The sequence below is a fragment of the Mytilus galloprovincialis genome, chromosome 8, assembly GCF_965363235.1.
Source record: "Mytilus galloprovincialis chromosome 8, xbMytGall1.hap1.1, whole genome shotgun sequence".
In the NCBI taxonomy this organism is placed as follows: Eukaryota; Metazoa; Mollusca; class Bivalvia; order Mytilida; family Mytilidae; genus Mytilus; species Mytilus galloprovincialis.
This window is the reverse complement of record NC_134845.1, coordinates 40,374,285-40,438,181: the sequence shown is the minus strand read 5'-3', so window position 1 is coordinate 40,438,181 and position 63,897 is coordinate 40,374,285. Positions and strand designations below refer to the sequence as shown.

Sequence of the window (63,897 nt, the reverse complement as noted above, 5' to 3'; positions counted from 1 at the left end):
TGTTCACTCACTATATAATTCAAAATTTGGTGACTATGCTGAACGCATCTATTCCATCGAACTAGAGAGAAAGGATACAACAGATACAGTTAAGTCTGCCTCATATCTTGACTTACATCAAGAAATTGACAACGAGGGTCGATTGAAAAACAAAACTTAACGACAAACGAGATGATTTCAGCTTCCCAATTTTTCCATTTCTCATGATGTAGCAACATTCATGTATTTTATTTCGTTTGAAATAGGGTTTTTCCCGTTTGCTATTTGTAGTTAATATTTACAGATGGGAACCTAGTATAACTAGTTTGGATACTGGTTTTGTAACAGTATGTACTATTTATAAGTTTGATGTTAGGTGCAGGAGGCACGAGGAAAGTTTTGGCGGTTTTTATGGGTGGGGTTTAAAGGTACTATATAAAGTTTGGGATTTAAATGTATTAGTATCGAAGGTGCTCGCAGTTACGTCGGATTGAAGTTGGTCACATAGGTATATGTGCAGTTGCTGCTATGTTTATTGTACGTACAGGCGTTGGAGGCATTAGCCGGGGAAAAAGAAACGATGCGAAAGAGGAACAATGTTATATGTCATGTGTTTATATAATGTTTCGATTGAAGAAATATGTACAATTCAGTAAAATAAAATATTGTATCGCAAGAGAAAATAAGATGTTACTGCGAGCAACTAATCCCATATCTGTGTTTGTCTATTGCCTATTGAATTAGAAATGAAATGCTTTAAATTCGGACGAGCAGGGCGAGGGAGAATTTAACAGCAGCGCCTGCATACGGAGTATATATCTCCCAATAGATATTTCCTCGCTTGTATTTCCTATCATGATTTCCTTGATAGATGGTTGCTGTTCACCAGGAAGCTATTAAACCAAGAGTTCCAAATGGTGAAGTTGAAATCATTTTACGAATGCCATCACGAGTTTGTTAATCGTTAGGAAATAACCGTTTCAAAAATGATATCAGATATCAGATATGTTTCTTACGTCGCAACTACAATCCCCTATCCTTTTCATTAATGTGACCTACCGAATTAGACTATTTACCGGGTTTTTGATAACACGAGCAACACGACGGTGCCACATGTGGAGCAGGATCTGCTTATCCTTTCAGAGCGCCTGCATGATATCATACCAGTTTTTGGTGGGGTTCGTGTTTCTTAGTCTTAAGTTTTCTTTGTTGTTTCTTGTGTACTATTATTTGTCTGTTTGTCTTTTTCATTTGTAGCCGATTAACAGTACTGTAGTTGAAGAGTTGCCACCGTCAATCGGCGATTATACGGTCAAAAATGCAGTTTTACTGGCGACGCGTAGCGGAAAAACGGAAATTTGCGATCATCAAATCGAAATTGACGATGGCAACTCTTCAACTACAGTAATGTTATTTCGATTCTAATGCATTAAAAAAAGAAATAATACGCTGGCATATAATATGTTAAGCCTTGTATCTATGAGGAATTACTTTTCAATCACTGGGTTCATGTCACTGCTGGTGGAGGTTTCCTCTCGTTAGTTTCACAAGCACAGTATTCAGCACATCTATGTTTACATGGATTATCATTGGTATGATCATACTTATAGATTACATTTTCAAAACTACGTAAGAATAGGTAACCATAGCTGTATTTCGCAAAACCTTTCGGATAGTTTTGTTTCCAATGCTTTTCAACTATGTAATTCATATTGCTTCTTAAACTTTTCGATTCGAGCATCACTGATGAGATTTTGTAGACGAACTGCGCTTACCAAGTTTTATCAATAATATTTGTGATAAGTTTGTTTACAATACCTGGATCAATTGCACTGCTGGTGGAGACATCCTCCCCGATGGCATCACTAGCCTAATAGTTAGAACTTTTGTGTTGACATGAATTATCATTGCTGTTTTTATAATAATGAATTAACTGGTGGTCCCCCCATCGAATTGATGACCATAGCTGTATTTTGCTTATAAACATATAGACGACATGAGCGCCTACACAATTCAAATCCTATAGTGGATCATGGCATGTATGACGAGTTAATTTACCGATGTGAAAGTAAAGGTAAAGGTGAATTGTGGTACGCAAATGATAATGTGAAAGTTAAGTTAATTCACTGATGTTAATGTAAAGGCAAGGTTGGTTTAACGAAGTGAACTCAAATGTTAATGTGCTAATATATATTGGTACAAATCGGTGTAATATTAATGTAAAGGTAAAGGTGGTTTATTGATATTACCGTACAGGTAGCAAAGGTGGGAGATATCAATGATACATTCAAAATTAATAGATTTAAGAGGAATCGACACAACCATGTTAAATAGCAATTACCTACTTTTATTGTAAAATAGTTCTGCCGAATTTTACTGTATGGGAAACTAGTTTTCTATGTTTTGTCTTGTGTACTATTTTTTGTCTTTTTCTTTTTTAGTCAAAGCGTTGTCAGTTTATTTTCAATCTATGAGTTTGAATGTCCCTCAAGAATCTTTCGTGTTTCCCTCGGTTTTAGTTTGTAACCAGGATTTGTTTTCTCTCAAACGATTTTTGACTTTCGAACAGCGGTATACTACTGTTGCCTTTATTTTTCGCCCCGTTTTGATAGCATGTTTAAATGCTATGTCAAAACATGTATACTATGTATTCGTCTGAGATTCTGATTCTTAAATGTATAATTGTACAATTCATTTTGCTAATAATCCAAGATATGTTTAATTTTTCTTCACAAAAGTTAAGTTGTGAATTTGGTAATAATGGTGGTTATTTCACTGATATGTTAATTTTCAGACTTTTTGTATTGACAAATTGTTGAATATGGTTCTTTCTATCATGCATTTTTCCGTTTATTTGTTTTTTACATAAATTATATAACACGGGTCGTTGTTTTTCTCGTTTATAATTTGATTTACAACTTGTCATATATCGGAGCCTTTTATAGTTTACTAGTACTATCACATATATCTACGTCAACTCTGGTTGATAGTTGTATCATTGGCATTCATTCCACTATGATCGTAATTCTATATTACCCTAATTACAATGTATACAGTTTCAAGCCATAACTTGAACCCTTTATATAAACAGGGATGTTAACATATATACTTAAAGTGTGTATATAGTCATAAGTTTTATATCCTTTACATTCATTTTGCATCAAATGTAAGGATATTATGATTTATATTAATATTCATCACACGGGAGCATCAATCAGCCTTCTCAGATGAGGATTTAACATGCAAATATACTATTGATTTAAATTAAGCTTTATTTTAAAATATAGATACACATGTAATTCGTATGACATAATCTTAGATAATGAAATAATTTCAGCTCTACATTACATAAAATCAGAAAAAAGCAAAAAAAAAAAAAAAAAACCCAACCCCAAAAAACAAACGAATACTTAGTACTTAATCTTGAATTGACAACCATTGTTTTAATAGGTCTCATATTTTCGCTTGATCAATTGTTTAAGTCCATCTTCAGTTATGACGTCAAATTTTTGTGCTCTCTCCTTATTTCGCATTTATAATGCGACAAAGGAGGCGACAATAACTGACAAAGTAACAAAGAAAGAACAAATTCTATTCGGAGATGATTGCCAAAAAAAGAGATAAAGTTTGAATTTTCAAAGTTAGGCTGCGTCTAAAGAAGAAATATTAAACCATACTTAATGCAGTGGTTTGTATATATATGACACACTAATAAGCACTAATTAAAGTAGATTTTAAACATTAAACTCAATACGAATTATAATTGTATTACGTTATTTATGATTAGTACTAGTAGTATTGGAGCAAAAAGGAAAACAAATTTTTACTGAAAACGAAGATTTCAACACTTAAAATGCAAATAAGAACGAAATGGGAACTTTGTTTAAGTTGAAAAATAGCCAATAATAATCATATTCTTACAGATTTATATAAACCAAAAAGAGTAGCCAAAATATCAACTGTGGATCATTTTTAAAACGAGAATTTCAAGAAAGTAAACTAATACAATGTTTGTATTATAGCTTGATTTTAGACAATCTAACTTACTTTTCATAAAAAAAGAAATCAAATAAACAAAAAAATATAAAAAGAAAAGAAACAAAATAGATATCATTTGTGTGTAAATATATTTATATACAATTTTACATCGTTAAAAATGCTTAATAAAACAACTTTTCACACATCATTAATGTAAAAAAAAACATATCTTTGAAAATTTTTGAGAAGCACTGTACAATACTACTGTATAATAAATAACATACTGACAACGTATAACCTTTATTCTTTTTAAAAGCATAAATCTAGAAATCTTTCATGGATCTTTGACATTAGATTATAAGCTAGATAAGAGCAGATCACTAAACGGACATACAATTTGATTAATTTTCGTTATAAAACTATGGTATAATTTGGGACATTACCATATATATATATATATATATATATATATATATATATATATATATATATATATATATATAAAACTGTAGTTTATGCAAAAGGCTTTATATGATAGATTTTGAGATTTTGGTTTTAGCTTTAGGCAAAAACATTTCTGTGTTCGTTGAACCGCCAAATCTGGATTAAAACCATAATTTGAAAAAACTAGAATGTGTCCATAGTAAACGGATTCCCAATCCGCACTATCATTTTTTATGTCCAGTGGACCGTGAAAATAGGGTAAAATCTCTAATTTAGCAACAAATTAGATCATATCTAAAACTTTAACCTGAAGAGGGACAGACGTGCGAATGGACGTACGAACGGAAGCACAGACCAGAAAACATAATGCCCATAAATGGGGCATAACAATTGAACTAAATTTCAGGTTAATGTGATCACGAAACCTTTAACCTCATGTGAGAAAGTTGAAGAGACGATTGAACGGATAGACACATGGACTGAAAACTTTCATGTCTAATATCTATCAAAGACGGAGCAGAAATATTAAAAATTGGTTTAAAAGTTAGTCTCGCATTTCAATGGGGTAGGTAGTTTCATCATTATTAATTGGCGTAACGTTTTATTGATAGAAGAAAAGACAAAAAATAAACGAAGACTAATGTCAATTTCTTATACTTGAAAAAAAAAATAGAATACAATTTGATGTGTTTATAAAAAAGAGAATGAAGATAAAAAATACTAGGGCGATACAAATGGTCATAGGTCACATTAGGTATCAATCTCCGGCGCAGATATCACATATCCGTTCCGTTCAATACTTTGTAACACTACACTCAATATGTAAGTGCAGTATTGCGGAGCATGTATGAAACGGATATGAACTCTGCGCCGGAGATTGATTAGGTATATCACAGTCGGGCAAAATAGGCAGGATGGTATACGTAGCCATAAGACTTATAGGAAGTTTTCCAAAATGTTTTGTTAATCAAAATAATTTCCAACGAATATTCTGGCACTTGAGTATTGATCCAAAACGTTTGCCTGGAAGTACATACTTACAAACTACGACCCCTTTGTGTACAGACTGGCATGGAGTGAACAGTATCGTTTTTTTTTAAACTTAATTCTTGTTATCGCACCGCGGGTAAATTGGTTAAACGCCATCACGTGGTGACCCCCTATGAGACCGTAGGGGGTTGGTAGATTTCATAGGGGGTTCATGACGCGTTAATGGTGACGTCATCTATTAATTTTGTTGTGTTTCATTGTTTATTTTTTTTCAACAAAACGCAGCAGAAAAGTCCTGCGTGCGATAAATTCGTTAAACGGTTAACTACTGACCACCTACGGATCCATAGAGGGTAAATAAAATCCATAGGAAATTCGTCCTTCGGCCTCACCCCCTATGGATTTTACTAACCCTCTATGGATCCGTAGGGGGTCAGTAGCGAACCATATAATGCATCCGTAATCTAGTATGTTATTATCTAATCGTTTTCACTGTTATAACTGCTTTAATTGTAAGAATCATCGTATCATAGATATTTAAAACAAATTCCAAATTGGAAAAATGCAAGACCCAAAACCCAAGTTCTTTTCCAATTCATATCTTTTCACCCCTAACATAAAAAAGGAAACATAAAATTGCTGGGTATGTAAGAAATTCAAGGTAGTGAAAATTTTCCATGAAAGAGTCTAAAAGACATACATTCCATTCAAGTAACACCCTGTGTTTAAAATAATCACGTATATTGAAATATTTTTTAAGATACATCGATACAATAAGAATGTGTTTAATCTCATTTAAAACAATGAGAAGAAATGCCTAACTTTTACTACTGGTTGAAAATTCAAAAGGAAACTTTCAACTGAAATGCATCAATATGTGAATTTACATCAAACATACAGATCATAAAAAAAATCTTGAGACATACACCAAATTTAAGAAATAAAAAAACTATACATCATGTCAATAAAGCTATGTACACATCTTTTTTCTGGATACTCCTTTCTCCTTAGAAGCACTGAATACTAAAATGATAAGTTAAGATATTTATATCAATACTATATAAATAGTTATTATAATATATACACATTAAAAACTTTCCGGATTTGTGACAATATTTTACAATTTATCATAAAAACTGCCCTCTTCAACCATCACTATCCCTTAGCATCAATGGTCTCTTATGACATTTTTGATTTACAGTCAAACATGTACATACAGCAAAAAAAGCAACATTATAAAAAGGTCTGATAAATAAAAAATTGTGAAATACCAAAATACCAAAATATATTGAACAATACAACAGATCACAGCAACCTCCAACAATTTAAATCTTTCCAAAAACGACGAGTAAACATACATATTCTAAGAACTGTATTCAGATATGATTGCTTTTATTTTGATGTCATTAATCAATTAAGTATACTTGTGAAAACTATATTCATCAATTTTTCTCTTCAAATATTTGATGGTCATTAGTATTCTATTGTCCACTTGCTCTTCTTAAGTAATTCTGAATATATATCTTCAATGATAAAAGATCAGCCAGTACAATTGCTCCTAGTACAACACTAAGCATCACAATACCAACAGCGCCTATATTCCTTGCCTCTGGTCTCTCATCAGTTGCGCTGTTCTTTCTTCTAAAGCTCACTGCTGTAGCTTTCTTGTCCACCGCTATTTCCTTTTTCGTTTCGTCTGCAATTTCTTTGTATGTCTCTTTCGTTACATTGTCATGTCGTGGATTACCACGTCTTCGACAAGGACACTTACAAGCTGAAACAAACAAAATGAAATATTCCCTCAGATCTGATCCAATGAATCAAATTTATCTGTATCCAATTTATGAAACAAAACTCCATTTTTTCCCCTCACTTTTCGAATGTACAATAAAACTAACAGTTTATACTTTTGGTATCCTCAGAGTTTAATTGTATTTGATTTCATCATGATACTAGTTTGAACGCAAATTAAGGTTGTACCCAACACTTTAACTAAAATTAATTTGGCTCGTTTAATTTTCATAAAATTTTGACAAAATCTTTACTTTGACTCTTTGACAAAAATGTAAAAAAATCAAAAAATTTGAACCAACTGTTTTATCCAAAAAATTACACACTGGTTTATAGCAGTTTGACAAACACTTATTTTGATCATTGAGAAGCTTAATATTCCCTTCACAACACAACGTAATTAAAACGTTTAGCTGATTTTACAGAGTTATCTCCCTGTAGTGTTAGGTAACACCTTAATAGACACTTGATGAGCTATATGTTCAAAAGAGACAAATGTCTATTTATGTTTATTTATTCCTCTTCTGACAAACATATTACGATTTAATTGGCTAAGAACAAACCCGCATTGTATAGCAAATTGCCACTGATATTGGCCATATAAAAAAGTTCATACACTAATGCGGTTTTTCATGTACCGATTATAATTTCCATTTACTTCTTTTAAGTCAGTGCAAACTAAAAAAATGCATACTTTTGCATGAAATGTTTACATTATTCCATGAGGAGTTTTTCAGGCACTCGATACGCCCATCTCCATATAAGGTGTAGAACAGTCTACATCTAAAATCGTAAGTTACTCCATAGGCTCTTGAAGATTCATCTGTGAAACCTCTCACCATGGCAAGGGGAATAGAAAAGAAAGTTCGAGGATCAGGACAATCTAAACAAAACAAATGCACAAAGGATAAACATGAATGTATTTTCTGACATGATACACACAAATTCAGATTTCTTACTCTTATGTTCAAACCTCTATGTATTTTCAGTGTTCCATATGTATGCCTGTATGCAGTCAGGATACTTGACCCCCAGTTTTTAGTTGGGTTCGTCTTTAGTTTTTGATGTTGTTTTTTGTGTATTATTATTTGTCTGTTTGTCTTTTTCATTTGCAGCCATGCAGTTGTCAGTTTATTTTCGATTTATGAGTTTGACTGTTTCCCTGGTATCTTTCGCCCCTCTTTTTTGGACTCAAACTCGTTTTTAAAACCAATCAGTGAATATCTAAACGGTGTAAAGCAATGTTCAAGGGGATAATACTCTTAATGTATAACGTGAAGGGGTAAGTCGTTCGGAATAATCAAAAGCTTTAACTTTTACACGATATTTTATTTCTGCTAGTTGTTTATAATTTTTGCCACCAGAACATAACGTGAAACATTTTACAGTATAATCGACATGTTACGTAAAAAGATAAAAGAGGGTCCCGGATGATATAAAATCTGAAAGTATTAGAATATTATTTTCAAATGAAAAAAACATTTTTAACTAATTGTTCATTCATGCAGCATAAAACCAGGTTTAAAATGCCTGTACTAAGTCAGTAATATGACAGTTATCCATTCGTTTGGTGTGTCTTTGATTTTGCCATTTGATTAGGGACTTTTTGTTTTTAATTTTCCTCGGATTTCGTTAATTTTGTAATTCTACTTTTCATTTATTTCCGTTGGTATCAGTTTGCGTTGATCGAGGAAAACTTGTACTTTCGTGGATATTTGATGTCGTGATTTTGTCAATCATTACATGCAATGCTTATAGAAAAATATATACTGCTTAGAACATTTGAAATCGTGATTCAACTTTACCTACGATACCCACGATAATTGGTATCCAACGAATAGGAATGAATCTACAGTATAATATTTTGTAATGAAGAGCATTTTAATGTCCGAAATATATATAGATATATTAAGCAACATCTAGATAGTCATGTTATAAAAAGATAACGTTTTCTATCAAAATACGAGTCTTACTTAGTAACGTGTTTCTTAATTACATTTCGTTCATTTAGATTATTTTTATTGCAATGCGCCTACTGGACTGCAGTCATGATTCACATTACGATACATTCCACGTTTTTTTTCTCTTTTCGTTTTTCTTTCAATGGAAACATTTGTTTTAAATTGATGCTATCAGCAGAAGCATTGACACTATATTTGTAAACAGGAGTTCATATTTTTTTTTTATTTAAGAAAGGAATGTCTTCTGTTTCTCAAATAAATAATTGCATTCTTATATTCTTAGTGATTCTATATTACAAAAAAGACCCTTTAAAAAAATCACTTTTAATCATGACATTGTTTAAATAAATTTTTCTTCCCAGGTTCTAAAATTATAAAGGTGTTATGCATGCTTTAAGTTCAGTTGTACATATTTCAATGATATTACGTTCTTTTTAGGATAAGCATTCTCAACCAAAAAGGTTGGTAACTAAAACATATTGATATATTTAAAAAAAAAAACCAAAGGATTTACGAAAAAAAAGAAACACATGTGATTTTGGGAACATTAACTTCCCTTTTTCAAATTTTAAAAAATAAAAACAATAAACTCAGCAATTCTAAAATGACTTTTTTGTGTTTGTATTCAATATTTGAAAATGTTTCATAGAAAAGTTTGCAATTTTACTTTTTTTTCAGAGCACAATTTTCGTCATTGCTGAAATTCTATTTTCGTTGTTCGCGCAATATTGCTAATATTGAACTCAGTTTCAGAACAAAATTTTAGAAATAATAATGTTTTGGAACATACCTAGTAAATATATGTTTTTACCTTTTATGCATGATATATTACGTGTCCATTGTTTATTGTCTAGACATGTCATCTTTCCAATACCAAGTTTTGTTGAATGTCTTTTACATTTCATTATAATTGTCATATCGGGAAGGAATGGTGTTCCTTCTTTGTAATCCTCAATGTATGAGTGTTCTGTTGACAGCCTTGGATCATTACATCCTATGTAAGAAAAGAAACAATCTGATAATTAAATGGCAAATTATCGAATTGGTTTAGGCAATGAGAAATTTTTATTAAGGTGGGGGGGGGGGGGGGGGGGGGGGTCGGAGAGGTCTTAATCCCGAGCCTAAAAACATAAAATCCCAAGGTCCCGAATTTAAAGAAATTTAAATCCTAACATCCCAAAATCCGAAAAAAAATTCCAGGATCCCGAAAAGATCAATCCCGAAATCCCGCGCTTAAAAACACCCGATCCTGACGTCTCGAAAAAGGTCCTGCCCCCTCTTAATAGTACTTGTTTAAAGATGTGAATACTTTTGCAAGTTGTAAATCTACATTTGGATTTGTTTGTGAAGATTGCTTTCCCCAAGTATGGTATTGAAAAATTGAAAATGAGCATAGTGTATTAGTTTGAAACCATTAGTATTAGGGATGTAATGAAACATCATCAACAATCATTTATACAGATTTTACCCAAACATTACCCTTCTGAAACACCTAAAATAATCCCAACTCTTTGGTAGGGTTATCTTGCTCAGTCTTTAGATTTCTTTGTGTACTATTTGTTTTCGATTTGTGCGTTGAATGTTCCTCTGGTATCTTTTGTCTTTCTTGTAATTTTGTAGCGACAATGTAAATCTTCAAACTTCAAATCCTCGACCTAAATGAACTATATTAAATATATGAGGTCAATCAAAACTAGAAGGCGGAGAAAAAAAGACAAATGCTGACCAAAAAGAACAAGAATGAACAACAAAACAACAATCCACAACTATTACATTGTAAACTAAAACTTTATCATTACGTTCTAGACAAAAATATGGTATGCTCACGGATACCTCGAAAAGGCCACCATTGCCTAATGTGTAAGCGACATTCGTCGTGTTTACCCTGTTCGAATCTGTTGATACATATTCGGAGGAAAGACAGTAATAAATAGAAACAAAAAGCACATCATTAAAATACAAAACACTAACGGAAAACAAAAAAAAAATAAAGGCAACAGTAGTATACCGCTGTTCAAAACTCGTAAATCTATGGACAAAAAAACAAAATCGGGGTAGCAAACTAAAACTGAGGGAAACGCATTAAATATAAGAGAACAACGACACAACATTAAAATGTAACACACACAGCAACGGACTAAGCATTAGACAAAATCCGATGAGAATAACAAATATAACATCAAAACCAAATACATGAATTTGGGATAGAAAAGTACCGTGACACGTCTTATAGTAATGTGAATTCACACTCAAATATAGGAGAAAACAAACGACACAACGGAAACACAGCGATAAAATGTTACACACACAGAAACGAACTATGAGATAACAATGGCCATTTTCCTGACTTGGTACAGGACATTTCTAAAGAAAAACATGGTGGGTTGAACCTGGTTTTGTGGCATGCCAAACCTCGCACTTTAATGGCATTGTTAAATATAACATTAAAATGACAACATAATATTACAGGACTACAATACAAATAAATAGGAGAACGTATTAGGCAAAGAAACACACGAATAATAGATAACAAAAGGCATCAGGTTTAAAATTCAATACGTCAAAACACGCCTCGTCCACACAAGACTTACCAGTGACGCCCAGATATAAAAGTTCGAAAGTCAAAAAAAGGCGACAAAGTTGTACAGCTCTGAGGATCAAATGTTGAAAAAGGTTGTGCCAAATACGACTTGGGTTTTCTGCTTGTGATAAGAACTCCTACACGAACTCCTTTAAATATCAAAAGTGAACTTTGGTGTTCCAGAGAGGAAACATATTGCTATAACCAATTGTGTTGCACAGCTAGTAATCGCAGTGGTCTTTTCTCATCGTAATATCGCAGCTTATTGTCGATTAAATTGATCGATGTCTACAGGTGTAAATATGTTTTATACATAAAATATGTTCTACCTACCTGCACGAGTTCTTACCTTCAACGCATGAAAATTTAGGAGAAGTCCAAGTTGAATCATCCAAACAGGTCATCGATGCATTTCCTTTAACAGAATATCCGTCCGTGCAAATCATTTTGTGAGATGAACCGTGTTCTCTTGGCTTTAAAGGGTCATGCAAAGCAGAGTATTTGACAAATGCTGATGGATCATCACAACCTAAGCGAATAACAAGTTTTTTAATGTTGTTTTAATATACATTCTTACATTCTTAGTAGTGATATAGTTTTTACTTTGGGATAACTTAAATAATTGAAAATTATAGACGGAGGTCAAGATTTCATTTTCAATAAGTAGTTAAAGACCACATGCATGTTTTATGATTTATACATAGACATTGTACTAAACCTCATAACAGATATGGAGGAACACAACACTTACCCTTTTGTAAACTGTACACATCAAATCGAAGGAACATTCTTTTACAAAGTAGTTGCGGGAATGTCCAGTCTATTTAGCTTAGAAACAATGTTTTCAAAAACTCAAAATAAAGACATGACACTTTTAATGCTGCTTTATGTATTCACCTGATGGTTTCAAACCTGTTAAACCCCAATTAAGACGACTCATTGCTCATATATTGCTCTTTACTTGTTACATATTGTTAGTTCAAATGTGGCCTAAAAAGGTTATTTTACAGACATTGGATGTACGTCGACAATTTTATCATATTGCAACATACTAGATGCATAAATTCTAATTTATGAAAGTATCGAACGTATTTTGTATTTGTATTGAGCGATAAGACATTATTCAAAGTCAATTATCTCGCGTTTGCTTTGATATGTCAATGCGATTGCTTATTTTTATTGTCTTTTATTGTATTTTCTAATCGATTTCCGAGATTTGACTAAGATGAGAATCAGAAAACTATTGTTGCCATAAATTACTTCAAATCGTGATTAGATAATCTTTCCATAAAAATGTAAAACCCCCAAAATACTGAACTCTGCTAGCTAAACCTCTCACAAGATATGATAATGATGATGAACAAGCAGTATTTATAAACTATCGACGGTTTAAAGAAAAAAAAGGTGTTTCTCGGCTGTAATTTTAATAAAGGGCGTCATCCCTGAGATGAGATGTGGGCTGAGAAACATCATTGAACTTGAAAGACAATTGATAATCTGTTTATTGCTATTGTGCCTATATATGAAATCGTTACTGTTCACTTTGACAACGGCAAGTGCACCCTTAATTTCTAGTTATAATACATCCCAAGCAAGTAGCAAGATATAAAAAATTTCAAAACAACAAACCTAAATAGCGATAAGTAAGCAATATAAAAAAATTAGATCAGGACAAATTGTAAGTACTTAAATTACATAACCAGTACCAACATACGCAATTCGACAATTAATGTCTGTAGAGTTATCCTCGATGCCAAAATATTTGAAAATCTATACCATAATACAAACATTGAAGAACGGACCAAACAAAGAAACGATCTAATTTGGAAACCAAATAAGACAAGAAATTAGCGCTTCGCATAAATAAGAGATAATCATTATTTTAAAATATTTCCCTTCATTTTCCCTGCACTACTTAAGGATGTTCGCTTGTCATGTTCTTGAATTTTTGTCAGATTTTCGGAATCCTCTGCTTTTATCCATATGGTTGCCTTACAAAACTTTGCCCATTGACCCCCATTTTTCTCTTTATAAATCTTTTATATGTGTAATTATAAGTCATCTGTACAAGTCTTATAAAATCTTTGTTATTTCTAATAGTTTTTTGAGAGCTAAGTTAATCTTGTCAATAATGAAGAGCTCTATGAAAAATCAAGACAGAATATTTTCACGCTATAATTTCACCAGTTCATATTTCGAAACAAGCACATTAACCTATATATTTGTTTTGCTCTTTTGGTTCCTTTATTAATCTCCTTTTAATATATACTAGTGTTATGAAAAGCTTGTTATTTTGAAACTGAGTAGAAAACCTCCTTTATACCAACATCATGAAAACAGTTAACAGAAAACACATTTTTACAGAACATAATGTTTGGCTTGCTCGAGTTAAAAAAGCATTCAATATATTTTCCCCTCAATACATTAGCGTAATATTTCTTTTTATAATAAAGTGGAACCTTCTTTGCAAGAGAATGCATTCTGTGTCCATGTTGAATTTTCATGACATTTTAAAGTCTTTTCACCAATCAATGCGAATCCCTCTTGACAGTCCATTTCAATTGTACTATTAACAGCCCATGAAGAATTGACAAGGATGGCTGAGTTGTTGTAGTCATCTCTAGGGTCGCCACAGTCTAAAAGTAGAAATTAGAAAAGTGATAAAGTATTCACAGATATCCCTGTCCGCATCAACTGAGAGATCATGATTTTACTTCTGTAGTAGTATAATGTGATATATTTATCTTTTCCATATTCACTAAAACGTTCCAATTTTAATATCTAATGAAACAGTGGGGTGCAATCATGACCATAGAAACATAAAATCGAGAATGGAAATGGGGAATGTGTCAAAGAGACAACAACCCGACCATAGAGGCTGAATAACATCATTCAGTTTGAAATATAATTGATAATTTGTTTATTGCTATTGTGCGTATGACGCCTTACTGTTTACTTTGACAACGGCAATTGCGCCTATAATTTCTAGCGATAATTTTTCACCTCAATCAAGTAGCAAGATAAAAAAAAAATAACCAAAATAGCGATAAGTTAGCAATATAAAAATATCGATTAAAAGATAGAGTTGTTGTGATATATTACTACCCATATGCATCATGACATATTGTATGTACTGAAATAACATAACCAATTGTACTGCAACAGAATGCCTATTTCGACAATAAATATCTCTATAAAAGTGATGCTCGAGGCCAAGAATGCTTTGCATGAAGAAGATATACAAGTTATCAATATTGTAAAATATTGACCCATGATTTTCACTGTACTACTTAATTTCAAACATCATCAACACAGTTAACAGAAAACACATCTTTTGTACTAAACATACTGTTTGGCTTGCGTCAGTTTAAAAGAAAATTCAATATATTCTTTTCGAAACACATTAAAGTAGGATTTTTGTATGTAATAAAGTGTAACCTTCTTTGCAAAAGAATGCATTCTGTGTCCATGTTGAATTTTCATGACATTTTAAAGTCTTTTCACCAATCAATGCGAATCCCTCTTGACAGTCCATTTCAATTGTACTATTAACAGCCCATGAAGAATTGACAAGGATGGCTGAGTTGGTGTAGTCATCGCTAGGGTCGCCACAGTCTGTAAGTAGAAATTAGAAAAGTGTTAAGTACGGTGGCGGATCCAGAACTTTTCATAGGGGGGGGGGGGGGCGCTGACTGACCTAAGGGTTCCTTTATTAATCTCCTTTTAATATATACTAGTGTTATGAAAAGCTTGTTATTTTGAAACTGAGTAGAAAACCTCCTTTATACCAACATCATGAAAACAGTTAACAGAAAACACATTTTTACAGAACATAATGTTTGGCTTGCTCGAGTTAAAAAAGCATTCAATATATTTTCCCCTCAATACATTAGCGTAATATTTCTTTTTATAATAAAGTGGAACCTTCTTTGCAAAAGAATGCATTCTGTGTCCATGTTGAATTTTCATGACATTTTAAAGTCTTTTCACCAATCAATGCGAATCCCTCTTGACAGTCCATTTCAATTGTACTATTAACAGCCCATGAAGAATTGACAAGGATGGCTGAGTTGGTGTAGTCATCGCTAGGGTCGCCACAGTCTGTAAGTAGAAATTAGAAAAGTGTTAAGTACGGTGGCGGATCCAGAACTTTTCATAGGGGGGGGGGGCGCTGACTGACCTAAGGGTTCCTTTATTAATCTCCTTTTAATATATACTAGTGTTATGAAAAGCTTGTTATTTTGAAACTGAGTAGAAAACCTCCTTTATACCAACATCATGAAAACAGTTAACAGAAAACACATTTTTACAGAACATAATGTTTGGCTTGCTCGAGTTAAAAAAGCATTCAATATATTTTCCCCTCAATACATTAGCGTAATATTTCTTTTTATAATAAAGTGGAACCTTCTTTGCAAAAGAATGCATTCTGTGTCCATGTTGAATTTTCATGACATTTTAAAGTCTTTCCACCAATCAATGCGAATCCCTCTTGACAGTCCATTTCAATTGTACTATTAACAGCCCATGAAGAATTGACAAGGATGGCTGAGTTGGTGTAGTCATCGCTAGGGTCGCCACAGTCTGTAAGTAGAAATTAGAAAAGTGTTAAGTACGGTGGCGGATCCAGAACTTTTCATAGGGGGGGGGGGGGGGGGGGGCGCTGACTGACCTAAGGGTTCCTTTATTAATCTCCTTTTAATATATACTAGTGTTATGAAAAGCTTGTTATTTTGAAACTGAGTAGAAAACCTCCTTTATACCAACATCATGAAAACAGTTAACAGAAAACACATTTTTACAGAACATAATGTTTGGCTTGCTCGAGTTAAAAAAGCATTCAATATATTTTCCCCTCAATACATTAGCGTAATATTTCTTTTTATAATAAAGTGGAACCTTCTTTGCAAAAGAATGCATTCTGTGTCCATGTTGAATTTTCATGACATTTTAAAGTCTTTTCACCAATCAATGCGAATCCCTCTTGACAGTCCATTTCAATTGTACTATTAACAGCCCATGAAGAATTGACAAGGATGGCTGAGTTGGTGTAGTCATCGCTAGGGTCGCCACAGTCTGTAAGTAGAAATTAGAAAAGTGTTAAGTACGGTGGCGGATCCAGAACTTTTCATAGGGGGGGGGGGGGGGGCGCTGACTGACCTAAGGGTTCCTTTATTAATCTCCTTTTAATATATACTAGTGTTATGAAAAGCTTGTTATTTTGAAACTGAGTAGAAAACCTCCTTTATACCAACATCATGAAAACAGTTAACAGAAAACACATTTTTACAGAACATAATGTTTGGCTTGCTCGAGTTAAAAAAGCATTCAATATATTTTCCCCTCAATACATTAGCGTAATATTTCTTTTTATAATAAAGTGGAACCTTCTTTGCAAAAGAATGCATTCTGTGTCCATGTTGAATTTTCATGACATTTTAAAGTCTTTTCACCAATCAATGCGAATCCCTCTTGACAGTCCATTTCAATTGTACTATTAACAGCCCATGAAGAATTGACAAGGATGGCTGAGTTGGTGTAGTCATCGCTAGGGTCGCCACAGTCTGTAAGTAGAAATTAGAAAAGTGTTAAGTACGGTGGCGGATCCAGAACTTTTCATAGGGGAGGGGGGGGCGCTGACTGACCTAAGGGGGTCCTATCCAGTCAAACTTCATTTATTCCCTATATAATCGACCAAATTTTTCCGAAAGGGGGGCAATCAACGTCTACAGCAACTAAGAGATTATGATATTATTTCTGTAGTAGTATAATGCGACTTGTTAATAATTATCAATATACACTCAATCATTTCTTTGCTGCCATTTAGTATCTAATGAAAGCAGTGGAGTGCAATCATGACCATAGAACCATGCATAACATGAAAGAAAAACCTGACGAAAAAGAAGGGTTTTACGGAAAAGTGAATAAAGGGATAAAAATAGTTATAACAAAAAGAATAACCAATTTAAATACAAAAATGAGGTGCTAAAATGTAAAGAATGCAAAATACACAATAGGTAATATATTGCATAAAATTGAAAGAATAATGAAATAAGCCTCTGAAAAGGTACGAGCTTAAGATACCACTCCCATTCATTTTAAACTTCCCTTATGAAATTTAAAATGTTGCTGCAGCATTGCCGCAGCGTTGCGGCTTTAAAGCTGCAACCTAATCAGGTTGCCAGAGGATTGTTGCCGGAGTAGTGCCGGATGATGCTGCTAGCGGCATTGTTCTGGCATCATTGCGACACTAATTCCTTTCAAAATTAATGAGCACCACAATATAGAAAGAAAATTTGATGATGTCACTTCCAGCGTTTTTAGCTATTCCCTGTTCTAGTGTGTTAGAAATCCACCATGTTGCTTGTGATTATAATTGTATTGAAGAATTTGGTGTTCTAGTTGGGTTTTTTTTGAAGATTTGAAGACTTGTAAGTAAACTCATATCAAGTAATTGCATGTATAGAAAAGATCAATCTTGCATTGTGTATTTCAATAACATGGCCTCATCTGAGTTCACTATACATGTATCGGTGAAGTTTGTGGGGTTTTTTTTGCAGCAGTTTAATTGCATACTTGTAGTTTGGTAAATAACACACTATTATTTGCTAAACTTACGGCACATTAAAAATTTTCATTATTTTTTATGCAGATACCGCTGACAATTATTTTATGTACCTGTGCATACAAATTTATAATGCATGAATGCATGTCATATATATGCATTGACAACTTGTTTTTGCCGGCACAATACATTTTATACAAAGCACGGCCTATTCGCATGTTTTGTCACTAAAATGATGCAAGAATATAGCCGTATTAGCGCCGCAACAGCGCCACAATAATGCCAGAAAACTAATTTGCATACGAAATACGCTATAGCCGCATCAGTGCCGCAACATGATGCCAGAATATTGCCGCAACGGTGCCAGAATATAGCCGCAATTATGGTGCCAGAAAACTAATTTGCATACGAAATATGCTATCGTTGCATCGAAGCCGCAACAGTTTGCAGCAACAAAGCCGCAGCATAGCCATACTGCTACCGCAACTATGTGCCAGAGGGCTTATATTTCCATAAGGGTTACTATAGGTATGCATTTCAGAGAGCCGTGGTGTAGTAGTTAGTGCATCGGTCTACTTTCACAAAGGTTCCTGGTTCGATTCCCGTTCGGGATGAAAATTTCAGGGACTGAATTTTCGGCTCTCCCTTGACACCATTTGCGAGTATGATCTTTAGGAAACGATGATAGTCCGTCGGAAGGGGACGATAAATGGCTGACCCGTGTTAAGAGAGAGCCATATCTATTGCACGTTAAAGACACCCTTGTAGATTTCGAAAAAGAGCAGGCTAATGCCGCTACAAGGTAGCACTCGCACCCGCAAAGTGGAAAGGGATTAATATAAGTTGCAGAACTTGTTTCCCAATCCACTATAAATAAATATGTTTAAATAAATAAATGCATTTCAGTACAGTATCATTAGATATAAAAGGTTTAACACAATGAGTCATCTTGTGTTTTTTATTTCATCTTTTATTTGATGATTAATGCAAATATTATATTCAACACAACATATGCAAAAATGCAAGAGGAAAACAATCATTACAGTCTGATTGTACTGCGTATTCAGAAATAAACTTACTATTTACGCAAATGTATAACTAAAATTTCAATAAAAATATTATATTGTATATGATTTGCCTTTACAAATACATTGTGTTGTACTCCATCTTTAAAACCAAGGTACGTCTTTAAGGTGATCGCCTGCTTAAACTTTCAGTAGTGTTAATTAATTTTACATACACATTTTGTTTTGAAACGAACACATAAAATTTAAATAGTTTGATAGAATCGTTATAACAGAGGTTAATATGAATGAGGAATGGCGAAATGCTATTTATGATAAATATATACGATACCGGACTTTCCATCGTCAAACTTTACTCAGAACTCAGAGTACATGATTTGTGCAAATACATCAAATCCAGTGTTTTGATAAGCTGATTTTTTAAATGTTTATTAAAGCAAGAACTGAAAGGATATTCAAGAACATATATACGGTAAGTATGGATAGGGAGATGCAAGAGAGACCAGAGGGACATTCAAAGAATGCAATTATTTGGGTTTTTTTTTATTTAAGGAGTGTCAACAATTTTTTTTTATGACCACCCTCTTTTCGTGTCACTTTACAAAACAGAACATTTCACTTTATTTATAAGCAAAATTAAAGATGCCACTGTAGAGAAGAATCTGGTTCTTACTATCAAAGGCCAACTGAGGTCACTGGTTTTTCAAAGTGTTAGAATTCGTAATAACTTTGTTTTCACATAGTTGTCTCTTTTGTTTATTTCGTCTTTTCACCACGAAAGTGGCCTTACAAATATCCATAAAGATTTAATATATATTATGGTCATGGTTTGCTGAGCTTTATAATGTTATGTGATATTTTCTTTCCTCTGAATGATATGAAGTGTGTCTTGATTCTAAGCATTTGGTAAATAGATAACATTGTGGTGTCAAATTGATACAACTTTTTTTTCAATTATCGCAGACTCATTGTTTTAAACAAGACATTTAATTTGATGAAACTAACCTGCTAAGCATTCAAACTTAATTGACCCCCATGTAGAATTTTCTAGACATGTTATATTATTATCTCCCTTTAATGTATATCCTTCGATACACTCCATGGTGACGGTGGTGCCGATGGCGAAAGAGCTATTATGGACTGCTTTTGAATTACTAAATTCCTGATCAGAACAGTCTAAAATAAATGGAATGAATGAAAAATATCAAGTTAACTGTTCTATGTCCGGTGAGACGACTGTCAATGAAGATCAATAGACAAACAATAGTACACAAAACGCAACATAGTTAAACATCCTTGGCTTTTAAATATTTTGTTGTTGCTGTTTATTCGTTTGATGTTTGTTGTCATTTGATAATGGAAATTCTGTTTTGAATTTTTCTGGAGTTCAGTATTTTTATGATTTTATTTTTCTGATGACGTTAAATGTTAAAAAAAACCGCATACAGATTTAAAGTGTTATTTCGTTTTTTATAGCTTAGCAATGAGTTAAACCGCTGTTGTGGACGATTAGTCGCAGACGCATCAATAGATCAGAAGTCAGTTCTTTTGGTACGGGAATGAAATTAATATACCTTTGTAAATTCTTCGTAAATGAACCTAAGGTGCCATATCTCTCAGTGAAAGTTAACGTTAGATAGTGATATCTGTTATTTTAAGGCCCCTATTGGTCATAGAGCTTTTCAATTGTTCTTCTTCTTAAGCGTCCTTGGTTTTAAATATTTGGTTTGGAAGATTCTGGACGAATGTTCAATTTAAACTAGAGGCTCTCAAGAGCCTGTATTGTTCACCTGACTCTATTCGGTTTTTGAAATCATATAAAAAAGATAAAATTTGGCTACAAAGTAACAACACTTGGCCAGCACCTCCTAAGGAAAGGAACATTCATGCTATGTTTGGTTTCATTCCATTCAGTGGTTCTCTAGGTGAAGACATGTGTATGCATTACCCATAGGGTCCTTTGTAAATCAAAGCCCCCTGCTTTGTTTGGTTTCATTCCATTTAGTGGTTCTCTAAAAGAAGTCATTTGTATGCATTTCACATAGGGTACTATGTTAAACTAATTCCCCCGCTGACGGCCATCTTGGATGATGGATCGGCTGCAAAGTAACAACACTTGGTCAGCACCTCATAAGGAACATTCATGCTATGCTTGGTTTCATTCCATTCAGTGGTTCTCTAAGAGAAGTCATTTGTATGCATTTCCCATAAGGTCCTATGTTAAACTAAGTCCCCCGCTGGCGGCCATCTTGGGTGATGGATTGGCTACAAAGTAACAACACTTGGTCAGCTCCTCATAAGGAACATTCATGCTATGTTTGATTTCATTTCATTCAGTGGTTCTCTAAAAGAAGTCATTTGTTTGCATTTCCCATAGGGTCCTATGTTAAACTAATTCCCCCGCTGGCGGCCATCTTGGATGATGGATCGACTACAAAGTAATAAGACTTGGTAAGCACATCATAAGGAACATTCATGCTATGTTTGGTTTCATTCCATTTAGTGGTTCTCTAAAAGAAGTCATTTGTATGCATTTCACATAGGGTACTATGTTAAACTAATTCCCCCGCTGACGGCCATCTTGGATGATGGATCGGCTACAGAGTAACAACACTTGGTCAGCACCTCATAAGGAACATTCATGCTATGTTTGGTTTCCATTCAGTGGTTCTCTAGAAAAAGCTCAAAGTGTAAAAAGTTAACGACGACGACGACGGACAACGGACGCAAAGTGATGAGAAAAGCTCACTTGGCCCTTCTGGCCAGGTGAGCTAAAAAGTTATATTTGCGTTTTCAATTTAGAGAAAACAAGACCATATCGTTTACTAGTAGTAACTATTTTTTGAAAAGTCAAATAAATGGCAACGACATTTTTACCTCGTTGGCAAATGAACTCAGGAGCCCAACTTCCATTTGCATAGCATGTAATCTCGTCTACAGTAGACGCAGGCGTAAACGAATCATGACAGGAAAGGTCTGTGATCTTTGATGTTACGTAGGTCTGGTCGCTGTTAGCTGAACCATGGATAATATTTGGCGTATAACATTCTGTAAAATATTTTTCTTAATCAATATTTTTAAAATCAAAATTTGATTTTAGACTTCTTAAGGTTGCAGTCTTGTAATTGACTGCTCCATAGGCTTATATGTTAAACAGCTGATCTTTGAAATAAAAAAAATAACAAATGCTACATAGAAAAAAAAATTTCATGTTCATATGATGTATGTACTAATGTGATTGTGATTTAATCGAAAAAAGGGGGTCTTGCCACGAAGAATAAAAAGTTACGTAACCCTGAAGTCAAAACATTTTTTTTCTACTTTCTGTTTGCTGTTTTTACTAGGCCGCACCACTTCCAGTAAACATGATATCCTCCCACCTTCCTGGATTGATATCCCCAAAAGACGAAAGATTTTTTTTTAAGTCTATATATATGTTTCAATTCAGCATAAACCTATAATCAAACACAAAAAAATTGAGTCCAAATAAAAAATTCAATAAAAAATGCACTATTTTGTTTCCCTCCATGTTTTGACATGCACCGGAAACTGGAGTTGTAATACAAGACTGGTACCTATAACAATAATGACATGTCTTAAAAAAATAAATCATTTACTTAGTTTCATAAAGTAGCCATATTTCAACATAAAAAATGCTATTTAAAGAACTTCTTGGCTGTATTAATAAAAATAACCCAACTACTAAAGCAGTACCCCTTTCTGAAAACAGGCAAAATTTGGAAATCAGTCATGTCTATCAAATGATCTGTAAATCTCATTTTAGTCTATCTTTATGAATGTTTTCTTATTATTTGGATACTGTGAAGCTAGAAGAGTATTCTTGTCTATTATTTTTTTTTCTTTCTGTTTGATTGAAGCACATTCAATAGTTTACCCCTCCCCCTTTTTTTCAATGAAATCTACCCAAGTGGGCCTCTTGTTGTAAGTCAAAATTGAAAAACTACCAAAAACTTTTTCATATTGAAGAATTTGCTACAATACAACTATCTGAACACAAGAAAGACCAAACCTTTCTCTTTTTTGGCTATACTGGTCTTTATACATGCCTACTATATCATGGTTTTTAGACTGTACTTGACACACCAATGCATATAAAATTTGAAATAAAATTCAAGAAAAAACAAATTGAATATTCAAGTTGGTGTTTTTGGTAAGAATATTGATTATTTGTCACACCTAATCACAAAAATCCTTGTCAAGAAGGACAGTTTTAGAAAAATTCTACTTTTTAAACAAATTTTTAACCCAAATATAGAAATTTCAATTAACCATGCAGTGCCACAGACAGGAAAAGAAGTATAGATTCATTTAAAATGAACATTTTTTGAAAATCTTTTCACCAAAAGTTCATTTCACACATATTCTACCTAAATGTCAACAATTGAGCCATAAAAATATTAACCCTTTAGAAAAATATTACTTTTGTATGTAGCTGTCTCTTTAATTTGCACTTATTTTCAATAAAACTGTGCAACTAGAATTCTCATCACAAGAAGAAGATATCATTTAAAAAAAATCTGTCTATGTTCTTATTAATTGAAAATCATGTATGTAATAGCATCAAAATCTCAATTTGCCTCAAATTGTCGTGCTTTCTAAATACTTTTGAATAGTGACAAGTTTAAAAAAGCATAATTATTACATAATTTCAGTTTTTTTTCAGTGTAACTTGATACCCCGGGGTAACGCTCAGGGTAAAAAAAAAATCGAATATAAATGCCCAACCCATGGTTAAAAGAAAACAAATCTACGGCTGCCATGAATTATTTCTTACGTAACGAATAAATAAGGAATAAGGAATAAGGAATAAGGAATAAGGAAAAGGTAAAGAATAAGGAATAAGAAACCAACCTTAGAAAATGTTATTGCTTGTCAGAAGCAACATGCTGCATGCCACAAATTGATATGGAACAACAGCACATTCAAGTATTTAAGTTCAATCCGGTTTATGTAGGGGTTTGTGTTCTTTAATCATTTGTTTTCTGAGTAGTGTTATCTGCTTTGAATTAATTGTTTCTTATTATTCTCGAGTTTAAAGTCTTATATGTACTTCGATAACTTATGGATTTGATTTTTTTCTTAATTTCTTCTTACTTAGAATTGAGAATGGATATGGGGAATGTGTCAAAGCGACAACGACCCGATCATAGAGTAGAACACAGCCAAAGGCCATCAATGGGTCTCCAAAGCAGCGAGAAACTTCCGCACCCGGAGGCGTCCCTCAACTGGCCCTTAAACAAATATGTATACTACTTCATTGATACTTGAGAAATTAATTTTGATTAACTTGAATATGTACATACATATATGAAAATAGCTAAAGAATGATCGTATGATAAATAATAAATACATATACCTGGTAGCGTAAAAGCACAGTCTTCATCATAATTCCCATCTAGATCATAGTCAGGTATGAACGTGTTATTTTGAAGAAGATATTTTTCAGGAACTGCAACATCCAGTGAAAAGTTCAATTAAAAAAAAAGAACCTCAACAATTCGAATACGTATAAATATGTTATGAATATACTCGATCTTTACAGAATTGAAAAGATAAAACTATTGGCGTATGTTATTCAGTGAGAGCTGGACGCCTAGATTGAAATACTACACAAAAAGTCTTTATCTAACATTGAAGAACTGGTGATTCTTATATGAATAAAAACATTGCATTTTTGTATGTAACTTTCTCAACGTTTAATTGAAGAAAACAAAAATCAGAAGGAGAAGAAATAAAAACATAAATCTAATAGGAAGATGACAGCCCACGTTTAAGGAAAATAAATGTCGACAGGCACTGGAATATCAAGGTACCGGGGTATTTTGGAAAGGGACAGGAATTGTGTATTACAAAAGGCCACTTAAGGACCAATTAGAATGCGAAATGTTGTCAAAACGTTTCTTGAAAGTACAGAATTGTTTTACTGGTGTTTTATTCCTATTGGTTTCCTTTGTAACTTTGTTAACACATATACACGTATATTGATTTGAATACAAAGTCTTATTACTGAATCTGCATTCGTTACCATTTTATAAAGGTATCATGCCAAAATAAAAAAGTAATTTTGAAGTAACTATATGTATACTGCCGTGGGTTCTAATCACTAAAAGAGGAGTGAAAGATACCAGAGGGACAGTCAAACTCATAGATCGAAAACAAATTGACAACGCCATTGCTAAAAATGAAAAAGACAAACAGACAAATAATAGTACACATGACACAACATTGAAAACTGAGGGCTAAGCAACACGAATCCCGGCAAAAACTGGGGGTGATTTAAGGTGCCCCTGGAATTGTATACAGATCATGCTCCTAATGTGGCACTCGTTGTGTTTATCTTCGTGTTACTCGTGTTATTAAATTACATGATACGGAAATTATTGAATCAAAATGTATTCAAGTTTTCAATATACTTTAAAGAGTATACCTCAACATATCTTATAAATTTACTTACTAAAGTTGTAACCTTTTACTGTACAAATCTCTTCTTTGGTCAGACCATCACAATCTGGGTCCTCTAAATTATGTAAAGTGCAGACCTGAATCATATTGATAATAAATAAATCAATGAATAGATGGAAAATGGCAAATGTTGAAATAAGAAAAGGCTAACTAAAAATATTATTACACATGATTCATGAAAATGATTAAAATTGGAGACACCAATTTATATAGTGTAGGTATAGGGGAGGGTTGAGATCTCATAAACATGTTTAACCCCGCCACATTTTTGCGCCTATCCCAAGTCAGGAGCCTCTGGCCTTTGTTAGTCTTGTATTATTTTAATTTTAGTTTCTTGTGTACAATTTGGAAATTAGTATGGGGTTCATTATCACTGAACTAGTATATATTTGTTTAGGGGCCATGCAGCTGAGGGACGCCTCCGGGTGGGGGAATTTCTCGCTACATTGAAAACCTGTTGGTGACCTTCTGCTGTTGCTTTTTCTATGGTCGGGTTGTTGTCTCTTTGACACATTCCCCATTTCCATTCTCAATTTTAGTATATGATTATTTATAAACAAGTAAAAATATACAAATACTTTTTGAACTAAAACCAGTAAAAATCATAATATCAACAAAACAGAATATCTATATCAGAACATTATGGTTTGATAGCAAAATGTCTATTTTTATAAGAAAAAAAATATTCAATTGGATCAACAATACTTTTCAACTTTGTACTTGAAATGATTCTTTTAATTTTTTTGATCCAAGAGTCACTTATGAGTCTTTTGAGGCGAAATGTGCGTCGATCTGGCGTACAAACTGTAAATCCTGATAGCTATGATGAGTTTATTATAGAGTTTGCTAGAATGAAATAACATTAACTGTACCATTGTTTTAACGCATCTCGACAATTAATGTGGCTTAAGTGATGCTTGATGCGAAAATATTTAAAAATTCAAACCTTGTTAAAAGATGAAGAGCTTTTTACAAACCAAAACGGGACAAAAAAGTATAACAAAAGTCGGGCAAGGAATGAAAGCTTTACATGAGGAAGCTAACAACATACTTCTTGTTCATTAAATTTCATTCCAATACTAGTTCCAATAGCATCGTCTATTATATTGACAAACCACAGAAAGAAATCGTCATCTGATGTAACCGAATATCGGGTGTCTGTCAGAAGACCCTTTAATGGAACATCTTGGCTGAGTTGCATTGTATGTGATGGTCCCCCTTGATCATTCTCAATTGTAAATGAGACTTCCAATGCCTTCGTTGAGAACCCATACAAATCTAAAGGAAGGTTTCCAACACTTTTCCATATGTATCTGTTTGCCGTTTGCTCATTGGATGGATTAATTATCATTAAACTAATCTCAGTATCTTTGAAAATGACACTCCATACAAAAACAGGAAGATTACATGAAATGGATTCAACGCTATCATAGCTACTTTTTTGTAATTCATAAAAGTCACCGGCAGCTTTTATGAATACTAAATGTGCAAAGTTTTCTTTTCCGTTTGAACGAACTTCACAAACAGTGAACTGCTCTGATCCCATAATTCGAACTCTGTACGTGTGCCTTGTATCATATAACTGAAAAATGTTTGTAAACAGTCCGGTTTGGTAAAATTGCACAGGAATAATCTGTTCGGCAATTTCACTGTTTTCAAACGTTGATCCACATATGACAGAAATTGGATTATCTGCCTTTATATAGGTACCTGTCAAATCCTCAGCAGATTCGATTTTAGCATAAGTATATTCTTCAATTTTGAGATTAATAAATAATTTATTTGTTTCAATAATAGAACCATCTAACTTTATAATTGTAGCAGTAAAATTATTCGTTTTAAACACAATTTTCACGTTTGTGTTACTGTATGCTGAAGTTATAAAACAGTAGGAAGTGCAATCGTTAGGACAATAACTGGCAGCATGATACTCAAGTCCCCACATATCAACTGGATACAACAATGTTGATACGGCTTTACTTCCTTTCCACATAATCAATGAAGCTGATACCTCAGAATAAGATTTTATACGAATCACCTGCATGACAGGTTGATCTTTAACGGTATGCGGTCCATAAACGCCTGCTAATGTAGCCGTCTCCGGATTTGTGCCATTCGAATAGTTAATTATTTCGCCATTCACATCTGTTTCATCTCCAAATATATCAACTTGAAACTGTGTGGCACCATCAAGGTGCCAGACCGGAAATACAAAATGAAGTCCATGACTATCTTTTTCTCCTGAAATAGTATACATTTGGTTTTTGAACACTTTTCAATTACTGACTTGTTTAATATATAGAAAAATAAGACGAAACACTATGCGTTATTTGCCAAGTAATAATTTCGGTACAAATATTTGGAAGTTTAGGTCAATGCTCTTCAACCTGTTACTTGTTTGGCTTTTAACTATTTTGATCTGAGCGTCACTGATGAGTCTTATGTAAAAGAAACGCGCGTCTGGCGCATTATATTATAATCCTGGTACCTTTGATAACTATTTCGGATAGTATGATTGAACATCATTTAATGGTTATCTTTCTGGTGTTCTGTATATAACTGAACATAGTATACCCTTGCATTCGTATTCTGAAATTGTATGTGTAGATTCACGGGGACATGCATATGCATTATATTTACTTTAAAATGAATTGAGAGAGAGAGAGAGAGAGAGAGATAGAGAGAGAGAGAGAGAGAGAGAGCTGAAGTATCAAAGAGGGTGGTAAAGGGTTATTTTCGTGCAACGTGATCGCCGTTTTTTATTTCACGTTCAACGTGTTTTTACTTTTTTATTTGACGTTCAGTCGTGAAAGTCGGGTGCCTCGTTCAACGTGTTCTGCTTATTTAATTTTACGTGCATCGTGATTTTTCAAATAAAATTCAAACACTTGGCAGTGATCGTCAAGAAATACTTTTTTAAAAGCCGAAAACCAATTATATCATAAATGTGTATACTAAATCGGGAATATCAAGTAAAACAAAGAGTTAATATATACAAGAAGACATTGACTCAGTCACAAAAGGTTCAAATAAAAGTATATATTTTTCGTGCAACGTTCATTACAGAAATTATTTCACGTTCAACGAGAAATTATGTCTTATTTCACGTTTTTTTCGTGCAAGCACCCCCCTTTACCACCCTCATCAAATCTTTAAGATATCATCTCGCAGGAATAAATGTACAAAACCGTTTATGAGTAGCTGATTACTGCTACTTACATCAGTATCTAGCAAATGGGGTCTTTAAAAAGAGTGCAATTATTTGCTTAGTATAAAATTTCAATCAAGCTTTTATTTCAATTCGTATTTATACATTTGATTACTTTTCACAATGGGCACCTATTAAAATTCTCAAGGTGTGAACTTTTATATATTTCCATTAGAAGTATCTTATGATAATTTTTCCAAATAATTTTTAGCCATGGAATTGTCAGTGAATAAGCGACTTATGAGTTTGAATGTCCCTTTGGTATCTCTTATCTCTTGTGAGTTTTTCAACTTTAACAAAATAGGAAATTTTCAAATTATGAATCTAAAAGGTACAATTAATGATACCATTTAATAATATAAAAATCGTTCTTATGTTGTACGCCACTGTCCAACGCTAGGGTAGGGTTTGGATTCAGCTAACATGGTTAACACCACCACATTCTGTATGTATGTATGTACCTGTCCCAAGTTAGGAGCCTGTAATTCAGTGGTTGTCGTAAGTTGCTGCGCTACATTTATTTTTACGTTCATATTTTGTACATTGATTAAGCTGTTATTTTCCCGGTTGAACTGGTTTACATTTGTAATTTCATGGCCTTTAACAGCTGACTATGCGGTTTTATGCTTGCCTATTGTCGAAGACAGTATGGTGAACTATAGGTTGCACTTTGTAAATACAGCTGTTTTCAAAACACGCCTCTTTTGGGGAGATCTTGAATATTCATAGAAAATTAATTTTGTTTACATACTAGTTCCAAGTTATGCTCTCTGTGTTCCATCTCACAGAGAGATAACTTGGGAATGTTACCAGTAAATAAACATGCGCATATTGTTTACATTGAAATCTGTGGTAACCTTTCATTCGAGGTAGGATAGTTAAGAAAATTAGTGTTAGTTTAAACTATGAAAAGTGCAGGGCATATAAACTTTGAAAATATGCCGCACAGCCCTATATTTTGACCTTTGAAAAAAATTGTGGTGCATATGAACTTTTAATTCTAGAATAAGATTTTTTTTTAAACTTCATAGTAAAAGTGGTACAGTTTTAGCCGTAAAAGGAGTTCCTATGGGGAATTGCATTGTCAATATTTACAGAAATGCAACCTATAGCTGTTAATTTCTATGTCATTTGGTCTCTTGTGAAGTATTGTCTCATTGGCAAATATTCCAATCTTTTTTTTTATGTACACATTTTGATTTAAAACAAGCTTGACATGGCTGGTAGAAAATTAACGGGAAAGTGTCTGCTAGGTTGAGTCTAGCCAAGTTTAAAACGTGTATTCATCAACTGAGTTTTTCATGTAAGACAAACGTTTTTTGAAATACATTAAATAAACTAATTATAGAGTTTTGTTTTCGAAATTCAACGCTGTCATAATAAAAAAAATAATGTGAAAAGTTATACATGTATTTTTATACAAGAGGGAAGAACGATACCAGAGGGACAGTCAAATTTACAGATTTGATTCGTGTTCTTGAATAACTGTTAAACGTAAAATATGCATGTTATAAATTATTCGTACCTACATATGCAGCTGATTGTATTATTATATTTGCAATATTTGATGTTTGTTTATATTTTATTCAAATGAGTTACATATTCAAAGCAAAACTATGACAAAGACTGGTTGGAACAACATAGCTTCAAAAAGCAAAATAACAAAAATATCGAACTTTAAGGAAAATTCAAAAACGGAAGTCCCTTAACAAATTGCAAAATCAAAAGCTCAAACATTACAAACAAAAACTGCATATATATACCATTGTTTAACTATAGTTGGACATTCAGTTAGAACTCTGCTCACTTTCATGTATGTCTGAAGTTTCCAATGACAATATGTCGTTTATGGAAACATTACTTTGAGTTGTGTGAGGTGACGTAAGACAAACGTTAATAAATCAGCGACCGAAAACATTGTTAATTATAACAGACATGACCTGGTCAATAAATTGTTATAGATAAAAGGGAAAACAAGAGTCGACAGAATAGTAGGTTTGAATTTGCCGTTTTCAACACACTTAGCTACATGTATTTGTTCTTTTCGTTGTCACAATGGTGAATATCTTACCATAAATTTCGGGCGGACAGTCGTCATTTTCGTCTCGGATCCATTCTGAAAAAGTATTGAGTAACGACTTTTATGTACTTTAAAACTGAAAATGTCAACTTTATGACAAAAAATAAGATCTTATGACTTATCAATACATCAATTTTGATAAAAAAAAAAAAAAAAAAAATGTACAGAACCTGCATACAAGATAAATCATGCTAAATTAATCATCAAGTCATCCCATTTAATTACTAAAGGTCTTGCCACTTCCGGTTTGAGTTTAATTGTTAGTTGTTTCTATGATTTGTATCGATATTTAGCCCTTTTCAAATGATTTTCATAGTGTTTAACTATGTTATGTTCATACAGTTACACTACTGGCTCACGTTAGAGGGATGTTTGGCGTAAGCAAATTATGTTAACTTTACCATGTTATGTATTTGCCTGAATGTGCCTTTCCTAAATCAAGAGCCTGTAATTCAGTCGTTGTCGTTTGTTGCTGCATAACATATTTGCTTTTTATTATAGTTTTGTACATAAATCAGGTTTTAGCTTTCACGTTTGAATTATTTTAAATTTGTCATTTTAAGACCTTTTATAGCGAACCATTCGGTATGGATATTTATCATTGTTGACGACCGCAAGGTGTAACCTTTTCAATAGTCGTCTGGCGCGAAAAGGACGATAACTCAATTTTAGAATTTAATATTTTTGGAGACGGTCAATTTCCGGAATTCCATGCTTGATCATCCCGATTTTTTCTTTGGCCGTTGACAACAGAATTATTGCTGCATTCTTTGACATTTAGGTATATTTAACAAGGCAGTATTATCAATGTATTATCGTGGTATCAATATATGTTAGAAATGTTAGATACCTGAATTATTTGTAATTTTGGCAAGGACAATTCATCACGTCCCCTGAAAACATGATTTTGTAAAATATCACTTATCGGCATCTCCGGGCGGCAAGCCAGATTAATTTCCTGATAATCTTTACTACAGCATTCTGATTGTTATTAATTGCTACATATTACCGCTTTTTTGTAAATCGATGTTTGTTTACATTATCAACAAATGTGAGTAACATTCTAGGTCGAGTTGTCGTTCTTGGTGTATAGTTTGTTTGTTTCTGGTACAGGTTGGCAGTTGTTTATCAAAAATAAAGTTGTTGCAACATAAACACATGTTATTTTCAGTGTGTATGTGTGTTTTGTCTTTCTAATTAGTTATGATTGTTTATAAAAACAAAATGTTTTTAAATTCATTTGGAAGACAGGATTGTCATGTACTTGTTATTTCCCTTGTTTAAAAATAAAAATTGCGTGTTTCTATATTTAACGATTTGCATGACACTATTTAGTACATATTTGTTAAATAATATAGATATTGCTGTTTTGAATTCATTGTTAAAGAGAATTATATATGTTCTAAATTCAATATTTGCATCGTTGCTTATCATTTATAACCTTTGTTGAAAGACTTAATCATTTTAGATAAGTTATTTGAAAATATTGTTGGTTACAAACTTCCTTCTGTTGTTTGATTGAAAGCAGTCAATGACGCTTTTCAAGGACTGCCAACGCTAATACTGTATATGGTTGGTAACAACATTGAATGATTGAGATGTTTATGAACTGACATTCAGTCCGACCATGGAAAGCTGTCCTCTGCCGGATGCGTGCTCAATTATTGGATTCATTCAATGCTACATTTCTCTACTTTAGGTCTACATAATAAAAATTGTACTTATTGGGAAAAAAAAATATATTGTTTTCATTTATTTTATTTAGATAGCGCTATCACATTCGGCATCCATCGTATTTTTATTTATCAGTTGTCAAATTAGACCAATCTGTGGTCTGCATCCCCTGCATAATTGATCCTTTTACATACATGTCAGACCCCACTCCTTTATTTCTTTAATGGCTTTCAGTTATTTGGTGGACACAGGGAATTGATTCCCAGTTCCCTCCCCAAACTCCTACTTCACTCCATATTCTGTTCCTCTGCACTCTTATTTTTTCATCAACAAGAATTATCCCTGTTTTATCAAACTTTTCTCACGATTAAGACCACCCTGCCTCAAGCTTTCATCCATCAAATTCTCATTTCTAGTCCTCTTATTCCACAGTTCCCATAACTCTGTCCAACCTCTTTAAAGTGTCCCAATGACTCGCACCCATTAACAACCCATCATTCGACAAATTATATTAAACAACCTGATTTGTCTCCTATATGCAAAACTTACGAGTCAGGTTTTTTTGCTTTAATATAAGTGGCAATTTTTTTTTCACACATCTCGTTTTTGAACTCCCATGCGTATTTGTTACTATCAACTATATGGCATCAATGCATACAATTCAAACGATCTTTTCACAAAACCACAAAAATTGCATAGCAAATACATTCTCAGGATTTTTAATAAAGTTTACTTTGAGAGCACAAAGTGAGGAATTAATTATAAAACAATTTGGTTAAGCAAAATAAATATCTAAAAGATGTTTTAAAAATAGACTATAGTGGATGAGCTACCCCTTCGTGTAACAAGATTTGTCTCTCCTGGCATTTAAACATATTGAGATTGATATTGAATTGTTTCCCTTTGATAACAACCAGTTCCAAAGCAAGATTATTTGTTTGATGATTTTTAATTGATTAACAATATTTTGATAAAGGAAAAGGATAATACTTTCAAGTTCGAGGTCTCACAAAGGCTTTTTCACCTTCTATTCTAATTTTACATTAAAAACCCAAATTTAGATGAAAAGGCTACGAAGGTGCCCTTTAGCTATTCACTTATTAACTAATACGTCATTTAGTCTCTTGTGGAGATTTATCTCACATCACATCTTCTAATCTTATATTTATTGTCTTCGATTTCTGTTTTTGTTTTTGTAATGGCGTTGTAGGTTTGTTTTTGACTTATGCTTTTGAATTTCCTTCCGCCTCTTTAAAGTTTATGATTTAGGAAGGCAAAAACGGTTATCTTTAACAGTTATAACTAATAGTCATATATAACGAATATGGAAATGTGGCCAAAATGGATCCGATCGGTAAATATTTTTCTTTACAATTTCTTACCAAGAATATTCTCTTTCAATTGTTTTAATTTAAAATCAACTCTCTAAAAAATAACAAGACTCCATCCTGACAAGGTTAATCGTTACAAAATTTATGTGACAAAAATGGCCTTGTATACGTTCTATTTGTCGTAGTTTAAATTTCTCTCTTTCTCCTTGAGCCAGACTAAATCGTACACCTTATGTCAAGAGCATCACATGAGCTACTTGTGGAGCAGGAATTGTTTACCCTATGAACATCTGAATTCAAACAATGTGTATGTTCAAAGCTGTTTTGTTAACTTTTTAGTATCTCTCTTGGGGTCTTTAAACATCATATGATTGTTTACCCCCCCCCCCCCCCCACCCTTCTCATTTGTTATTTTTTTTTCTTACCGGTACATAAGAAGTTAAATTCACCGAGACAAATTGCATCATGCAATTTGGCACCGTCGATTGTAATAACAACACATTCCTGTTCTGCTGGCTTATCTGGTTGTCCTGATGCCCAATGTTGTAAGTTAAAAGATGTGTTATCCAACAGTTGAAAAATATTGCCAGATGATCTTTTCAGTCCTATGTACGCATACGTTTCGGAGACTCTAAAAATATGAAGTTAAAAGCTACAAGTAACATATATATAGAGATTGGTCGTAGTCTGTATAAAGCTGGGGTCACACATTCACGATTTTTACTGCCGTCCTTGACAGGACCATTCCCGATTAAAATTTGTCAAAAGTCTGATCAAGATCCTGTGAATCGTGGATGGAAATTCGATTTGTATCTTTCGCCAGGTAAAATTCGACCGAGTCTGTCACGACTGTGTCCCGATTCTACCGAATGTAATCCGACAGAGATCAGATAGTGACAAGACAGTGAACCGACGCTGACGGAAGTTATCCGTTCGAAAACTGTCGGCATAATCGGGATGATCAGGTACTGTCGGAACGTAATCCTATCACGGTCCGCTCTATCGCATTGCAAACGGCTTTGTCTGGTCTCAGTCGTATTGTATTCTGTTATTGTCGGGACTTCTCCAGATCATTCCCGTTCCACAGGACACCGTCCCGAATACACAGAACATTGTTAGGAATTCGATCCGATACAGCAGAATCTGTCACGACATAGGCACGATTGTAATCCGACTAGACAAAATCGGCTGAGTTTCCCCGAATGTTACGGGACGCACCTAACTGTCGGGGTGCTTTGCCGAACTATTCAGACCCTTCCCGACCAGTAGGAATCTGTTACGAACTAAAACGACTGCGTTCAGACAATAATAGGACATTCCAGATAATTGAGGATACTAATCCGACTTTTTCACTTTTCGTGTCGTATCGCTGTCTGATCTCAAACGGGAGCAATAATCGGCAATGTGTGAACCCCGCATTACGTCGTGTCTAAGTATCGTGATACATTTTTGTTTGTGGACTGATACCTTGTAAGAGACAAAGTCAACACACTGACTAGTTGTGCTTCAATATTGCACGACAGGGTGCCTGAGTATCCAATTTAAATGTTCTCTTCCTGATCTTACATGAATGATTTAACTGACTAATTTCTTCAGAAAGATTGCCAAATGAAATAAAGGTTAGTTTAAAGTCTTTAACAGCATTTGCAATATTAAAAAAATTTCAGTCTCCATGGAAAAATTATAAAAAAAAAGTTTTCAAAAGTTCTCTAAACTATGTTGATTTTATTGATAAAGGCATATGATCAGAAGATCTGGTCATTTTAGTGCATACACTTAATGGTAAAATTTTAGGGAAGAATGGTACTCAGTTATTATTAAATAATAAAATGATGATTAAAAAACCTAAATGACGTCGCGTACGGTGTTGGTGATAATACAGGGTTTGCTTTCCAGTTCGTCTTTATTGCATTTGTTAGAAGTTTCGGAATTGATAACTTTATAAATGTATATACCAAATGTGCGTAATTAAAAGTAGAAATGGAATATGCCTTAAAATAAATACTTTTATTCATTTTGTTACTCGAATGATCCCTCATGACACTGATTTTGAGAGTGTAGACAAGTAACATCGCGACATATGATGATGGTAAAATTTTAGGGAAGAATGGTACTCAGTTATAATAAAATGATGATTAAAATATCTAAATAAGAGTTTTAGAGACTATTTAGCAGGATTTTTTAAAATAAAACTTGGAAGTTGGCAACGTCCAAACACGGAAATACTGACATCGGGCACACTTATTTCGTTTGAACATCTGAATAATGTTATTTGCTTGATTTATAATTTGGGTTTTCCGATTTCAATGGGACATTGCGTAAACTTCATATACATTTTACTGTTCTGCCCTTCCACACAATTAACTCACTTTGAATAAAGTATTCCGATACGAATTTGTATTAAATAATGAAATACGGATATATTTGCATCGCAATAGCAATAAAGAAAAACAAAAGATATGGGCTATCTATCAATGACACAAAATCAGTACATGACCAGTAAAACAAAACACAATTGCAAAGGATTATTGCTTGCATTGCTGTTCTTCATCTCGAAGACACAGTAGGACATTTAACACGGGACAAAAACAAAACAAAAAAAAAAACAAAAAATATAACCGCACTGCAAATTTAAGACAGCCACTAGCACCGGCTTTTATTAGAGGAATTATCTGCCAAATGATTTGGATAGACTTTGAAAGATGAAATACCACCAAATCGGGCCCGGTAAAAAAGAACATACACATGTACAAATGTAAAACAAAATAGTCAATACGCAACGCATGAGTTCACATTTTCCCAATGATATGTTTATTAACATAAGAGAACGACCATTAAACTTCAAGAAGCGGGGGAGGGGTAGGGATTTGGGGGTTATGGCTTTTTCTAAAAAAAATTTATTCTGATTCCCAATTTGATGAAAAGAAATATTTTAGTCAATCAGATGACAAAAAAATCTATTCGGAATCCAGATTTTTCCCAAACCTTATAGTGTTATATCTTAAAAAATTATCTGAAAATATCTTATAGCGTTGAAAAACTAAATAAAATTGTTCGTGCTTTGCGCGAAAAAAAAAATCGGAATCACAATAAGCCCCATGCCCCTTTGAACTCCCTTAATGTTCTGAAGGTGAGGTTGTATTAATGATGTAAAAACAAAGACTTACTCTTTATCTTTCAGGAACTCTTTCGTCATTAAATATCTTTCCTCGGTGTCAATTATCGCTAATGATTTGTTTAGCTTCTCGCATTCAGTTATGGCAGTATTAAAATTGGCTTTTTTTGAACTGAGGTAAAAACCTGTGAAAACATAAAAAAAAACAATATTTGAATTGTAGGTTAGAAAACTTAGTGTATGTTGTGAGTAAAAAAATCAACATTCATGCTTTAAAGAAAGATAATGAAAGCTACACATGTCTGTGGTTTCAAGTACCATAGCGTCTATCGTGTTATGGGTGTAAGCTATAGGCCAGAGTACGGCCTTCAACAATGAGAGTAAAAAAAAACCAAGTATTTTTTATTTCAATGTAACTGTTACACGAACTTGTTTTTGAGGAGGTAACGATCTGTTGTAAAGGTGTTTGGAAACTCAATGACTGTATAAAAAATGTATATAGCATAAACGGTAACGCATTAATGATAACGCAATATACATTTTTGCATTTCAAAACTTTAAAAGCAGAGATAGCCATACAATCGACTGATTTCGAAGCTAATGAAGATGCTAATAGATATAGGAAGATGTGGTATGAGTACCAATGAGACGATTCTCCATCAATTTAACAATTTATAAAAGTAAACCATTACTGTATAGGTCGAGGTACGGCCTTCAACACGGAGATTTGACTCACACCGAACAGCAAGCTATAAAGGACACCAAAAAATACTAGTGTAAAACCATTCAAACGGGAAAACCAACGGTCTAATCTATACTATTAAACGAGAAGACCTCATTTTTGGTGTCGCTTCTCTTCTTTCCACAATAAATTAATCAACACGACTCTGTGTCCGATATGTACAGTGCATAGTCGCATTTGTCATCCATTCATATGATTATTCAGATTGAGTTGTTTTGGGAGAAAAACGAGAAAAAAGGCATCCGGATATTGTCCCGTCATTGGACGAAATTTTAAGTCAGATTATACTTCCGGTTTGCGTTTTTCTGTATATTTTGAACAAACAAATAGTACGAATAAAGTGTATTTTAATTCTTTTCAGAGTTTATTAAATGGAGAGGTCTGTATACTATGTCAGTTGACCACCATGGATCGATTACTAAACTAAGAATTGAAAGTAAATACACTTTATTTATATAGTAATATACAGATAAGCGCTAAAATTATTCATGTGAACTTTTGATACCTTTTCTGAAATTCTCCATTCATTAAATATTTTACAAAATTCATTGATTACAAAAAAAAAAAAGATGTGGTATGATTGCCATGTTGAGACAACTCTCCACAAGAGACCAAAATGACACAGAAATTAACGACTATAGGTCACCGTACGGCCTTCAACAACGAGCAAAGCCCATACCGCATACTCAGCTTTAAAAGGCCCCGAAATGACGATGTAAAAAAATTCAAACGAGAAAACTAGCGGCCTTATTTATGTGCAAAAAAGGAAAGAAAAACAAATATGTAACACACAAACAAACGACAACCACTGAACTACAGGCTCCTTACTTAAATGTTCATAACATACTGTATGTTCATATTAAAATTGATAGAAAACCAAAAATTGGGAATTTTGGAAATGAAGGAGGAGGTATAAAACGTCTAACAACACTTTACATACTTTTAACTCCGCTCTGAATGCCCGCGATTTCGCGGGTGTGTTCTAGTCTATATAAAAACGAGAAACGAGAAACACGTATGAACTACTTAAACAGACGACAACTACTGTACATTAATATATTTAACACAAAGTCAGGGCTGAGAGCAAGAACATGAAACGCCCGTCTTCTGCACGTTTACACTGATAAAAATGATTATTACATTGGTTGCAATGAATTACATTGATTTCCCAGTTAGATAAAAACCGATAAATTCACATGTGAAATAAACGTGGTTATTTCACTCTCTGACGTCATACAACAATAGGCGTTGTCAAGACGTCGATAACGGCGGATCAAAACAAATTGTGAATGCGTAGAAAAAAGATATAGTTCCTTACATGTTATACATTAACTTCTTACAAAAAACCCATTTGCCAATGTAATAAAAAGAATAACTAATTAAAGAATTCAAATATCGAAAAATATTCAACTCGTGACCGAACAACACTGATAATTAACTCATGCGCTACGCGCATTCGTGAATTAATGTGTTGTTCGGTTACGCGTTGAATATTTTTCTCTATTTGAATTCTTCGATTAGTTATTCTATAAATATTAACAGGAAACTGTTACATTATTAGAGGTTATTAAAATGGCTCTGTATAAAAAGTTTCACAGGTTATAAATCCTTCAGTGTATGAATATTTTATCACATATGACTGCTAAAACGTCCCATAAATCTGGAAAGACAAACCTTTTTTAAATATAAAAATCTTTAAAAAAAAAAGTGCACGATAAGGGACAAATTGTCATGAACAGAGTCCCATTACCCTACAATCCTTAAAGTAAAAAGGCATGAAAATTTACAGAGCCCTGTGATGAAATTTCCAGAAAATTTATCTCAGGAAAGTTGTGTTATTGTAGCAAAAGTTGAAAATCAATAAAGAAGATGAAGAATTTAAATCATATTCTCATTAAAAACGAATTAACACTTCCTGCTTCAATACTCCATTCTTTGTGTTATTTTTCTCATTACAAGTAAACTGTTTTGTTACGACAATCTATCTACAAGAAAGGTCGTGATTGTAAGCAACTAAAGGCCTTCAACAATGAGGAAAAAACCTATACAATAAAGTAACCTGTAAAAGGCCCTGGTATAATGAATGGATTAACAATTTAAAAGTCTATTTAGTGTGTACTTGTGTTGACTCGCTCATGTAATTGAAAACAAATATTGTCTTGGTCAAGTGAATAAGAGGGTTCAAATATTTTTACTTGACTACATTTTTTTTATTGAAATATGATTATTTGTAAAAATGGCAAATCAACCATGATAGACGATAACAAACAATAGATCTAATAACGTTGAAATGAATGCGCTTAATGTGAAATGCTAATACAAAACCCAATATATCTCCTTTTTTATATTCTATATCTCGCTATTTCTTTTACCCTGAATCTTGTCGGTCCTATATATAACAATACATACCACAATCATCTTCATCAATCTGCCCATCATTGTCATTGTCTGCTTTGTCACCTGGAACCATAGTCTTATTCACAAGTACTTCCTGTAATCAATTAATTAAAGAATGTGTAAATTGGAAGACAAAATAGAATTTCAAAATCTAGAATAAACCGAGGAGAATCATAAAACTCAGTCAGATACAAAATTTCTAACAAAACACGGTTACATTTACAAGGCGGATGATTGGAGGCAGTAGATGGATTAAAAGAAAACAAGGTTATAACGGGGTTGAAAATTGGAGTCAGGTCACCTTCTAGGGAGAATCAGAAAACTTTTTTTTCAGGCGGCTCAAATTTAAAAAAAAGAAAGGTTACACTTAAACAGTAGGTGACTGTAGGCAGAAGATGGATTAAAAAAGAGAGGATATTCCGGGATAAAGAAATAGGAGTAAGGTCGTCGTCAAATGCCTGGTGTGTGACTCCTCCTTGTAAATAAATTCATCATCGATACCAGGATTGAAGATTTATATTCATGCAACACGATCGTTTCGTCTACAAAAAACTCATCAGTGACGCTCGAATAAAAAAATGTTTAAAAGACCTAATAAAGTAAGACGTTTAAGAGCACTGAGGACCATCAATAAATGGCGTCCGTATGGCTATACGGGATGCACAAATAAGTGTTCTTGTAACAACTCTGTATGGGGTCCTTAGATTACCTGTTGAAAAACATAACTGATGTTCAAAATGTCTTCATTAATTTTCAAGTGGTCAAATTTTATATAAAGGCTTCGACCCGATCCACCCAGTCCACCTAATCTGTATCCATATTATATTTAGTGTTCATTTCATTTCATGCATTATACAAATAGAGAATATCAACAAATCTTGTTGCAGATTTATAATCTATATATATTTAGGTCCGTGTATATCTGCGTCCATTCGTTTTTCGTTTTGAAATATCAAAAACAAAAAACAAAAAACGAAAGTGTTTTCATTTTTCGTTTTTGATTTCATAAAAACCAAAATGAAAAACGAAAGTGTTTTCATTTTTCGTCTTTGATTTCTTAAAAACCAAAACGAAAAACGAAAGTGTTTTCATTTTTCGTTTTTGATTTCTTAAAAATTAAAATGAAAAACAAAAGTGTTTTCGTTTTTCGTTTTTGATTTCACAAACAAAAAACGAAAAACAAAAGTATTTTCATTTTTCATTTCACAAAAACAAAAAACGAAAAACGAAAGTGTATTTATGTTATCTTTCCAACACAGTTTAATTGTCATTCAAAAAATGACAATGTTGTCATTTGTCATTCATTTAAAGGTCGTTAAAGTATTATACATGCACAGCGGTTGTCAGATCAATACTACTTTAATCGAAGATAATGTCGACGGATGCAAAAGTCTTTAGCAATCGGAACAATATGGATGCGTGAACTTTTAAGTTTAGAAAGGTCGATCCAAGATTATTAGAATTGATGACCAAGATCCATCTGCCAGTATTTTACGAACTACGAGGACGATAATGTATTTTGCTTGATTCAATTTTCAAAATTTCCGCAATTTCACAATTCAAACTGGGATATTAAATTGGTTTGTCATTAGAAGCCTATAAGGTATTAATTTTGCTTATTTGTGAAGACTATATATGAGGTGACATTAACTAGATGTCGTTGATGGGGGATTATGGAATTGAGAATAGTGGACAAAAAATATAAATAATAGAGACAATGGACCAAGAAGTAAATAAAATAGCTAGAATAATGGTGTTAAAATTTAATGGTAAGAGAATAATAGTCCAAAAGTATAAAGAATAGAGAATATGGCATAAAATATCAAAGAATACAGAAATTAAGAACCCCGAATCCAGACCATCATACTAGTTGCCTTAATGAACGTTAGTTTGTCTCTTGGAGATTGCTATTGGTTATCATATGGTTTCTCTTTATTTCTATGTCTATTAATTCAGAAGCATGCTTTCATTATTTACCAACATTTTACATATCACATTATAAAACTAGAGGTTCTAAAGAGCCTGTGTCGCTCACCTTGGTCTATGTGAATATTAAACAATGGAAACAGATGGATTCATGGCAAAATTGTGTTTTGGTGATGGTGATGTGTTTGTAGATCTTACTTTACTAAACATTCTTGCTGCTTACAATTATCTCTATCTATAACAGTACTTTCTGTGGAAAATGTTATTGAAAATCTTCAAATTTTAAGAAAATTGTTAAAAATTGACTATGAAGGGCAATAACTCCTAAAGTGGTCAACTGACCATTTTGGTCATGTTGACTTATTTGTAGATCTTACTTTGCTGAACATTATTGCTGTTTACAGTTTATCTCTATCTATAATAATATTCAAGATAATAACCAAAAACAGCAAAATTTCCATAAAATTACCAATTCAGGGGCAGCAACCCAACAACGGATATCCGATTCATCTGAAAATTTCAGGGCAGATAGATCTTGACCTGATGAACAATTTTAGCCCTGTAAGATTTGCTCTTAATGCTTTGGTTTTTGAGTTATAAGCCAAAAACTGCATTTTACCCCTATGTTCTATTTTTAGCTATGGCGGCCATCTTGGTTGGTTGGGCGGGTCACCGGACACATTTTTTAAACTAGATACCCCAATGATGATTGTGACCAAGTTTGGTTAAATTTGGCCCAGTAGTTTCAGAGGAGAAGATTTTTGTAAAAGTTAACGCAGGACGACGGACGACGACGACGACGGACGCCGGACGCCAAGTGATGAGAAAAGCTCACTTGGCCTTTCGGCCAGGTGAGCTAAAAAGACTATTATTTTGCAAACTACAATAGATTTCCGGTAATTGTTCTGCATAGACCACACCACATTGGAGTCCCTGTAAAAATATTTTCAAGTGGACCGTAGTTACCCACCCTACCCCATCATTACATAAAAGTTAATAATCAAATGTCTACGGAAATACTTCTGTCCGAACAATGTGTAAAGGGGAGCTTGGTAGCTGATGTCTGCTGGAGAAAAAAAATCAAGGTTGCTGTTTAGCTTATTTTTTTTCAAAGATAGGTCCAAAGTTGGGGTCGAACACCGAACCCCATCCTTACCGAAAATGTAATAAAAATTGTCCTCACTAGGTGCAAAGGGAAGCTGGGTAGCTGGGGTCTACAGTAGAAAAATCCAGGGTGTTGTTCTGCTTAGTTTTGTTTTTCTAAAGTAGGTCTAAAGTTGAGGTCGTTACCCTACAAAAACCCTTACCAGACAGTTAATAATGCGGCAATACTTTTATCTGCTCTAGGTGAGAACGTAAGCTAGAGATCTAGGGCCTACTTGATCAAAATTACAAGTTAATTTATAGCACGGATCAATCTTTTTTAAGCTAATAAATAATTTATTTGCCCACCATACTTTGAATACAAAAAATAAACCTTTTGTCCAGTCATATTTAAGCGAAATCCACTAGTTCAGAGGTAGAATGTTTTGTAAAAACAGTTTCGTGTGGCAAAAAAAAGTTAAGCACGAGTGCAACTTTCTTTTCTTTTAATGCAGAATTATTATTACTTTTCATGAACTATTTGACAGGATGCCAATAATAAGGAAAGCTATTTCACCCAATAGTGCAATTTTGCCATCATTGAAAAAAATCATAATTATTTACGATTCTATAAAAACTCCAAGTGTTAAAATTGAGAAAGGAAATGGTGAATATGTCAAAGCGACAACCACCCGACCATAGAGCAAACAACAGCCGAAGGCAACCAATGGGTCTTCAATGTAGCGAGAATTCCCGCATTAACTATTGAATTGACTATTTAAAATGTAAAGCGGGCAGTACGCTGCGTAATATATCGAAAGCGATTGATTTTGCCTTTATATAACTAATAATAACATAAGATGTATGTTTCATTATAATTCGTTATTCTGATTGGCTAACTGCACATCTCATGTTACATTACACAACGAAAATCATTATTCATGATGACACGAGGTCCCACAATAAAGTGCAAAGGTGAATTTAATAAAAACTTGATAAAAATCGTGTTTTCATGATCCTAGCTAAAACATGTAATTATAAATATTGAATGCTTCTTTTTGTAACTTCATAGCAGGGGTTAAAATTTTTTGTTACAGCTAACTTGCCCAGGACTTATTGGCAGCAGCCCTGTTGGAAGAACTGCTAGTCCATCAAAACTGACCTGCTAGCCCTAGTATGCCTTAAAAATCAAGAGTTTGCTGCATAATACAAAGTGGGTGTCCTTTGTTTTGAAGGAGACATTATACACTGTATTTGATATTTTTGTTGATCTGTTATTTATTCTTTTGGTGGTTAACCTAACTTAGTTGTTCCCACATTCAAAGCAGACTTTTTATTGGCGTTCTTGGGGCAACTAACGGCAATATTCACAGAGCATTGTCTGGTTTTTTTTTCATCAGCAACAGCCAACCTTGCCAGGGGAATCATTGTGTCCCAGTTCTGCCAACTTTTCAGGAAATGAATGCTTGATTTTTTTGCTAAATTGTAAAGATCAAAGAGAAAAAACAATAGATCAAAGGAAAATGCCGCCAAATAAGCATGAACATGTGTGAGTCTCGCGCTAAAGACTTGACAGCCCTGCTGTCCTGGACACTATTATTTTTTTTCCGCGTCTTTTCCTGTCGTATTTAGCATTTTTGGGGGGTGAATGTTCAGCCTCGTTACTCCCTTCATCTACCGTTTTTCGTTGAAACTGACGAAGTTCCTGGGGTTCCCGTACTAATATATTAAGAAATATTTTGTTGCATGGTTTCGTGCTCAAGAGCTGTGCAACAAGCTTTTGCTTGTAGTAAAATGATCAATCAATCAATCAATCAATCAATCAATCAATCAATCAATCAATTGATCAATCAATAAAATTGAGAATGAAAATAAAAAAATGTGTCAAAGAAACAACAGTCAGCCTAACCAAAGAGCAAAGCCGAAGGCCACCAATGAGTCTTCAACACAACGAAAAAATCCGGGCTTCAGCTGGTCTCTAAATAAAAATATATACTAGTAATGTGAAAATGGACGTCATACTTTAACTTAGACAAAACAAAAAAAAAAACATAAAAAAACTAACAAAGATCAGAGTCAGGCGCAAAAATACGCCGGGGCTACACATGCTTTGCTAGATCTCAACCCTCCCGCTTTACAATTATATCTAGCTCATGTAGAATAAACAAACACACAACAATATGCACAGAGAAACTCAGTTTAAAAGAAATCCGACCATCTTGGTTAGTTGGTAAGGTCACCGGACACTTTTGTTATACTAGATATCCCAATGATGATGGTGGCTAAGTTTGGTTGAATTTGGCTCAATAGTTTCAGAGGAGAAGATTTTTGTAAAAGTTACGACGACGGACGACGGACGCCAAGATATAAGAAAAGCTCACTTGACACTTAGGGCCAGGTGAGCTAAAAAACGAGAAGCGAGAACGACATCAACAAACGACAACTACTGTTTTTTGTGTGATTTTTTTATTAATAGACCAAATATTTCATGATTTTTTATTATCTAGGACTGTCTTTTTGATTAACAATTGATAACCAAGTTTAATAAAATCATATGTGTGTATAGCAAACATATTAACTTTGGCTTGAAAACCGTCTATTTAATTGTTTTCGACTCGCTCTGCTCGGTCGGAAAAATTGACAAGAATAAAATCCTAAGATTGAACGCGTTCTTTCAACAATCTTATTAAAATTAATATATATATTAATTTTCCATACACATAAGTATTACGAAATTAGAGATATACATTTTGATTAGATTAGTTCGTCTAATTTACAAATGTGGTGTTATCTGTAGTAAATTTACTGACTTCTTTAATAAAGGATTTGAATAAGAATGTGTCCATACCACATAAATGCCCCACTCGCACTATCATTTTCCATGTCTAGTGGACCGTGGAATTGAGGGTCAGAACTCTATATTTGGCATTGAAATTAAAAAAGATCATATGATATAGAATATGTGTACTGAGTTTAAAAAAAATATATATCTGTACATTAACTTCACTTTCAAGTATAGAGATGTGATTTTTTTTGCTGAGACAAGTGCTTGTGACAATCCAAAAGAACTTGCAGTCATTCGATGTTCAGTACTTCAGTACTTTGATTGTTTGAAAACGAGGTAGAAATACCCTGCCACATTCGGTATGTGTTTTTGTTATACCTTTTTTTTCCTTCTGTTTTGTATCGATCTCATACGTTAAGCCCTTTTCCACTGATTTGTATAGTTTGTTCTTATTCAATGGTTTTCGTTTGTTGATGTCTTTTATATGTGTTTTTCGTAATTCATGTTGTTTTAAAATAGGCTGTTATTTTTCTCAATTGAACTGTTTCATATTTTTCAATTCATGGACTATTGTAGCCGACAATACCGTATGTTTTTTGTAATTGTTGAAGATTATATGGTTGCCTATATATAATTGCTTACATCCACTACATTTGAACTTTGTTGGATAGTTGACCCATTTGCATTAATACCAAATATCCTTATTAAAAGTTGAGGGGTGTGTGTGTTTCTTTGGAAAATTTCAATGTTTTTCTCCCAGGTCACCCAGTTTGAATAGAATATTTTGACATTTTGCTGTACGTGCTCTTGGATTTGAGTTAAGAGCCAACCAAAGCTCACGGCCTGTTGGTGGGTAGTTGATGACTATATGGTAAGCTCTGGATGTCTTTTTGAGTATTGCATACGGTTATTTGGATGTCTTCATGCCATGCATTGTCCCATTACTTTATATAGACAGCTTATCAGTCAACCTGATCTATCAAGTAGCTCTCCTCGCCTTTTGTATAGTCAGACGAAAAACAAGATATAAACTGACTTAGCCGCTGGTATATACATGTTTATTTAATATACTCATATAAATATAAAAAAGAAGATGTGGTATGATTGTCAATGAGACAACTCTTCACAAGAGACCAACATAACACAGAAATTATCAACTATAGGTCATCGTACGACCTTCAACAATGAGCAAAGCCCATACCGCATAGTCAGATATAAAAGGCCCCGAAATGACAATGTAAAACAATTCAAACAAGAAAACTAACTTATTTATGCACAAAAATTGAACGAAAAACAAAAATGTAACACATAAACAAACGACAACCACTGAATTACAGGCTCCTGATTTGGGACAGGCACATACATTTTGAATTTGGTTGGGTTAAACATGTTAGCGGGATCCCAAATTCAAGTCAAATTGATATTTTAAAACAACATAAAAGTTAAAAAGTGTAAAAACAAAAATATTTTAATGTGAAAATATTATTGTGTTTGTGAGTGGAAAACTACTTAAAATTGTAGAAATATTCAAAAGTAGCTCTCGCGTTTTTGTTCTGCGGCTACGTTAACGGAACATCAATCAAGTAATCGATCTTCATGACTATATGGCTTCAATATTTAATGGTATAAAATATCATATTCTGCTTGTCGTAGACTCAAAAAGACTTCAAGTTGGAATAGATCTAAGAAGACTAAAGAACGTTCATGTGTGGTTTAGCAATTGTACATGCCCACGAAACCGACGTCCAGATATTGTTCGGAAGATGTTTTGAGAAGTTCCGATGCGATCGGACAAGTAAAATTAAATTGTTACAGTATATTACAGAACACAAAACTGGCTATCTTTGCTGTAAATACAAGTTAAAAACCTGACATGGTTTACCTTCAAGCTAAAAATCCCAATCCCACGGCATCAAATAATTTATAAAAAAACATATGACCTTTAACATTGGAAGTCTAAACTAGCATTGACCCGTGTCCAGGTCCGAAATAGAAAATAAAGAGATGTGGAGTAAATGTACACGGGACAAAATCGCACACAATATATAGAAAAAATACAAATTATTAATGAACAGGGCTTTTATGCCTGTTCTTCATCTTGAAAGGAGCTGGAGGGTCTTCAACGAGGAACTAGAACATTGATCCTCATTATACAAAAGTAACATAGGTTAGTGCATCGGACTATACAAAAACATAAGTTCCTGGTTCGATTACCGTTCCGGTGAGAAAATTTCCAATCCACTATCAATAAATACTAGAACACACCCGCGAAATCGCGGGCATTCAGAGCGGAGTTAAAAGTATGTAAAGTGTTGTTAGAAGTTTTATACCTCCTCCTTCATTTCCAAAATTCCCAATTTTTGGATTTCTATCAATTTCAATATGAACATACATTTACATTTAGTATGTTATGAACATTTAAGTAAGGAGCCTGTAGTTCAGTGGTTGTCGTTTGTTTGTGTGTTACATATTTGTTTTTCTTTCCTTTTTTGTACATAAATAAGGCCGCTAGTTTTCTCGTTTGAATTTTTTACATCGTCATTTCGGGGCCTTTTTATAAAGCTGAGTATGCGGTATGGGCTTTGCTCGTTGTTGAAGGCCGTACAGTGACCTATAGTCGTAAATTTCTGTGTCATTTTGGTCTCTTGTGGAGAGTTGTCTCAACATGGCAATCATACCACATCTTTTTTGTTTTTGTAATGAATATTTAATGAATGGAGAATTTCAGAAAAGGTATCAAAAGTTCACATGAATAATTTTAGCGCTTATCTGTATATTACTATATAAATAAAGTGTCTTTACTTTCAATTCTTAGTTTAGTAATCGATCCATGGTGGTCAATTGACATAGTATACAGACCCTCTCCATTTAATAAACTCTGACCAGAATTAAAATACACTTTATTCGTACTATTTGTTTGTTCAAAGTATACAGAAAAACGCAAACCGGAAGTATAATCTGACTTAAAATTTCGTCCAATGACGGGACAATATCCGGATGCCTTTTTTCTCGTTTTTCTCCCAAAATAACTCAATCTGAATAATCATATGAATGGATGACAAATGCGACTATGCACTGTACATATAGGACACAGAGTCGTGTTGATTAATTTATTGTGGAAAGAAGAGAAGCGACACCAACAATGAGGTCTTCTCGTTTAATAGTATAGATGTTTAAACTAACAATAGCCACACACTTGACTTTGTGGATTACATTATTTTTTACATCATCCTACATGATGTCTTTTGATATTGTTCATACCTGTAAATACTAAAAGTCTTACACTGTATCTATATATTTTGCTCCGAGACCAGAACATAATAAAATAAATAAATTAAAACTTGCGCTTTAGATTAAGAAAGGGTGCGAAAGATTTTGTATCATTTTTTCCAGTTCTTCTGGCGTCATTGAGCCCTTCCCTCGCCAACAATATATAGTTTGCTTTATTTGTAAAAGAGGCTAGTTACGCTACAATATCATCATCTTAGATTAACCTCTCCAAACTTAAAAGTAAAGATCACGCACCCTTATTGTTTAGATTGATAAAGACTTTTACATCCGTCGACATTATCTTCGATTAAAGTAGTATTGATCTGACAACCGCTGTGCATGTATACTTTAACGACCTTTAAATGAATGACAAATGACAACATTGTCATTTTTTGAATGACAATTAAACTGTGTTGGAAATATAACATAAATACACTTTCGTTTTTCGTTTTTTTTTTTTTTTTGTGAAATCAAAAATGAAAAATGAAAACACTTTCATTTTTCGATTTTAGTTTTTGAGAAATCAAAATTGAAAAATGAAAATACTTTTGTTTTTCGTTTTTTGTTTGTGAAATCAAAAACGAAAAACGAAAACACTTTTGTTTTTCATTTTGGTTTTTAAGAAATCAAAAACGAAAAATGAAAACACTTTCGTTTTTCGTTTTGGTTTTCAAGAAATCAAAAACGAAAAATGAAAACACTTTCGTTTTTCATTTTGGTTTTTATGAAATCAAAAACGAAAAATGAAAACACTTTCGTTTTTTGTTTTTGATATTTCAAAACGAAAAACGAATGGACGCAGATATACACGGACCTATTTAGATTTACTTTCACAATATGATTAATATTTATTTCCTTATTGTTATACAGTTAAATTTGTGGATTTTAGGCTGTAGAATTCAACACTTTAATTTCATAGCTTCTTTCACAAAATATATAACGACTTAAAGTTGTAATGAACATAACTCAGGCGTATTCCCTGATACACCATTCCGACTCCGAGCCGTTCAGGTTGTGCTCTGAATCGTTATTAGCGTAGAAGAAGAACGTACCAATGTTAAAGCGGACTCACGAACCAGATTTCGAGGAGTACATATATTCATTAATTGGTACGAGTTATCTATCGTATTGAAAAGCTTATGTATGATTTTACTTATATCATTCTTCCTAAACAAGTTTGAATAAACAGGCACATAAATTTATCTGAAACGCTACATGGTAGAACTGTTGGATTCATAGATATAATAGAAAAACTAAAATAGAAGAACATACATTACGAAGAAGAAAAAAATCCAAAAAAATCGAAACCAACCGTTGAAAAATTGCAATAATTCAACGAATTTTGAAGAATGTAGCAAAATAGCCTGTCAATGGTTTGAATCTATGTTAACTATAGAAAAATGGGAAAAAAAGTTTTTAACCCTGGTACCTCCATACACTGAACTGAAAATATCATGACTGGTCACATACTAATGCGCCAAGTTTACGTTAAGGCATTGCGTCTTGTACGAATATTATGATAAAATAGAAATGAAAAAAAAAATAATCAGTACATACCCGTAGAAATGGCTGACTGAAATATAGTGTATCTTTGATATATGGTGTGCCGGCATGGTCCCTTTGTCCAAATATAGTAACATGCTTATAGACTAAATTGAGGGATTGACAGGAATTGCTATCCACTTTAGTTGCAATATATCCAGAATTACCTATAATTCTTGGTTCAGAATGAATTGTTACATCCTCGTCACCACTAATAATAGCAAAACCGTTATATCTGCAATGTGTATTAAAGTTATATTCAAAGTATTGTTCAGTTGGAGGTACATTCAACATCAGACCTTGTTTTGAGCCCGTTGTAAGTATTTGACAAATCATAATAGGTTTATTTGCCGTCACGTGAACAATGTCTCCTCGGTTTAGGGCTCCTTGTATATAATGCTCTGTCGAATTTATACGCGTTATAGTCTGACCGGAAACCTTTACAACTGTTTCTCTATATCGAGGAACTATACGGATCATGTCACCCATATCGTCAATATTGGAATCAACTAATATGAAATCCTTTCCCCAAGTGTGGACGGGTGTCATTTGAGCAAGGAATGTACTTTCAACGTCTCCCCTTCTGACAATCGTGTCGATCCCTCCCGCAAAGACTGCAATCTTTTCTGAACTTTTGATAAGAGTTCCAGTGAAATCACATTGTTTACATTCCAACAGCAGTGTCTCGTTATCTAATAACTGGATTTGTATTTGTTGTCCTTCATTGTAGGATGTTTTGTGATACTGTACTTCCATACTGTTTTCTCTGGGTAGTATTACATTGACACGAACTAAACCAGTATTAGGAACAGTAGACAGTGCAAGAAAACAGCTTCCGAGAATCTGGCAATAGGTAATTACTCTATATTCATTTCCAAGACTTTCAATTGGGTAAATTGTTACAGGTTCCAAGTCGTCGATCATCAACCTTAATGCTATCAGGTTTTGTTGAATGTTGTCATGTTCAATATTGATGTACACAGCTGATTGTGTTACATTACCAGGTATAAGATGATCATCTGGTTCTACATCAAATTGATATACTCCATTTTGATCTGGTTCTAGTCTTTGTCCAATATTTACCGATAATTCAGATAATGGAACTGAATAATGTGTTTGAACTTCAAATGAAACCTTCACGTTGCCATTGTTGTTAGTCGCAAACGGTACCATGACAAATGAAACTGCTCCAAAAACAACTGTAAAATTTTTGAAAAAATCTTATGAGAAGTACACAATATTGGTAAATCTTGGTGTGTTAATGTACCAAAAACATATCAACACAATGTTAGCTATACCCTTAATACATTGGACTAGGAGTACCATGCGAAAAGTGTCAATCGAAGTCAGTTATTCATTCCTTATTTCGTATTCGTTACCTTTTCGTTACCAATTATTTGTTACCTATTCGTTACATGTTCCTTATACCTCATTCGTTACTTATTCGTTACCTATTCGTTACCTATTCATTACCTATTATTCGTTACTTATTCGTTATGTTTCTTATTCCTCATTTGTTACCTATTCCTTATTCCTTGCCTATTCATTACCTATTCGTTACCTATTATTCGTTACTAATGCGTTAAGTTTCTTATTCCTCATGCCTTACCTATTCGTTACCTATTCCTTATTCGTTACCTATTCATTACCTATTATCCGTTACTTATGCGTTAAGTTTCTTATTCCTCATTCGTTACCTATTCCTTATTCCTTTTTCCTTATTCGTTACATATTCGTTACTTATTCCGTATTCGTTAATATGAGTCAACTCTTTTAAATCAACTGTACGTTTTAATCACATAAAATAACAAAAATAACCAGGCTTCTCAATGATCAAATTTAGCGTTTGTCAAACTGCTATATAACCATTTCATAACAGCTGAATTAAATGTACAAAAAACAGACAAGGCAAGCAACAACTTTTACTTTCTGTCATTGCAGTGTTAACTGTACCACATGCAATATATTAGGCTTCCCATAAGATTCATGGTAAATTTTGAATACTCTGTTCAATTGGATTAGTTTAAACATATTTATTTATAGTGGATTGGGAAACAAGTTTTGAAACTTATATTAATCCCTTTCCACTTTGCGGATGCGAGTGCTGCCTTGTAGCGGCATTAGCCTACTCTTTTTCGAAATCTACAAGAGTGTCTTTAACGTGCAATAGATATGACTCTCTCTTAACACGGGTCAGCCATTTATCGTCCCCTTCCGACGGACTATCATCGTTTCCTCAAGACCATACTCGCAGATGGTGTCAAGGGAGAGCCGAAAATTGAGTTCCTGAAATTTTCATCCCAAACGGGAATCGAACCAAGAACCTTTGTGTTAGTAGTCCGATGCACTAACCACTACACCACGGCTCTCTGGATTGTATTGGATGTAGGCCTGATTCATTCACTGTACATTTTTAATCAAATGCGTAGGGACGCCATCATGATACAATACAAAACGGAACAAATTGGTACAAAATAGTACAAAAAAGTCCAAATATTATCGATTGATGAGTGTAAAGGTGTAAGCTGGTCTTTTGCATAATTGACAAGACACCCTCTGCCTAAGCGATATCATTTTTCAGAATACAAAACCTATATTCCTTAGGTTTATAGCTTATAAACTAAAGAGATCATATTTCAACCTCTTATACAACTGACGCCTTGAAAATTTTCAAGTAAAAGAAAGTAGCGGTAACCCAAATTTACAAAAAGCCAAAAATCGAAACGCTGATATAATGATATCAAACTTCACTGACAAATGCAGGATCCTTGATACACGACTGCTAATTCTATTTTTATGGCCCCTAAAATACTACCCCTTCGATTTGTTATTAAATTCGTGTTGGTCAACTTAGTTTTAAGGGATGGTCTTTTTATAGTCTTTCTTTGCAACGGCATTGTCAGTTTTCTAGTATCGTTAGTTTCCTCTTGTCCTTCGAGTTTAAATTAACCCATTAGTATCATTTGCCTCTTTTTTCTTAAAATATTTAAAAAAAAACTAATGACAATATGTAACATTTGTTTAGAAGAAGAATAGAAAGGACCCGTTTAAATTGATCAATGTTTAAATTGATAATCAATTCAATACAATTACTTGCTAATATAATACACATAGTAATACATTGACATGTGGGTCAAAATAAGAAATCAGCCCTCTGTGTGTCTGTATAATTTATCAGCTCACCAGTGTGTCAACATAATTTATCAGGTCACCTGAGTGTCAATATAATAATCAACCCCCTGTGTGTCAATAGAATTATTAACTAACCTGTGTGTTAATATAACAGTAAATCCACCAGTGTGTCAATATAATATTCAACCCACTTAAGTATTAAAGGGGCACTAGCTACTTTAATTAAAAAAATAAAAAATATAATATATTTTGTTCAATCATCAATGAAAGTGAAATAGTGAAATAATTAGCAGCCAGTATGGGTTAATTTTGTCAAAATAAGCGTAGAAACATTGATAATGTATTATTCACTTGCAAGACATAAATCATTTAATTGAGTTATTCGATCCACAAAAACTCATTCTTATACAGGTAAACACGATGATTAACATATATTTTTAGTCTATAACATAAAATTAAACAGACATAGAAAAAAAACCAATTACACGAGTTTGCTTTATCTATTTATATCTTTATTTATGATTATATCACTTCTATGGTCATCTGAAGTATTCGGAGGCCAACTCGATAATTAATTAGATGGCATTTAGACTAAAAAAAACCCACACGAAACGAAGCTACATATTCTCGACATAATGCCATGTAAACTTCTTATTTTATATTGCTTATGATTTGGATAAATGTTTTACATTGTCATTCATCAAATAATAGAATTTTAGTCAAATTGGTGACCATGAATTTGACAGCTAGTGTCCCTTTAAAATAATAATCAACAAATCTATCTGTCAATAAAGTAATACACCAACAAGTGCATCAACATAATTTATCGGTTCACCTACCTGTAAACATAATTAATAGACTTACCTGTGCAATGAAAAAGCAGGAGTGATGCAAAGATGACTTTGTAAGCCATCATCCATCAAATGAATTAACTGAAAAAGATATTGGTTTTCTATTTTATCAATTGACATTTAAAATTTAAGTATTTTATCTTTTTTAGTTACAAAGGATGTCTTATTTAAACCTTACGTATTTCAAATCGCACAAAATATAATGATGAGATGTTTCAAGACACAGCTATACGTAACTGAAACCTTTCAAAATTTAGATAAACCTCATTGTTATCTATGATTTTTTTTTTATTATTCAGTTAAAAGGAAAGGAAAGCAAATTCGCGAAAAGGGTGTGATGAGGAGTATGTATTTAACAAAAAGTATTATTAATTCCCACCCTCAGTCTAAGTTCTACGTAGTACTATCAGAATCAGACGACAAGTGTTTTTTTTATTTGGGGGATCTTAACACTTCTCCATAACCTATTAGTTTCTTGTCAGTTAGATCTTTTTGGTAGAACAGTCAACCCTGTTCTGTTGTATATATGAGAAATATGGAGATTCAATAACTGTGATATCATTGAAAAGCTTCATCTAAAATTTTGAAATTTGTTCCTAAATCTGAAATTGCCCACGAGTCACTGTATTAGATACGATGAACTAAGACGTGTTCACTTTCTATTGATGTAAAACTAAGGGTGATATCATACTGGTCGAAATTGATAATGGGAAAGCTGTCAAGTATTCTTGTATTATTTTAACTACTGTACCACTTGTATTGTACTAAAACATAGATTTTAAATGGTTAATATTTGTTAAACGTATATTTGATGAATGTGGATTTTCTTATACATGTATCAGGAACATATAGCTCTAGATGTATGATTGAAATATGATATGTTGGATCATTTCAAACAAACATGGAACGAGACTTTTTAAAACTGTTCCAAAGCCTTGAATTATCTTTTTTTTTAAGAATTTATTGTGTTAATAATTATTTAATATTTTAGACGATTTTGTTTTGCATTATGTAAAATTAGAATATGTTAACAAAAACTTCCTGTCGAAATTAGAAGATGGTAGACTATATAGAAAGAGAAAAAAGAAAGTAAAATTTATGTAATGAAGATATTGGAGATAAGTTGCATTACATTACTTAATATTCACATTGTAAAGAAGAGAGAAATAGATATAAGTTTTAATAGAAGGCCAAGTAGTATACTATTTAATGAAACTATATATGTTGTCTACACATAGGACAGATCTCATAGATTTATGTAAGTTCATGCGAATTTTAAACAAGCGAGTGTGTCCTCATGAATAATTTTGTTTTGTTTTTGTTTTTGTTTTTGTTGTTGTATATATTGTATATTTATGTTATATTCAATGTATTATATTGTACCTTGTATTTGGTGATGAGAATAAAGATATATACTACAAAAAGTGCTATTAATCCCCCTCAGTTTTAATTCTACGTCATACGATCAGAATCAGGCGACAATTTTTTTTTAAACATCTTAATACTTTTAGATTGTGAAAAATAAACTGGAAAGTTCATGTTGCGATTATGTTAAGTACACTGTACATGTATATATGTAAGAAGTAAGTCTATAAATCTCACAGAATGACCAAAGCACACATGTGCACATGGCACAGACATGGTACAGTCAATGAGTTCAAAATCAAAAGCCATTCAAGAATAACCAGAATATTTGTTCGAACTGAATACAATATAATAATATATTGATTGTAAAACGGTATTATACTTTGCATGATATACTACCTGATATAATCACTTTAAAACTCAATATTCTGTTAATTATTTATTTGTATATTTAAAGAGGGGCATAAAGGGAGTTTCTGCACGGAAGAACGCGAAATAAATTGCCATTTCTCGATGAAAGAACAATTAAATTCCAAGCACGTTTACTTTTTACCGATTTCACGAAACACGAGGAATAACGAACCTATTTCACGGCTGCACGTGAAATAAAAATGGCAAAATACGTTGCACAAAAATAGCCCTTTACCACCCTCTTTATAGATAATTGATTATTGTTACGTTTTTCCTCTAGAACTCATAGACAAAATTTATTATCAAAACTAAATCGTAAAATAAAGGCAGCATAAAAAACAAAGTGACAAAAAATAAAATCTGCTGAGAATAAAACATTTCAAAATAATGGAATCAAAAACAAATTTTCATCGCAATATTGTTAAATAATGTCATTGGTCATTTAAACGAGACTTGTTTTCTCGTTTGAGTCGGAACTCAAGTTGAGATGACCAATATTAATCTGTTAATCGCTATTTTACATATGACGATGTTGTTAATTTTCTTGACAACCGCACGTGTAACCTTAGTTTCTAGCGATAATTTTTCCTATCACTCTACTTTGCTCAAAACGGAAATTATCACTCAGTAAGATCAAAGGAAAAATTTGTAAAATAGCGATAACTATTGATTATCGTTGATCATCTCAGCAAGATTGATTTTCTCGCTTGAGCCGGTTCCTATTGTATTTGGTGATGAGAATATCTCTGGATTCATTGACAAGTATCTAAATCGAAGCATATTGCAAGCATTTTGATCCTATAAGATTGAACTATAAGAATGAAACAGAATTGAAATCAAGGTCGTACAGAACATATTTAAGAATTAACACTAAAAATATCTCCTGAATGTTTTAAACACCAGTAAACTACTGTTGCCTTTATTAATAACAAGCTGTTAGTTTGGAGAAATCAAGCTTCTCAATGGTCAAAATTTGTGTTTGTCAAACTACTATACATCTATTCTGTAAATTTAAAGATTAAATTAAAAAAAGAACTTTTGTCAGCAGGTTAAGATAATTAGTTTGTCAAAAGATAATTAATGAAAATTATACTAGCAAAATCTTTTTGAGTCAAAGTGTTGGATATTCCCTTAACATTCATCAGTTCCCGAAAAATTAAAATACACTATAAATATTTCAAACGTCAATTATTTAACTGATGGACATAAAATACAAAAATGATAACAGATTCTTATAAAATCATACTACACCGGTGAAATCTAATTAAATTACTGAGATGTAAAATTTTTGTCACTTTTCTGTAAGAAACAATGATTCAAAATCTAGTGAATTGAAACCATGCAACTATTTTTTTGTGTTTATATCTACTACAGTTTTATTTTTAAATTCTCCTTTATTTTTGTGCATCCATGATAATTTGTGCTCTTTTGTTGCGTGTTATTTTCATAAATGTATCAACTTTTAAAACATGTTGAACATAATATCGCTTTATTGATTACATTCCATCGGTGATACATTTATAGTTTAAATTCAAACTTAATAATGTTGATGAATATTGCCTTAGACTTTTAGTTTATGTTAATGAAATTGAATATGTTTGACAGAAATATCGTTTATTAAAATATTTTATTTTGCTTTTAAAGTAATCAGGTTAGCTTTTTTCATCAACAAAATTGTATGTTATTTAAAACAGATATAAGCTTTTTATTAAACGAGATTACGTGTATGTCTATTTTCTTTTTATTTATCAAATTATTAATATTTTGATAACATGTAGGAACCATGATCATGTTAATCACAATTTTATCGAAACAATAATTTTAACCTATATTTTATTGCAAAATAACCGCTATTTAAACCTGTAAGTTTCGCTGCTTTTAAATTTGAGCAAAACTAATCCAATGATACGAGAAAACTGTTTGTTTAAGAAAACAAAACGTTAATTTGAATGTTTTGTTATGTCTTATTTAAATGAAACATGCTTTTACATGTGCCGCCAAATCAGAAAATACCATGGTGTTAAAAATGTTACACGCTGACTACTTTGATATACCACTGTTTGGTTTCTCGACAATAATATGCGACAAAAAAGCAAGTACACATACATGTAACACTGGCACAGGTGTAGTGACTATTTTATTAACCAAAGGTAAATAAACTATTCTATTTTTTTTTGGCACCAGACCTACTCGTGTAGAATAGAGAGTTTATTTCACTGTGTCAGTGTCTTGGTTTCGATCTGTGGTTGTTAAAGTGCCACGATAATTGTCAACAGGAAAAAAAAATTGCATGATTATTACTTCGCACAAAAGCAGTGTTAGATATACCCGTATGGTAATATGACTCTTAAAACACACGAACACATGATGGCTACATCGGTCTAGTTTATAATACGTCTCTATGGTTCATGGCGCTAAATAAAATTGTGTAAAGATAATAATCAGATAAATAACAGATTTTGCTACTAATCAAAATTGTTTAAAGATAAAATGAATCATACAAATAATAAATTTAGATACTCACAACAGATCAGAACCTTAATCATCTCCCTTCACTATCAACATACTGTTTGGATAACAACAACTCATTTGATATCCTCTACCAATTAAACTTAATACACCCGTTCTAATAATTTATGATATGATACATTTCAAAAGAATAAAAGCAAAATTTTAATGGCTATGATCTGTTTTTCTTGTCATCCTTTATCAAATTTCTAGTGTCATGATTTCATGTATAATTAAAAAACAATATATTTCCAACTTGGAATGTTCGAGTCGTTAATTAATTAAACAAGAGTTTTCGATGAATGATTTCGTTGATATTTCTCTTTTAATATTACGTCCTGTTTTAGTAGACTGCTTACGAAGCATGTTTCATAATTTATCACTCTTACAGTATGCTTGCAGAACAAATCAATTTACGTCCCTTGTGGTATAATTGTCGGGAAATTATCATATAAGCTTTTTAAAAAGCGGAGTTGTTTATCCTGAAATACAAAGCATTTATAACGTAAAAGAGGGGCCAAATATATTAGAGGGACAGCCAAACTCGTAGATCGAAAATTAACTGACAACGCCATGGCTAAAAATGAAAGAGACAAATAGAAAAATAATAGAACACATGACACAACATAGAAAACTAAAGACTAAGCAACACAAAGCCCACTAAAAACCGGGGGTGATCTCTGGTACTCCGGAAGAGTTAACAGATCCTGCTTCACATGTGGCACATGTCGTGTTGCTCATGTTATTACAAACCCGGAAAATAATCTAATTCGTAAGGTAAAATATGACTGTGACATACACAAGCCTTGTAATCCATGACCACATATATAACAAACACGCATGTTCTTCTTGTAACTAGCAGTATCATCCGTTTTACTAATATAATGACTCTGTCTTTTGGTCAATATAATAAAATTGGAACCATCGTATCTGGACAAAATGTGATGAATCACTGGAGTAATTTACATTTTTATTGATAGGGAAAAACATTTCTATTTTTTTTGTGTTTTTTTTAAATTTTAGGTATTGGTGTTCATTTCCTGAAAAAAAATTTGCCCTATAAAATAATATTTTATATATATAAGAAACAATATGAAGTTTCTCAAAAAGTAAACATGCGATTGACAATTTATGGAAATATATATCGATATCAACATGTTTTATGACAAAGTTATGAAATCTACTATTTCGTCTTTGGGCTTCCCGGTTATGCTATCTTATTCACTCAATAAACATGATTAGAAATTGTTGTCTAGAAACGGGAACAAATTCGCTAGTTAATATTGGTCGCGATTAATGCACTCAACTCAACTCCAACCTTCCGAATGTCAGTGGCTTTTCTCCGGGCACTCCGAATCAACCAACCAAGAAAAATGACCGCCACAAAATAGCACAATAGTCATTTTAAAAAATCGGATAAAACTACAATTAATCAATCAATCAGTACTTTTATTATTTGGCAAATTTGGATAATTGACACCGTTTATTATATGATTGTAAATAACTTCAGTTAAAATGTCTTACAATATATTTTTTAAGACTTTTTTGTTAGGTGAGTGACAAAGAAAATAATAGCGTACTGACTTGACATATCAACGATATAAGGATGAGACTAAAAACCGGGGAGATGCGAGGCTCTGCCGAGATTTTCCCTCGTTTCATACCGAATCCTTATATCGTTAACATTTTAATACACTAGTATTGTCTTTATACTGCAATCTAGAGGGAAATTTTTTTTAAGTGTTGTTTATTTCGTTATTGTTATTTCTTTATTTAAATTTTGGAAAAAAAACCGTCCCTTTAAAAAGGCTTCATATCTGGCGCAGAAATATGCAACACAACGAACACGATGAAGGGTAATTTAATTTACCTGTTGAACGAATTTATTTGAGTGCGGACTAAAATATCAACAATAAGCATAAAACATAACTATTCAAAATAGGTTTTATACAAAAAATATAAACAAGTGAAATATGTTTTTTTCCAACAATTGTAAAAGAAATTCGTTTGATTCGTTCCACACTTCGTTGTACATACATTGGAAATAAGGACAAGTTGAAGAGGTCGTTATAAAATTAGAATATAGTTCTGGCTCTACTATCTAAATGTTATGAGAAAAAGTTATTTCATGTCACTGATTGTATATGACATAGAAATATACAGTCAACGCATTTTGACTGCTCAAATAGGACACTTGCAGTATAAAATATCAATTACATTAACCAGGTTGGGTACACTTCCTTATACGTGTACTCACATTGCACCAATTTTGACGGTTTTTTTCACCTTCGATTATTCTTTTACCAGACAAAAGGTTCCATTTCGTGATTATTTTGTAGATGTACTCTTTTTTACCGTGTTTACTATGTAGTTCCATCAATGTAATTTTGATTCTATATTGAATAATAGAAAAATGGGTTTTAATCGATCTTCAAACGATCCATGATGCTGTAAAGAGGAGTTCCTCAATGGAATCCATGCTTAAATTCACATCTCTAAAATCGTTAAAGAGATGTTTTTTTTTTCTCCAAATATTTAGACTAATTGGACATAAGTAAAATTAAGAATGGAAATGGGGACTATGTCAAAGAGACAACAACCTGACCAAAGAGTAGAAAACAACAGGAGGCATCCAAGGAGTCTTCAATACAGCGAGAAAATCCAACACCCATGTTTACTATTCAGTTTTGTTTTCAATGGATCCTTGTAACGATCCTACTAACATATTTTTTGCTCTTTTTCAAAAGACAACCTTCTGTGAACGTCACTAGCTTATAGGCTACGTTTCTGTAGATTGTACTGTTCCATTAAATTCGTTATCTTTTGATATATATATATAAACGCCTAAAAAAGTGTACACAACAACTCCAAATACAAAAAAAAGGTAACTATAAAATGTAATTATTTAGAAATATTTCGGATAACAGATATCCTTCGTCAGTCAGATTCTGATGTTAAATGAATCATCTTTAAGTCTTCCAAATCTTGAAGTTTATACAATAAAAAAGTCAAACCGAACATCAGTTAAGACGCTTGCATCATTCTAAAAATTTGTTAAACATGACATAGGTTATATGGCTTATTATGTGAGCTCTATGTTGTAATAAGCCATATAACCTATGTCATGTTTAACAAATTTTTTAGAATGATGCAAGCGTCTTAACTGATGTTCGGTTTGACTTTTGTATTGTATAAATTTCAAGATTTAGTAAAAGTTTAATCTAAGAAGACTTAAAGATGATTCATTTAAAATCAGAATCTGACTGACGAAGGATATCTGTTATCCGAAATATTTCTAAATAATTACATTTATAGTTACCTTTTTTTTGTATTTGGAGTTGTTGTGTACACTTTTTTAGGCGTTTATATAATTTATCTATTGTGTACATGTATCGTTACTCGTAACGATCCAGCGCCCTCGTGGGGAAAATCGTTGACTACTATTCAGACGTTTTATATATATATATATATATACTGTGAACGTTTTGTGTATATCTAGATATATTTATTATGTTGAAAGACGTGTATAATGTCATTAAAATTTAGTAAGTTTAAAAGAAAACTTGAAAGATTTACGAGGCTATTTTTGTTCAATTGCTCCAATTTGGATACCGTCAAATTATGCATAATTAATCAGTTGGGACCGTAAATATATATAGACATGTGATGAATGATGTTGCCTTCTATAGCTTTTCGGAATTTGATAAGACAGGCGTAAAAATGAGAGGTTTAGCGCTATAAAACCAGGTTCAATCCACCGTTTTCTTCATTTGAAAATGCCTGTACCAAGTCAGGAATATGACAGTTATTGTCCATTTGTTTGATGTGTTTTGTCATTTATTTTTGCCATGTGATTAGGGTCTTTCCGACTGAATTTACCTCGGTGTTCAGTATTTTTGTGATTTTACTTTTTCATTAAAATAGAATTTGCGAGTTATCATGTTATTCTCTATTCTTTATATGTAAGCATAAAACCATTATCTGTTCTTTATATTTTGTACTCTTTCTCTCTTTTTTTTATTGTTTGGTCCATTTTTTGCAGTATTGAACCGCTATCTTCTGTAAACACCATTCGGACCCTCAAATATAATACACATCATTTATAAGCTGCATAAAATAAAACGTACCAAACGCCATAAATAAGTCAGCAGTTTCTCTAAATCATTGATTTATTTCAGATAATTTATTGAAATTACAAAATACTATTGATATACACACTTATAATCCTGGTACCTTTGATAACTAATTGTATAATGAATAGTTAAACTAAACAGTAACTACAATGTTTTTGAGCTGAGATCAGAAAAAAAAAGTAAACAGATAATGAAAGTTTCATGTTTTTTTTACAATAATTTACTAGTCTAATGCATTTTCTTTGCAAACAACAAAACAATATAAAAAAATTAATAATAACTTTATTTTAAACAAGAGTAAAACTTTAGCACATTTATTCATAATAGATTTCAGTTTAAAACAATCATGGTTAATGAACAACTATCCCAATAGCTCTAGCGCAAAGTATGCTCCGGGTGTACTTTTTATTTGATATATCTTTCTTGCTTTAGTATAATTAAAGAGATTGTAACGGTTCATGTCCCTATAATCTGAATAAGGAGAAGGAAAATCTGTACTTCGGCATCTATACATTTGAATTAATTCTTTTGTCCATTATCACTAGAC

At 32.8% G+C, this 63,897-nt stretch overlaps 2 protein-coding genes across 2 annotated transcripts; both read right to left on the bottom strand.

Moving 5' to 3' along the window:
- Positions 1-4,422: 4,422 nt before the first annotated feature.
- Positions 4,423-16,185, bottom strand: LOC143041924 (complement receptor type 2-like). The gene is made up of 8 exons (XM_076214069.1): positions 16,132-16,185; positions 15,649-15,825; positions 15,163-15,339; positions 14,184-14,360; positions 12,074-12,253; positions 9,955-10,137; positions 7,877-8,065; positions 4,423-7,165 (listed from the first exon to the last, which is right to left on the bottom strand). The coding sequence occupies exons 2-8, from the start codon at positions 15,743-15,745 to the stop codon at positions 6,873-6,875; spliced, it is 1,296 nt and encodes a 431-aa protein (XP_076070184.1). The 5' UTR covers positions 15,746-15,825; positions 16,132-16,185; the 3' UTR covers positions 4,423-6,872.
- LOC143043028 (uncharacterized) lies at positions 16,115-55,014 on the bottom strand. Its single transcript, XM_076215526.1, has 14 exons — positions 54,947-55,014; positions 50,966-52,149; positions 40,357-40,438; positions 37,258-37,390; positions 34,516-34,721; positions 31,077-31,121; positions 26,849-28,038; positions 25,790-25,874; positions 24,692-24,784; positions 22,192-22,362; positions 20,320-20,490; positions 17,112-17,288; positions 16,624-16,800; positions 16,115-16,308 (listed from the first exon to the last, which is right to left on the bottom strand). Exons 1-14 carry the CDS (start codon positions 54,996-54,998, stop codon positions 16,115-16,117), a joined length of 3,960 nt encoding a protein of 1,319 aa, XP_076071641.1. The 5' UTR covers positions 54,999-55,014.
- Positions 55,015-63,897: the final 8,883 nt, after the last annotated feature.

Excerpts from the sequence above, each read along its gene's own strand:
- LOC143041924 (XM_076214069.1), bottom strand. The coding sequence starts at position 15,745 with ATGGACTGTCAAGAGGGATTCGCATTGATTGGTGAAAAGACTTTAAAA. Across the intron at positions 8,066-9,954 it reads TAATATATCATGCATAAAAG|ATTGTCCTGATCCTCGAACT; the intron begins GTAAAAACATAT and ends TGTTTTGTTTAG. Across the intron at positions 7,166-7,876 it reads TGTAAACATTTCATGCAAAA|CTTGTAAGTGTCCTTGTCGA; the intron begins GTATGCATTTTT and ends TGTTTGTTTCAG.
- LOC143043028 (XM_076215526.1), bottom strand. The coding sequence starts at position 54,998 with ATGATGGCTTACAAAGTCATCTTTGCATCACTCCTGCTTTTTCATTGC. Across the intron at positions 34,722-37,257 it reads GAGTTCCTGAAAGATAAAGA|AGTCTCCGAAACGTATGCGT; the intron begins GTAAGTCTTTGT and ends TCATATTTTTAG. Across the intron at positions 28,039-31,076 it reads CTGTCCGCCCGAAATTTATG|GAGAAAAAGATAGTCATGGA; the intron begins GTAAGATATTCA and ends ATACTATTTCAG.